At 41.9% G+C, this 72,089-nt stretch overlaps 1 protein-coding gene across 1 annotated transcript; it reads right to left on the minus strand.

Moving 5' to 3' along the window:
• Positions 1 to 2,405: 2,405 nt before the first annotated feature.
• LOC115207872 (G-protein coupled receptor 22) lies at positions 2,406 to 56,113 on the minus strand. The gene is made up of 2 exons (XM_029775395.1): positions 56,045 to 56,113; positions 2,406 to 5,148 (listed from the first exon to the last, which is right to left on the minus strand). The coding sequence occupies exon 2, from the start codon at positions 5,029 to 5,031 to the stop codon at positions 3,322 to 3,324; it is 1,710 nt and encodes a 569-aa protein (XP_029631255.1). The 5' UTR covers positions 5,032 to 5,148; positions 56,045 to 56,113; the 3' UTR covers positions 2,406 to 3,321.
• Between the last annotated feature and the right edge of the window lie 15,976 nt (positions 56,114 to 72,089).

Below are 72,089 nucleotides of genomic sequence, written 5' to 3' on the forward strand. Positions count from 1 at the left end.
ATACCCATCCACGACCCATTTTCGATGCCCTGGCTGAGGGAAGGTTCTCACCCAAGATTTGATAGTACATGGCCCCGTCAAATGATGCGGTGAAGTTGTCCTGTCCCCTTAGCAGAAAAACACCCCCAAAGCATAATGTTTCCACCTCCATGTTTGACGGTGGAGATGGTGTTCTTGGGGTCATAGGCAGCATTCCTCCTCCTCCAAACACGGCGAGTTGAGGCCAAAGAGCTCCATTTTGGTCTCATCTGACCACAACACTTTCACCCAGTTGTCCTCTGAATCATTCAGATGTTCATTGGCAAACTTTAGACGGGCATGTATATGTATTCTTGAGCAGGGGAACCTTGCGGGTGCTGCAGGATTTCAGTCCTTCACGGCGTAGTGTGTTACAAATTGTTTTCTTGGTGACTATGGTCCCAGCTGCCTTGAGATCATTGACAAGATCCTCCCGTGTAGTTCTGGGCTGATTCCTCACCGTTCTCACGATCATTGCAACCCCACGAGGTGAGATCTTGCATGGAGCCCCAGGCCGAGGGATGTTGACAGTTCTTTTGTGTTTCTTCCATTTGCGAATAATCGCACCAAATGTTGTCACCTTCTCACCAAGCTGCTTGGCGATGGTCTTGTAGCCCATTCCAGCCTTGTGTAGGTCTACAATCTTGTCCCTGAAATCCTTGGAGAGCTCTTTGGCCTTGGCCATGGTGGAGAGTTTGGAATCTGATTGATTGATTGCTTCTGTGGACAGGTGTCTTTTTTACAGGTAACAAGCTGCGGTTAGGAGCACTCCCTTTAAGAGTGTGCTCCTAATCTCAGCTCATTACCTGTATAAAAGACACCTGGGAGCCAGAAATCTTTCTGATTGAGAGGGGGTCAAATACTTACTTCCCTCATTAAAATGCAAATCAATTTATAACATTTTTGACATGCGTTTTTCTGGATATTTTTGTTGTTATTCTGTCTCTCACTGTTTAAATAAACCTACCATTAAAATTATAGACTGATCCTTTCTTTATCAGTGGGCAAATGTATATATATACATATACATATATATATACACAGTTGAAATTGGTGTCATTAAAACTCGTTTTTCAACCACTCCACAAATTTCTTGTTAACAAACTATAGTTTTGGCAAGTCGGTTAGGACATCTGCTGTGTGCATGACACAAGTAATTTTTCCAACAATTGTTTACAGACAGATTATTTCACTTATAATTCACTGTATCACAATTCCAGTGGGTCAGAAGTTTACATACACTAAGTTGACTGTGCCTTAAACAGCTTGGAAAATTCCCAGAAATGTCATGGCTTTAGAAGCTTCTGATAGGCTAATTGACATCATTTGAGTTAATTGGAGGTGTACCTGTGGATGTATTTCAAGGCCTACCTTCAAACTCAGTGCCTCTTTGCTTGACATCAATGGAAAATCAAAATAAATCAGCCAAGACCTCAGAAAAAAATGTAGACCTCCACAAGTCTGGTTCATTCTTGGGAGCAATTTTCAAATGCCTGAAGGTACGACGTTCATCTGTACAAACAATCGTACGCAAGTATAAACACCATGGGATTACGCAGCCATCATACCGCTTAGGAAGGAGACGCGTTTTGTCTCCTAGAGATGAACGTACTTTGGTGCGAAAAGTGCAAATCAATCCCAGAACAACAGCAAAGGACCTTGTGAAGATGCTGGAGGAAACAGGTACAAAAGTATCTATATCCACAGTAAAACGAGTCTTATATCGACATAACCTGAAAGGCCGCTCAGCAAGGAAGAAGCCACTGCTCCAAAACCGCCATAAAAAAAGCCAGAATACTTTTTGCAACTGCACATGGGGACAAAGATTGTAATTTTGAGAAGTGTCCTCTGTTCTGATAAAACAAAATAGAACTGTTTGGCCATAATGACCATCGTTATGTTTGGAGGAAAAAGGGGGATGCTTGCAAGTCGAAGAAAACCATCCCAACCGTGAAGCTCGGAGGTGGCAGCATCATGTTGGGATGATGGGATGAGGGGCGGGTGGATGCTTTGCTGCAGGAGGGACTGGTGCACTTCACAAAATAGATGGCATCATGAGGTAGGAAAATTATGGGGATATATTGAAGCAACATCTCAAGACATCAGTCAGGAAGTTAAAGCTTGGTCACAAATGGGTCTTCAAAATGGACAATGACCCCAAGCATACTTCCAAAGTTGTGGCAAAATGCTTTAAGGACAACAAAGTCAAGGTATTGGAGTGGGTAATGGGCCAAAATTCAACCAACTTATTGTGGGAAGCCTGTGGAAGGCTCCCCAAAACGTTTGACCCAAGTTAAACCATTTAAAGGCAATGCTACCAAATACTAATTGAGTGTATGTAAACTTCTGACCCACTGGGAATGTGATGAAAGAAATAAAAGCTGAAATAAATCATTCTCTCTTCTATTATTCTGACATTCTGACATATATATCTATTTCTATATACTCTGGATTCCGACATTGCTCGTCCTAATATTTCTATATTTCTTAATTTCATTCTTTTACTTTTTTGATTTATTAGCACTTTTGTGTATTGTTATATATTACTGCACTGTTGGAGCTAGGAACGAAAGCATTTCGCTACACCCGCAATAACATCTGCTAAATATGTGGATGTGACCAATAACATTTTATTTTATTTGGGAGTTTTTGGAGCCTTTGTTCATATTTTTTCGGGGCCATTATACTACACAATGAGGATGAGGAAGCAATTTGCTGTTTGAGGTAAGTAAAAAAATTAAAAACATGAAAACACAAAAAAGGTGTCAGGACCCTTCTATAACATGCCATTTACAGTACATCAAAAATAGGTTGTAAAAAAGAAAACTTATCCTTTAATGCATGACTAATCAAATGATAAACTGTTACTGGATATTGACTCTCATTGAGATCTGTGTGCAGGTAGATATTGTGTGTTCACTTGTTCCGTGAATGACAACAGGTCGATCAATGTGTGTGGATATTTTTGCTCTGTACCTGTACTGGGATTTATATCTACAGTAACTAAGGTTGCGGCAACGCAGGTGCTGTCACATATTGCTTTGTAGCTTGGCATTGCCATGGAGTAGGAGCGGCCATCTTGTCGTTAACTGGGGGACTAATGATGAGCTGTGTACATAGATCACAGAGAAGGTCTGATGTTAATTAGAGCTCTGGGCCCACCTGCCATCATCACACATCTGGGTGGAGGGAGGTGCTGTCATGTGATGCCGTGTGACCTTTGTCAACTATCACATACTGTACACCCATATACACATGCACACTCGCTTGAACACGCACGCACACACACAGCTGCACGGCTTCTCATTCTCTCACAGCCACTGTTAGGCAGTTACTGGTGGCGTCACTGCCCTCCAGTCGGGGCTTGCGTCCCTTCCTCTGTCCACCCCCCTGCACCCAGGAGTTGTGAATAACAGCTCCCCCGTTGGGCGCCGGGTCCACCTGCAGCAGGGACACCACCCTCTTCTTGACATGGGTCTTCAGCGCTTTACGCAGCTTCTGCCTGGTGAAGGCATAGAGCAGCGGGTGGAAGATGGTGGTGCCGTATGCCATGGCCAAGAAGCAGAGCCTCACACGTACCAGACCATCACTGGGGCCCAGACACAGGATCAACACGTTCACCATGGACAGAGGAGCCCAGCAGCCCAGGAAAGAGGAGATGATGATCAGGGACATCTTGAAGACTCTCCGCTGGCGCTCCCGCCGGTCCCGGTGGCGCCTCACGGCCCTCCTCAGGGCGATGATGGCCGACACAGAAGCCTGGACGCCTGGACGGTCTGCCGCCGCCGGTGGGGGGGAGATGCCGTCAGTGGGGTTAGGGGTCGCTGGGGTGGTGGCGCTGGGGGTGGTGGCGCTGGGGGTGGTGGCGGCGGTGTTGGTGACCCCCGTGGCCCCACTGTCAGAGGTAACCAAGGGCATGGAGGAGAGGGGCGGCAGGGAGCTGGGGGATGGGATGAGGGGCGGGTGGGTGAGGCGTTGGTTCTGGCTGGAGGAACCTCTCCCCTCTGTGGCCAGACTCAGCCCCTTCCTCCTTTCTCTCCGCCTACGGATCCTGCAGCCTGAGTACTTATTGGAGGCCCGTGGGCCCCTCTTGATGTGGGTGCCGATGCGGATGTTGAGGGCCTGCAGGATGCGGGAGTATGTGAACAGCATGACGACCACGGCGATGAAGAAGCAGGGCACCTGCAGGAGGAGGTGGTAGTACATGGCCAGGCCCGTGTGGTAGCCCTGCCCACCCACACATAGCAGCGTCCGGTTCTGCCTCAGGGGGTGGGAGTAGTATGGAGTAGAGGGGGTGGAGGGAGCGAGGGTCAGCCCAGTGTGGTTTTGCCCAGTGGGGGTCAGTCCAGTAGGGGCTTCAGAATCAGACTCAGGGATCAGATCCCCCATGTCCATCTCCAACCCTCCTCCAATCTCGCTGTCCTCAGCGTCAGACCCCATTGAGAAGAAGTCTCCCTCCAGGAAGGGCAGGAAGAAGACGGCCAGTGATATGGCCCAAACGGCAGCCAGGAGGAGTGCAGCACGTCGCGGGGTCAGCAGCCGTGTGGCTGGACGGACGGTGATGTCGTAGCGGTCCAGGCTGATGACCAGCACATTGATGGCCGTGGCCACACTGGTGAAGGTGACGCAGGCCTCATGGAAGCAGCACAGCGTAGCCAGGCTGCCCCCGCCACTACCGTCCACTGGGAGCAGGATGATCGCCACGGTCAGCGGCAGACACAGCACACACACCAGGATATCCAGCACATGCAAGCTGACCGTAACCATGTTGCTGACTGAGTCAACCAGGTTGGACTGGGCGCAGTAGAGCACCAGCACGGTCAGGTTGCTGCTGAAGCCGAGCACCAGCTCCAGCATCAGCACAGTGGTGAGGGACACCTGGAAGCCCAGGGGTAAGGGGACGCTCCAGTCCTCCTCAGTCCCCGACATGTCCCCTCTATCCAAAAGTCCCGACCCCTGCCCATCGCTGGTCTCCAGGAGGTCAGTATAGCCCTTGGTCTCCATGGACACCATGGCACTCGCTCATGCATAGCAACGGCCAAGCCAGTCCATGCCCCGCCCAATCCTTTTCTCCTGGCTTTGACTGGACGCTGATGAGGGTGATTGACAGGTCTGCACCGCTCTGAAGTTCTGTGGAGAGAAGGAGAGAAGGAGGGTGAATAGCTCAGATGGTATCTATCACCTTATAGCTATAGGACCTAGAGCTCCTCTTAAGTCTCCAACAACAAATATGCAGCAAACATGATTAATTAACATCCAATCACATTAACCGCTACTCTCTCGCAGGAAACCTTCACTCTTGCGCAGACATTTAGAAATGAAACATGACAATTTGAAAAATAAGCCACGGGAGTGTTTTGAGCGAGAATAAAGATGACTTTCGAGTAGTAAGACATGTATAAAAGTAACAGATACCATTAATAAGAAGGGGCGAGAAGCGTCTTATATGGTGAGCTACCGAGTGGCTAGGACAGGCAAGCCCCATACTATTGTGGAGGACTTAATTCTTCCTGCTGCCGCGGATATGGCTGGGACAATACTGGGGGAAAAGGCCAAAGAAAATATACAGACAATGTCTTCATCAAACAACACTGTATCACGACGCATCAGTGACATGGCAGGAGATGTTTTGAAACAATTACTGCTTCGCATACAAGCCAGTGAATTATATGCAATTCAGCTGGATGAGTCAACAGATGTGGCAGGCCTGGCACAGCTCTTGGTATATGTCCGTTACGTTTATGGGGGGTCAATTAAGGAAGACATCCTCATCTGCAAACCCCTGGAAACCTGGATTATTTTTAAAGTACTGGACAGCTTTGTGACATCAAATAAGATATGTCGGTATCTGTACTGATGGCGCAAAAGCCATGACAGGGAGACATAGTGGAGTGGTAACGCACGTGTCAGCAGTTACTCCCGACGCCACTTGGGTACACTGCAGCATCCACCAAGAGGTTTGAAAGACGTTTTACACTACAGTGAAAATTGTTAACTTTGTTATAGCAAGGCCCCTGAACACTCATGTATTTTCTGCATTAGGCAATGATATGGGCAGCGACCATGTAACGCTTTTACAACATACAGAAGTGCGCTGGTTATCAAGGGGAAAAGTATTGACATATTTTTTTGAATTGAGAGACAAGCATAAAGTTTTCTTTAATGACCATCATTTTCACTTGTCTGACTGCTTGCATGATGACGGGTTTCTCACATGACTGGCCTATCTGGGTGATGTTTTTACTCGCCTGAATGATCTGAATCTAGGATTACAGGGACTCTCCGCAACTATATTCAATGTGCGGGACAAAATTAAGGCTATGATTAAGAAGTTGGAGATCTTTTCTGTCTGCATTAACAAAGACAACACACAGGTCTTTCCATCATTGTATTACTTTTTGTGTGCAAATTAACTCAAGCTTACTGACAATGTCAAATGTGATATAGCAAAGCACCTGAGTGATCTGGGTGTGCAATTACATAGGTACTGTACTTTCCCGAAACGGACGACACAAATAACTGGATTCGTTATCCCTTTCATTCCCTGCCTCCAGTCCACTTACCGATATCTGAACAAGAGAGCCTCATCGAAATTGCAACAAGCAGTTCTGTGAAAATTGAATTTAATCAGAAGCCACTGCCAGATTTCTGGCAGGGCTGCGCTCAGAGTTTCTTGCCTTGGCAAATCGCGCTGTTAAGACACTGATGCCCTTTGCAACCACGTACCTATGTGAGAGTGGATTCTCGGCCCTCACTAGCATGAAAACTAAATACAGGCACAGACTGTGTGTGAAAAATTATTTAAGACTGAGACTCTCTCCAATACAACCCAATATTGCAGTTACATGTATCCTTTCAAGCATACCCTTAACCTGTGGTGAGTTATTCACCATTTTTGATGAACAAATAAGGTTTTATATGTAAGATGGCTAAATAATGAGCAAAATGATTCATTATTATTATATTATTATTTGTGCCCTGGTCCTATAAGAGCTCTTTGTCACTTCATGCCCTGCCGAGCCGGGTTGTGACAGAAACTCATTCTTATGTTTAATAAATGTATCGTATATTGTGTGTGTGGCAGGCTTACAATGATGTAAAAAAAATACAATATTTGAGAGTGTGCTGACCCTGGTGCTAGAGGGGGTATGCAGTTGGAGGTTGAATGTTTTAAGGGGTACGGGACTATAAAAAGTTTGGGAACCACTGGACTAGAGGTATGATGTATGATCAGAGCTGAGACAACATGTGTCATGGAGGCACTGGAAATAGTTCTGGAGGGTGGAGGGTAGTGGGAATACTTCTCTCTCTCTGAGGATGGCACGGAGTGTGGTGTGTGTGTGTTTATTTGTGCATGTGTGTGTTTGTGTATGCGTGTTTGTGAGTGAGTGCCGTGAAGTTGGAGGTGAGCAGATGGAAGTGCCACAAGCAGCCCCCACAGCTTTTTAACAAGCCAATGGGGAGATATTGGCCTAAAGAACTCCCTACCTCCTGTATTCTACCGCCTGGCTGTATCCCTGAACCAGTAAGGAGGAGCTGCATATCTCACTGCCCAGATTCTGAGAGAGTGGGTGGGCGGTTCATCCTTACACAACATACACCCTCCATTAACTAGGTCAGATAACATGCATACGTTATGGAAAAGTCCTCTTTTCTTAAACAAATACTCATAAATACATATCCAGATAGGAGACACATTCAAGCACTGTTCCAATGATGATCAATCTTCATACGAGTCCAGCCAGTCTTTCTCTGCCCACAGATGATGAGGAGGTGAAACACAGTCAAACCTTTTTACAAAACAAACACCCTCCAAATCTCTTGTTAAATCCCACGCTTTCATTGCTTAATTTCAACCATGGATAGCTAATGAGAGGAGAGGTTTCACATGTTGATGAGCAGGTTTCATCGTTCCTTGTTGGGGTGCATTATAGAGCGTACAGGGCTTGTTGACATAGCTCAGGGCCAACTGAGTGTGGCGACAGTTAATAGTTTTCAGAGGGGTGCGTCGGGACATAAACAAGGCTAGAAGGAACCAGCAACACCCCTCCCTCCCCTCCATCTCTTCCCTACAACGCTCATCTGTCTGTTTTTTAGATCCATGCCTTGCCTCCCTCCAGCTTATGTTGCCCTAGTTGGCACATATCTCCTTTTCAAGTTTGATTCTCTCACAGACAAGGATCTGAGCCACATGTGCAGTTTGCTCAGATGTGGCTCAGAACGTTATGTAACCAAGTTGAATTGGTTAAACTAACTCCTCAGCTTGAAATACCATCAATTCTCTGGTGGACCTTTTCATGTTCAAACTGCATGAGAACACACACTTAATGAAGGGCCAAATTCATTCTGGTCAGATAAAATGACAGTACATAACTCACTTAGGGCACTTTAGTGTTGAGTGTTGTACTGTTTTTCCTCTCTCCTGCATGCGTCCTATAGATAATGTCTTCTCAACCTTTCTATTTCTATACCATGGCATAAACAGTATACTATGGTGTAAATACTATAGTACTCACTGTAGTGTTTTTGCAGACTTTACTGTAGTATTGACAGTGGCAACTAAGTAGAACTACTTTGAAGTACTACTTAAGTAATTTTTTGGGGTATCTGTACTTTCCTATCCTATGTATATTTTTTACTTTTATGCCACTACATTCCTAAAGAAAATACATACTTTTTACTCCCATAAATTTTCTTTCACACCCAAAAGTACTTGTTAAATTTCGGTGGGGTAAAAATTACAAAAATAATATATATATATTTTACTGGGTGACTTTCACTTTTACTTTTCTATTAAGGTATATTTACTTTTAAGTATAACAATTTGGTACTTTTTCCACCACCGAGTATTTACAGTTAACTACATTATAAATACTAAAGTAAAAGAAAACTAGTATATACTATCGTAATTAATGTAGTGTTTTGCATTTTGTAGTATTTAGTGTAGTGTTTCTGACATAGAAGTGGAAGCTTTCTCCTACAGGAGAATTATTAAATAGCGCATTTTCCATAATCTTTTCGGATGACACGCAGCTCTTTACCAATCAGACCAAGTGACCAAGCTAGCTTAGCTACCCTTCACAAATGTCTTGCTGATATAAAATGTTGGATGTCTGACAATTTTCTCCTGCTCAATGATAAGACATCAGAGGTTGTTGTATTGGGCCCACAACTATTTCCTCGTGCCTAGATTACTGTAACTCTTTGTATACCTGTCTCAGTCAGAAATCACTCCATTGTCTACAGCTCAGCTTTTAACAGGCACCAGGAAACGTACAATATTACACCAATTTTAGCTTCTCTACACTGGCTACCAGTCACTTTTAAAACAGATACAAATTATTGTATTAATCACGTTTAAGGCTAGGCTTGGTTTAGCCCTGTGATAGAAAAATTACGTATTTACCTGATTTGATTGATATTAATAGTTAGCAATTAATACTTAACAAATGGGAAGACATTTCTGTCCTACTAATGCTGTGTTTTTATGGTCTCCACTCTAGTTCCCTGCAGCTAATCTGGGTGTATGGTCACTAGAGATGGCTTGAAGTGACAAATGAATTAACGACCTGCATTACATAGACAATAATGTGTTTTATTAGAGATAACTTAGGAGTAGAACAATCCCTCATTATCTCAAAATCATCCTTGCAACTGGGAAACTAAGCCAGAGTGGGGTTAAGACAACAACCCCATGCAGATAACGACTGAATTAACCCAGAATGGTTTATGATGCCCCTTGGCCTGCATGGGAGGGGTGGAACCAGCCATGACTAAGCATTCTTAGTGTCAGCTATATAAAGGTTAGGCTCTCGGCCCATTGACCAGTCTCATTATTGAAATAATTAATCGATATTAAATGAAGATGATTGTTTGAAGAAATGACAAAGTCTCTCTCAGTATGAATTTCCACGACAGCTCCATCCTACATCTCAGATATTTTATCTCCCTATGAGCCAGGATGCAGCCAAAGTCTAGCTTGAAAATGTAAGGAGACTGGACATTTGCCATTAGGGTCTCTAGTGGAGATCAGACTTGCAGATTCAGAAAAGATGGTCTTTATAGACAAAAACTTGATGTTATGTGATAACAAATTGTATATTTTTCACATCTTTGATGAACACAGATATTTTGGTCAGTTGATCCAGTGTTACATGAATGAATATACAAGGACCACCAATAACATATCAGATGTATGTTTATTGTAACACATTTTTTGTCCCACATTGCTTGTCACTGGGGTAGTACCCTGTAAGGTCCTCCTTTGAGGTTTTAGTTATAGTTACATAATTGTACCCCAGTTCATACCTCAGATAGTACCTTTCTCCACAGGTAGAAAATCCTTATTCTTGCCTTTATATAGTACCACCATAGTGACAAAGCCATTTGTTATTGCAGGAAAATGTACTCACAATAATATCAGCATTACAAGTTAATGTTGAGCTAATTACAGAAAACAGCTTATGGTTATGAGTGTTACGAAATAAAAACATAATATGCTAATTTGACTTTGGTGCAGGTCATGTTGTTCTTCACATTACCGTCTCTGGTAAACACACACTATATCAAATAAAATCAAAGTCTATTTGTAACATGAACTGGATAATGATGGTGTAAACGGTACCAGTGATGTAAAAAGTACCTAATTGTCATACTTGAGTACAAGTAAAGATACCTTAATAGAAAATGACTGAAGTAAAAGTGAAAGTCACCCAGTAAAATACTAAAATAAGTCTAAAAGTATTTGGTTTTAAATATACTTAAGTATTAAAAGTAAAAGTATACATTAAAAAAATGATATTAAGCAAACCAGATGGCACCATTTTCTTGTTTTTTATTTATTTACGGATAGCCAGGGGCACACTCCAACACTCCGACATAATTTACAAACAAAGAATGTGTGTTTAATGAGTCCACCAGATCAGAAGTAGTAGGGATGACCAGGGATGTTCCCTTGGTAAGTGTGTGAATTGGACCATTTTCATGTCCTGCTAAGCAATCAAAATGTAACTAGCACTTTTGAGTGTCAGGGAAGATGGAGTAAAAAGTACATTATTTTCTTTAGGAATGTAGTGAAGTAAAAGTAAATTTTGTCAAAAATATAAATAGTCAAATACAGGTACCCCCCAAAAAACTCCTTAAGCAGTCCTTTAAAGTATTTTTACTTAAGAATTTTACACCACCGAATGGTATAGTGAAATGGTAACTTGTATAGTGGAGTCTTTTGTTTAGACATGTAGCTAGCTAGCTAAACAATGAACCATAATCCCAACTCATAACATTACTACCCTGCATAAATCTGCTGGTAGCTAATGCTAACCAACTAGCTAGGTTCAATGTTAGCTAGCTAGCTAACATTAGGCTATAACTAGCAATGCAAATGACTCTGAGATACGAATAATATTACTACAGAGATCACACACGTAACGTTAGCTAGCTAGCAAACAGTATGCTTTCACTTGCAATGAAAATTACTTTCTAACTAAATTAGAAACGTATAATATCTGAAAATGTAGCTAGCTAGACTCTCTTACATGGATGAACGCTTATCCCTCTCTGTCACGGATGCCATTGCTAACCTTACTTTGAAGATGTAATCCGGAGACAGGTGTTTAATACAACAGCCTTTTTCAGTGTGTTCTCTTTTTGACTTGAACTGACAAATGAATTAACGACCTGCATTACATAGACAATAATGTGTTTTATTAGAGATAATTTAGGAGTAGAATAATCCCTCATTGTCTCAAAATCATCCTTGCAACTGGGAAACTAAGCCAGAGTGGGGTTAAGACAACAACCCCATGCAGATAACGACTGAATTTGCAATCCAACACCAGAATTTTCTCCATCTCCATAGCTATCATACTCTGCATCCACCAGGCATTCCACTGATTTCAAAACTTGATCCTCCAGAAAGTGGAGAGCACTTATGCAGTTCTTTGTGATATCTTGCAAAATAGCCACATTAGAAAGGGTTACCTACACATACTGAGCAGATTATGTAACAATCAGAAGAGTGCTACAAAGTAGACCAATCCGAATTCATCTTTCGGCATGTCCAGCCCATCCATTATCTCAGCCAATCATGGCTAGGTTCCTGTCTTTTTCCGTGGCAAAACCAACTAGTTTCGTAATTTAATGTTTTATTCATATTTACAGATGGCATATATGTTTGCTATTAAGGCACATGAAACTGAAAGTCACTGAGCTCTTCAGTAACGATCATTCTACATGTTCCAGAAAGCATATCTTCCAAAAAACACATTTTGATACTTCAAATGCCTCTCCTGTAAAGTAGTGATGCACAACATACACCTAGTTTCCTGAAATAAGACACATTTGTTCCTTATAAGAGGTAAAACTCTACCTCTACCATAGACCACCTAAACTGGTACAACACCTCCACTTATGGTTGGTAAAAAGTACCATCAGAAAGTCACGCCCCCATTAAGACACACATTTAAAATACACTACATGACCAAAAGTGTGTGGATACCTGCTCGTCGAACATCTCATTCCAAAATCATGGGCATTGCTTCCATTCAGCCACAAGAGCATTAGTGAGGTTGGGCACTGATGTTGGGCGATTAGCCCTGGTTCGCAGTCGGCGTTCCAATTCATCCTAAATGTGTTCGATGGGTTTGAGTTTAGGGCTCTGTCCAGGCCAGTCAAGTTCTTCCACACCAATCTCAACAAACCACTTCTGTAAGAACCTTGCTTTGTGCATGGGGCATTGTCATGCTGAAACAGAAAAGAGCCTTCCCCAAACTGTTGCCACAAAGTTGGACGCGCAGAATCGTCTAGAATGTCATTGTATGCTGCAGCATTAACCACGAAAAATAGCCACAGACCATTATTCCTCCTCCACCAAACTTTACAGTTGGCACTATGCAATGAGGCAGGTAGCGTTCTCCTGGCATCTGCCAAACTCAGATTCATCCATTGGACTGCCAGATAGCGCTGCGTGATTCATCACTCTAGAGAAAGCGTTTCCACTGCTCCAGAGTCCAGTGACAGAAAGCTTTACACCACTCCAGCTGACGCTTGGCATTGCGCATGGAGATCTTAGGCTTGCGTGCGGCTCTTCGGCCATGGAAACCCATTTCATGAAGCTCCCGACTAACAGTTCTTGTGCTGACGTTGTTTCCAGTGGCAGTTTGGAACTTCGGTAGTGAGAGTTGCAACCGAGGACAGACGATTTTTACGAGCTACGTACTTCAGCACTCGGCGAACCAATTCTGTGAGCTTGGGTGGCCTACCACTTTGCGGCTGAGCTGCTGTTGCTCCGAGACGTTTCCACTTCACAAAAACAGTGCTTACAGTTGACCGAGGCAGCTCTAGCAGGGACAAAATTTGACAAACTGACTTGTTGGAAATGTGGCATCCTATGAGGGTGCCACATTGAAAGTCACTGAGCTCTTCAGTAAGGGCCATTCTACTGACACTTTTTGTCTATGGAGATTGCATGGCTGTGTGCTCGTTTTTATAAACCTGTCAGAAACGGGTGTGGTTGAAATACCCTGACCTGTTCACCGGACGTGCTTGTTGCACCCTCGACAACTACAATGATTATTATTATTTGACCATGCTGGTCATTTATGAACATTTTAACATCTTGACCATGTTCTGTTATAATATCCACCCAGCACAGCCAGAAGAGGACTGGCCACCCCTCATAGCCTGGTTCCTCTCTAGGTTTCTTCCTAGGTTTTTGGCCTTTCTAGGGAGTTTTTCCTAGCCACCGTGCTTCTTTCACATGCATTGCTTGCTGTTTGGGGTTTTAGGCTGGGTTTCTGTACAGCATTTTGAGATTTCAGCTGATATACGAAGGGCTATATAAATACATTTGATTTGATTTGAATCCACTAATTTGAAGGGGTGTCGACATACTTTTGTATATATAGTATTGCAACACACTTAAAACAATAAAATAAAAAAACAAGCACGCCAATAAAGGATTGTTGGTCTTCTGTTTACCTCTGAAAACATTTGGTCGCTGAAATAGAAAGCACCAGAAACCATATACTGGACCATAGTCCAAAATGCATTTCTTCAAGTTCTTCAACCCCTTGACTTTTTCCACATGTTGTTACATTACAGCCTTGTTCTAAAATTGATTTAATTACAAATAGAAAAACAGAAATACCTAATTTACATAAGTATTCAGACCCTTTGTTATGAGACTCGAAATTGAGCTCTGGTGCATCCTGTTTCCATTGACCTTCCTTGAGATGTTTCTATAAATTGATTGGAGTCCACCTATGGAAAATCCAATTGATTGGACATGATTTTGAAAAGGTACACAGCTGTCTATATAAGGTCCCAAAGTTGACAAAAAGCAAGCCATGAGGTTGAAGGCATTGCCTGTAGAGATCCGAGACAGGGTTGTGTCGAGGCACAGATCTGGGGAAGGGTACCAAAACATTTCTGCAGCATTCAAGGTCCCCAAGAACACAGTGGCCTCCATCATTCTGAAATGGAAGAAGTTTGGAACCACCAAGACTCTCCCTAGAGCTGGCCACCTGGCCAAACTGAGCAATCGGGGGAGAAGGGCCTTGGTCAGGGAGGTGACCAAGAACCTGATGGTCACTCTGACAGAGCTCCAGAGTTCCTCTGTGGAGATAGGAGAATCTTCCAGAAAGGCAACCATCTCTGCAGCACTCCACCAATCAGGCCTTTATGGTAGAGTGGCCAGATGGAAGTCACTCCTCAGTAAAAGGCACATGACAGCCCATTTGGAGTTTGCCAAAGTCACCTAAAGACTCTCAGACCATAAGAAACAAGATTCTCTGCTCTGATGAAACCAAGATTGAACTATTTGGCCTGAATACCAAGCATCACGGCTGGAGGGAACCTGGCAGCATCATGCTGTGGGGATGTTTTTCAGCGGCAGAGACTGGGACACTAGTCAGAATTGAGGGAAAGAAGAATAGAGCAAAGTACAGAAAGATCCTAGACAATGCAGGAGTGGCTTGGGGACAAGTCTCTGAATGTCCTTGAGTGGCCCAGCCAGAGCCTGGACTTGAACCCAATCAAACATCTATGGAGAGACCTGAAAATAGCTGTGCAGTGACCTCCCCATCCAACCTGATAGAGCTTCAGAGGATCTGCAGAAAATTCATGGCAGAAACTCCAGGTGTGCCAAGCTTGTAGCGTCATACCCAAGAAGACTTGAGGCTGTAATCACTGCTAAAGGTGCTTCAACAAAGTTGAACTGATTTCTCCGTTTTTTTTATATAAATTTGCCAACATTGCTAAAAAACAGTTTTTGCTTTGTCATTATTGCGTATTGTGTGTAGATTGATGAGGGGGAAAAAAACATTTAACAAAATGTGGAAAAAGTCAAGGGGTCTGAATACTTTCCGAATGCACTGTATTTGTTGTGCAATACTCTTTCCCATACATCCTTGCAAAGCTCACACAGAACTGTTGCAAGTTGCGATTAGCTTCTCCAACTTGCGCCATGGTGATACATCTTGTACATAAGATGGTACAAGCTTTGACAAAATGGGTCCAGCAATCATAATGAGCATATTCATGTCCCTTAAGGGCGAATAAGGAGTAAACGCATTTCCAATTTTTCCATTCTTGTGCATTGAAATACTGCTGTCTGCAGTAAAGATTATGCATATGGTCCAAGACTAGTGTTTCACGGTGTTGATCAGTACAAAACAATTATAAACTCAGCAAAAATAGAAATGTCCTCTCACTGTCAACTGCGTTTATTTTCAGCAAACTTAACATTTGTAAATATTTGTATGAACATAACAAGATTCAACAACTGAGACATAAACTGAACAAGTTCCACAGACATGTGACTAACAGAAATTGAATAATGTGTCCCTGAACAAAGGGGGGGTCAAAATCAAAAGTAACAGTCAGCATTAAGCACTGCAGTGCATCTCCTCCTCATGGACTGCACTAGATTTGCCAGTTCTTGCTGTGAGATGTTACCCCACTTTTCCACCAAGGCACCTGCAAGTTCCCAGACATTTCTGGCGGGAATGGCCCTAGCCCTCACCCTCCGATCCAACAGGTCCCAGACGTGCTCAATGGGATTGAGATCCGAGCTCTTCGCTTGTCATTGGCAGAACACTGACATTCCTGTCTTGCAGGAAATCACGCACAGAATGAGCAGTATGGCTGGTGGCATTGTCATGCTGGAGGGTCATGTCAGGATGAGCCTGTAGGAAGGGTACCACATGAGAGAGGAGGATGTCTTCCCTGTAACGCACAGCGTTGAGATTGCCTGCAATGACAACACACTCAGTCCGATGATGCTGTGACACACCGCCCCAGACCATGACGGACCCTCCACCTCCAAATCAATCCCGCTCCAGAGTACAGGCCTTGGTGTAACGCTCATTCCTTCGACGATAAACGCCAATCCGACCATCACCCCTGTTGAGACAAAACCGCGACTCGTCAGTGAAGAGCACTTTTTGCCAGTCCTGTCTGGTCCAGCGACGGTGGGTTTGTGCCCATAGAAAACGTTGTTGCTGGTGATGTCTGGTGAGGACCTGCCTTACAACAGGCCTACAAGCCCTCAGTCCAGCCTATTGTGGACAGTCTGAGCACTGATGGGGGGATTGTGCGTTCCTGGTGTAACTCGGGCAGTTGTTGTTGCCATGTACCTGTCCCGCAGGTGAGGTTAGGATGTACCGATCCTGTGCAGGTGTTGTTACACGTGGTCTGCCACTGCGAGAACAATCATCTGTCCATCCTGTCTCCCTGTAGCGCTCTCTTAGGCGTCTCACAGTACGGACATTGCAATTTGTTGCCCTGGCCACATCTGCAGTCCTCATGCCTCCTTGCAGCATACCTAAGGCACATTCACGCAGATGAGCAGGGACCCTGGACATCTTTCTTTTGGTGTTTTTCAGTCAGTAGAAAGGCCTCTTCAGTGTCCTAAGTTTTCATAACTGTGACCTTAATTGCCTACCGTCGGTAAGCTGTTAGTGTCTTAATAACGACCGTTCCACAGATGCATTGTCACAAGCGTCGAAATGAGTAGACCAAGGCGCAGCGTGTATAGTGCTCATATTAAACTTTTAATGAAGACACTCGAACCAAAACAATAAAACGACTGACAACAGCTCCGTAAGGTACACTGACAAAACGGAAAACAACTACCCACAAAAAAACTAAGGAAAAACAGGCTGCCTAAGTATGGCTTCCAATCAAAGACAACAATAGACACCTGCCTCTGATTGGAAACTATACCCGGCCAAAACATAGAAAACAAAACATAGAAATAGAAATCTAGAAAAAGCCCACATATAAACAGAAAACCCCAAACCACCCAAAACAACCACCTGTCACACCCTGACCACTCTACTATGGAGAATGACCTCTTACAAGGGTCAGGACGTGACATGCATGTTCAGTAATTGTTTATGGTTCATTGAACAAGCATGGGAAACTGTGTTTAAACCCTATACAATGAAGATCTGTGAAGTTATTTGGATTTTTACGAATCATCTTTGAAAGACAGGGTCCTGAAAAGGGGACGTTTCTTTTTTTGCTGAGTTTATGTTACTTAACAGTTGCCAATAAAATAAGTCCTAAATGGAAGGGATTATTTGTCATCTGCAGCCCCATGAAATCAGCTAAAACAAGCTCAATAATATTATGCATTCACCTGTATTGTGATTAGAGCTATTATGCATCTTGATTTGCCCAGTTTATCAATAGAGATTTATCTTTCAACTAAATGATTACTATTATGTGGTTTTGTAGTTAGATTGTTTTTACCAAAGTCAAATTGATTGTATAATTGATTAATTAATGCATAACATGGCTGTCTCTAAAAAATGTACATAAAAATGTTCAAATGTAATGATACTGAACTCAAAAGATGCCCCACAATTGAACAAAGCAGAAGCTGAGTTTACCTGTCTGGATCAAGAGCCATTCTGTGACTTTGGCTAATACGCCTTATTTTATTGTGGTATCGTTTTGGAATCAAGTATCGTGATGATATCGCGTATCGTGATACAAAAAATTATGGTATCGTGACAACACTATCCACTACAGCCATGTCTATGAGCATGAAATGTGGGAATTTAAATAGCTCAGATAATCTGGCCCCAGTTTCAGTCTCTATTGTTTTTCTCTCTGCCTTGGTCTTCGCCTCTGTCCACATACTCCCATTAATTTTGTTTAGTTCATTCTGACGTTGCAGTACATGGTTGTCCGTCCACTGCATGATGGAGTAATCTGCTTTTTCACCATATTTCTGTGGATATGTCTGAAGGCATTTGTTGCAACCTGTATGAGCTTCACCTGGATCTGTGTTGTTGAACAGATAAAAAGATGGTGGTGAAATCACAAGTCTGCTACATTAAAGTTAAAAGTTGGAGAATAGGCTACTGGAGGACACGATTATGAATGCTTTTACAGAGACACAAACAACTCCGTAATAATAAACAAACACCATGTTCATCCTGTCAAAATATCTCCTGTGTCTGGGCTTGCTGCAGTGGCTGTGTCTTGCTGTTCAATTGTCCATTGATGAGTGAATTTATCATAGAACTTTGTGTTCAAAGTGGGCTGTCTTTCCCAAAGGTCTGAGGCGGTGCCCACACTCATTCATGGGCCAAGTCCTGGGTTTGAGATTATCTGCCATGATAGCGACACTAAATCTATTCTGACAGTCAATCGTCAAGAAATAATATGAGGCAGAGATATTCTATTTAGAATTACCTATACAGGCTTTGAGCGAAGTCTTGTGGACCTGTGCACCTAGAGCCAAGATGGTGGATAAATAAAGATGTCTTACTCAGGCCGTTTACTATAGAAAAAATGGCCACTGTTCCGGTCTACATAAGGGGTGGCTCTTCCATAGACACCAATGAGATAGCAACTGGGTCTGGCCTATTTGTATATGAACTGAATTTTTTTGCCAGTGAGATGTCTTGCTTCCTCTCTGCTGGAGCAACCATATACAGTAAGTGGGATTGACACACTTGTATCACCGAGTTTCTATTTTGATGGGACAGGAAGTGTACTTTCCCAGACCACTTCCCTTTATCCCTTCTAGCCATGACCCAATTTACTGGGGGTATTTTCTATTCATTCCTGTAGCTAATAATGTAGCTCCCAGAATTTCTATTCATCACACCAAGCCATGGAAATGTTTACGGATCAAATGTATAACATACTCAGAGTCTGCAATACTCTACACCCCACAGCCACAACTTCCGAATGCGACTCCGCAACAACGTAAGAAGCAGTCCTATTATTTGTCAACAAAGCGATCTAGCTAGGTGGCTAGCTAGCATAGCTAGCTACCTCTGCTACCTAGCACTGTAGCAGCTGTTATGTTAGCAGAAGTAGCTAATGTTAGCTAGCTAACATTAGTTAGCCAAGTTAAATTACTACAGACAATAACTAATGTCACTAGCTAAAGGAAAGGGGGATACCTAGTCAGTTGTACAACTGAATGCCTTCAACTGATCATGTTACCTTGGTAGCTAGCTTTTCTTACTGTACAAGCCTAGTAAAATACAGCAAAGAAGACAAGCGGCCATTGAGTGTTTTTTTTTTTTTTTCATTGATACAATTAGTTTGTGGTACCAGTGGGCCCACCAGGAGCCTCTTCGTGCGAGGGAATGATGCATCACTAAACAAGAGCATGGAATTAAAACAACTCAGGCCAGGCTAAATCAGATGCCGGACTACAACACGGTGGCTGATACTGTATGAACAAAAGGCTAATGACTCAAGTAGCTAAACTATTCCAGCAATAGCTGGAGCACTCCTCCAGCGCATGCACCGGAATGGCCGACAGGCATTCATTGAGCATATAACCATTTCAAATACACTACACTGACTCCTCGGATACAGCTGCAAATTGGTATTGGACTGAAAGAGAGGCATCGGACGAGGGAGCAATTGTATATTTTTTTGTATTTAATTGTACTTATTTAATTTCTTATTTTTTTGGAAGGGGGTTAGGGATATCATTTTTTACTTATGTCTTGGCTTATCTTGTACACATACGGCAACCTTATGCACTGGTATCTACCATTGGGGGTCCAAAATGTGGTGAGGTAACTACTCTCTTCATCCAAACTACTCACAATCACCCGACCTCAACCCAATTGAGATGGTTTGGGATGAGTTGGACCGCAGAGTGAAGGAAAAGCAGCCAACAAGTGCTCTGTATATGTGGGAACTCCAAGACTGTTGGAAAAGCATTCCAGGTGAAGCTGTTTGAGAGAATGTCAAGAGTGTACAAAGCTGTCATCAAGGCAAAGTGTGGCTACTTTGAAGAATCTCAACTATAAAATATATTTTGATTTGTTTAACACTTTTTTGGTTACTACATGATTCCATATGGGCTTCTGAGTGGCATAGCGGTCGAAGGCACTGCATCTTAGAGCAAGAGGCATAACTACAGTCCCTGGTTCGAATCCAGGTTGTATCACATCCGACTGTGATTGGGAGTCCCATAGGGCGGCACACAATTGGCCCAGCGTCGCCGGGGTAGGCCCTCATTGTAAATAATAATTTGTTCTTAACTGACTTGCCTAGTTAAATAAAGATTAAATGAAATATATATATGTTTTATTTCATAGCTTTGATGTCTTCACTATTATTATACAATGTAGAAAATAGTAAAAATAAACAAAAACCCTGGAATGAGTAGGTGTGTTCAAACTTGTGACTGGTATTGTATGTGCTAAAGTTTCAAGTGGTGAAAACCTGGCAAAAGCCTGCCTTTTCAGAAAAAAACGTGTCAAAGCTTAAGTTGCTACAGCTCAACCACCAACATGTTGTTCATCATGTCAGCCCTAAAGAAAAACAAAAGGTCCCATCAGACTTGAAAACCTGAGGCAATACTGAAACCATTTGAGGACGTTTTTGAAGGGATGGGGGCTCTGCCAGGTGAGCTCCACCTGGTGGTGGATGAGTCTGTTAGACCAGTTTAACAGCTTCCCTGCCGAATCCCTATTCCACTGAAGGAAAAACACTAAAGGCTGTTGATTCAATGGAGGAACAGGGTGTCATTACGAAGGTCACCAAAAATACTAAGTGGATAAGCAACATGGTTGTGGTGGAAAATCCTGGCAAAATAAGTCTGCCTCGATCCAAGTGCCCTGAACAAAGCCTTATGTAGGGTGCATTACCAAATGCCTACCATTGAAGAGGTACTGCCAAGCCTGGCAAAAGTGAAAATCTTTTCGGTTATGGATGGAAAAAATGGGTACTGGCAGGTACGTTAGGATGAAGAGAGTAGTTACCTCACCACATTTTGGACCCCCAATCCCCAATGGTAGATACCGGTGGACAAGGTTACCTTTTGAAGTGAAACCAGCTGCAGAGGAATATCAGCGAAGGCAACATGATGCACTTCAGGGACTGCCAGGAATAAGTGTCCTAGCCAGGAATAAGCGTCATAGCTGATGACATCCTGGTATACGGTTGTGGTGCTACAATGGAAGAAGCGGTGCAAGACCATGACCACAACCTGACTGAGCTCTTACAAAGAGCAAGGGAGATGAATCTAAAGCTGAATAAAGACAAAGTTAAGCTCAGGCTCACAAGTATTACATACATGAGACATCTTCTAAGCCAGACCCCAAGAAGGTGGAAGCAGTACAGAAAATGCCGCCGCCTACAGATGCAAAAACAGTGCAGTGACTGCTTGGTTTTGTAAATTACTTAGCCAAATTCTTACCTCATCTGTCTGACGTATATGAGCCATTGTGTCGACTGACCAATAAAGATGTGCTGTGGGCATAGCTTCCTCAACATAAGGCTGCATTGAAGCAAATCAAGAAATTGGTAAGCAACCAACCAATCCTGAAGAAGTGATGCTACAATGTGATGCAAGTGACAAGGGCCTAGGGGCAGTGCTCCTACAGAAGGGGCAGCCCATTGCATTTGCTTCAAGGACATTGACACCCACAGAGCAAGGATATGCCCAAATTGAAAAGGAGTGCCTAGCCATAGTGTTTGCCTGTGACCATTTTGATCAATACCTTCATGGTAGGGACTTTATCACGGTGCACACTGATCACAAGCCTCTTGAGGTTATCTCCAAAAAGCATCTTCTATCTGTCCCGAAGCCACTTCAAAAGGATATTGCTAAAGCTTCAACACTATCAACTACAGGTAGTATACAAGAAAGGAATAGAGATTCACATTGCAAATTTCTTGTCTAGAGCAGCACTACCAACAACTAGTCACCCGCAATATCGGACAAATGAGACTGTATATGCTCTACAGGCTGAGCTTGAAGATGTGAACCATGCTACTGATCAAAACAACTCCCCGCAGACACGGGATGGTATCAAAACTCATTCAGCAGAGGATAAGACTTTTTATTTAACTAGGCAAGTCAGTTAAGAACAAATTCTTATTTTCAATGACAGTCTAGGAACAGTGGGTTAACTGCCTTGTTCAGGGGGAGAAGGACAGATTTTTACCCTGTCAGCTCAGGGATTTGATCATGTAACCTTGAGGTTACTAGTCCAAAGCTCTAACCACTAGGCTACCTGCCACCCCATGCGTCCGTCTTTTATCCTAAGAGGCTGGCCGGACACAAGAAAGAGTACACCCATCCTGGTGAGGGACTACTGGACATACAGAGTGCTAGTGCCAGAAACTCTACGCCCATAGGTGCCCAATATGCTGACAGTGCGACACACTAGGACAAGGGCTAACATAACACAGCCCCTGCGGTACGGGGACTATGTCTTTTAAGAGATTAAGGCTTTTTTAATATTGTATAATAAAAAAAAAAATAAAGGTGTTGCTAATGTAAATATGTATTTTTACTGTGGTATTAGAATGGTATAAAGTGCTCGAGCCAATTATATATGAAAAGGAAGATGTTAAGATAATGGGCATAATGCCAACCCAGAGATGGAGCTAGTGGGGCACCTACCTAGGATATATAAACAGGTGCCTTATGAGAGTCTGATTAGGATGTCATGAACTGTAACATGTAAATCAAATCAAATTGTATTGGTCACAGAAAAAGAAAGAAAAAGACATATCTCAGACTGGCCAATAAAAATAAAATATTAAGATGGGCAAAAGAACACAGACACTGGACAGAGATATGGCTTTTTCTTTGCAACTCTGCCTAGAAGGCCAGCATCCCTGAGTCGCCTCTTCACTGTTGACGTTGAGACTGGTGTTTTGCGGGTACTATTTAATGAAGCTGCCAGTTGAGGACTTGTGAGGCGTCCGTTTCTCAAACTAGACACTAATTTGTCCTCTTGCTCAGTTGTGCACCGAGGCCTCCCACTCCTCTTTCTATTCTGGTTAGAGCCAGTTTGCGCTGTTCTGTGAAGGGAGTAGTACAAAGCAATGTATGAGATTTTAAGTTTCTTGGCAATTTCTCGCATGGAATAGCCTTTATTTCTCAGAACAAGAATAGACTGACGAGTTTCAGAAGAAAGTTTTTTGTTTCTGGCTATTTTGAGCCTGTAATCGAACCCACAAATGGTGATGCTCCAGATACTCAACTAGTCTAACGAAGACCAGTTGTATTGCTTCTTTAAATCAGCACAACAGTTTTCAGCTGTGCTAACATAATTGCAAAAGGGGTTTCTAATCATCAATTAGCCTTTTAAAATGATGAACTTGGATTAGCTAACAATGTGCAATTGGAACACAGGAGTGATGGTTGCTGATAACGGGCCTCTGTACGCTTATGTAAATATTCCATTAAAAAAATCTGTCGTTTCCAGCTACAATAGTCATTTACAACATAAAAAATGTCTACACTGTATTTCTGATCAATTTGATGTTATTTTAATGGACCAAAAAAATAGCTTTTCTTTCAAAAACAAGGACATTTCTAAGTGACCTCAAACTTTTGAACGGTAGTGTATGATAGTCTAGCTAGCTACATTTTCATATATTACACAGTTCTAATTTTGTCAGAAAGTAGTTTTCATTTCAAGTTAAAGTGTACTGTTAGCTAGCTAGCTAACGTTAAGTGTATGATCTGTGTTGTAATATTATTCGTATCTCAGAGCCATTTGCTTTTCTAGTTATAGCTTAGTGCTAGCTAACATTGAATTAGGTCGGTTAGCTACCTGCAGATTTATGCAGGGTAGTAATATCATGAGTGGTTCATTGTTTAGCTAGCTAGCTACATGTTTTAACAAAAGACTCCACTATGCAAGTAACCATTTCATTAGAATGTTAATGATGTCACTGCGGAAACTGTTGATAGACGTAGCTGGTAAATTCGCTCCGGCTATCTACTCCGATTTCAGAGCACTCTCGTCTGAGTGTGCCAAAGCGCATAATAACTGAAGAATTTACGAACGCCCAACACTCACTGAATATGGCCGGTGTCTGTAAACTTTGACAAAAAAAAAACATAAATTGTTGCCAGCAGCACAGTTTCTGTCACCAACACTCTGGATAACATAAAAACAGCCAAAACAGCTCTGCTAGGGCAAGTAAAATGGTCAGTGAGCTTTTCTCTCATTTGTGTCTGGAAGTAGCTAGCAAGCTAGGCAACATTAGCCAGTTAGCTTGGGTGCTTCACTGCTGTTGCTAGGACAGAACACTCGGACCAAACCTTATTAAAGAGATGGGTGGGGCTAAAGCTTAAGAGGGTGTAAACGATGCTGAATGGGTGTAGACAAAGAAGGGCTCTCCAGTAGTTGTACCAAAACATTCCAACGCCATTTTCTCAAAAGGTTACAAGTTTATCAACTTTCAAAGCAGAATTACTTTCCCATTGTTCCTCAACTGTAGTGTATAATATACCATTTTCTAGCACTACTTTTATCTAATGTAAAAAACACAATTTCAAATGTTGCTATATACTGTAAGACCGAATCAAGCCGGTCGGTCACAAATAGGATACTTGCGACTTACAGCCCATTACATAAACAAAGAGTGGGTGCTTGTGGAGAGGGTGATATTCACCATGGAGTGGGACAGTTCCCAGCTCAAAACTGCAGATAACATGAGGCCAGATATTGTGAATGTATACTTGTGGATCTTGTTGATTTCCTCTATCGTCTCAAAGAGGCCACATTCGCCTTAGAGGCAAGCAAACAGCCTACTCTACACCTGGTAATTGTGTGATTCCAAAGGATAAAGCGTCACCTACAGCTGGATTTGTGGTGTCAGAGAGGAGAAGCCAGCTGACCACGATCTGTGGATGACATCCTCTTCCTGCAACGCAATTTGAGAAATAAGAGTGATGGACTATTTTTGAAATTATTGTTTTAGTAGCTTTATTTGTTTGTAGGCTCGCATCACTTGGCAGCTAGCGGCTGGGTTTCAGTTTGTAATCTGTGATAGTTTGCAAGCCCTTCTGGTTGGATATGTATGTACGGTCACTGGGGATGACATCGTCAATACACTTATTAATGAAGCTAGTGACTGATGTGGTAAACTCCTCAATGCCATCGGATAAGTCCCAGAACATATTCCAGCATGTGCTAGCAAAACAGTCCTGAGCTTAGCTCCGCTTCATTGGACCATTTCTGTATTGAGAGCATCACTGGTACTTCCTGTTTGAGTTTTTGCTTGTAAGCAGGAATCAGGAGGAGTTATGGTCGGATATGCCAAATGTAGGGCGAGGGAGAGCTTTGTATGCGTCTCTGCATATGGAGTAAAGGGGATATAGAGTGTTTTACCCTCTAGTTGCACAGGTGACATTCTGGTAGAAATGAGGTAAAACTATTTCATTTTGTTCTGCATTAAAATCACCGACCACTAGGAGCACCACCTCTGGATGAGCATTTTCTTGTTTGCTTATGGCCCTATATAGCTCGTTGAGTGCGGTCTTAGTGCCACCATCGGTTTGTGGTGGTAAATAGACAGCTACAGAAAATATTGGTAAATAGTATGGTCTACAGCTTACCAGATCGCGTACCAGCTGTTTGTTTACAATGAGACACACACCACCCCCCTTGAACTGACCTGACAATGCCATTCTGTCCAGCTAGAATATTATCCATGCCAAGTTTCTGAGAAACATAGGATATTACAGTTCTTCAGGTCCCGTTGACAGGATAATCTCGAACGAAGTTCATCCAGTTTGATCCCTAGTGATTATACATTCGTCAATAGAACAGAGGGTACTTGTCGCCGTAATTTCATCAGGCTACCCCCACGCCGGCCTCTATATTGCCGTGTCTTTGAGTGTGTGTGTGTGTGTGTGTTTGGTTTTACGAAAAAGTGGGGATGGTTTCTTGTCATCCTTGCTAGCAATGTGGCCATCCAGAATCACAACAACACGTTGACTTCTGCCCCATGGAAGCGCGCACATTGTTTTCGTGACGTTATCAGCTAACCCATCTATTAAGGTTGTAGATCTATAAAATGGCCACTATGGAAAAAAATATAAGATATATATGCCATGAAGGCAACCAACCAATCATGTTTAATGAGGCTGGGGACCAGTGCTTAATTTGTAAATCGGGAGGTACCAGAACAAAAAGTGAGCACTAGACGAGGGTGACCTGGGGAGCTATGAGGTACCGGAATGCATAAAAAAAAGCATTGCAAACATATCATCACATTTGCCTAGAGGCATAACAGTAGAGACACTTACAGAAGTTTCACATATGGGGAACATTTTTAGTAGCATAGGTTCCTGGAAAAAGGTGCCCTTTTATACAATTCTACATCATTTTTCATGACTGGAGACTTTGACAGAATCTTGTAGGAGGAAATTATAGTATATCACGACTCAGGATATGACCCAGATGCAGACACAGGAGGCGGATCGTACAGATCTCAGATTATTTATTACAAACACGGGGCAGGCAAAGGGCAGGTCGTGGAAAGGCAGAGGTTCATGATCAGGTCAGAGTCAAGCAGGTACAGGACGGCAGGCGGGTTCGGGGTCAGGGCAGGCAGAGGCAGACCTGGGCAACTTCAGTCTTCGGGGACCTGATTGTTGTCACACTTTTGCCCCATCCCTAGCAAACACAACTGATTTAAACTAATTGCATTTTTAACTGAATATTATGATTAGTTGATTATTGGAGTCGGGTGTGTTAGCTGGGGCAAAAGTGTGACACCAATCAGGCCCCAGAGGACTGCAGCTGCATGACCCAGCTGCGCTTCAGCTTCAGTTCACAGACAGATGGCCTGACATTCTCCTGTAAAATTCTCTGATACAGAGCAGAATTCATGGTTCCTTCTATTAAGGTAAGTCCCCCAGGTCCTGAGGCAGCAAAGTATCCCTAAACCATCACACTTTTCGCCACCATTCTTTACCGTTGGTATAAGGTTCTTACTGTGGAATGTAGTGTTTGGTTTTCGGCAGGCATAATGCGACCCATGTTGTCCAAAAAGTTATACTTTTGAATCATCTGTCCATAGAACATTCTTCCAAGAGTCTTGATGATCATCCAGGTTCTTCCAATACTAACACACCTGATTCAACTAATTAAGGGCTTGATTATTAGTGAATTGGTTGAATCATGGGTTAGCAGTAGTAGTAGTAGTAAGCGTGTCACACTAAAGACTACACCTGTTGTATTAGGCTCATGTGACAACATTTGATTTGAGTAGTAGTTGTACTGGGCTGGAACAAAAGGTCCCCATGACCAGGAATGGACAACACTGTTTTGGTCTATTTAATGAAAACAATGAAGGTAGAAAGACATTGAATAGTTAGGAATATAATGAGTGTTGTGTCAAGCTAACGCATACCTCATTAACTGCACTAGTACAAAGCTGATATAGCATGTGGGGAGCTTATGTGAATGAACTACGAGCATGGTAAAAATACTAATTGAAACATTTGAGTACGGGGACAGAGTAACGTCTCGACAAAGTGATGAGAAGATTGGTGTTGTCCCCTATGATGATTTGGACAACATGATAGACATCCTCTATCTTCTCTTAACGAAGCCACTCCATTAATTTAGGGGATAATTGCATGCTGACGCTGTGAGTGAACTGCAAACTATCACCTACAGAGTCATCTGATGATACTCATACACACATCTATGTATACAAGAGCACACAATCAGATGCCAACACACACACACACACACACACACACACACACACACACACAAACACACACACACACACACATATAGATTTTTTTGTAGATTTAAAAAAATAACTGTAATAGACGTGTGGTTTGGGGAGCCCAAAATCTGATAACCTTCCCTTTTTCTATGAGCAGCTGTGACTACGACCTAAAAACTAAAATGTTTCCTTTTCACAAGAGACGATAAGGCAAAGAAAGTACCGAAAGGCAAATAGATCATGTTGAGACATGGAAGAGAGAAAATTCACATATAAAAGGGGTTGACAGAATGAAAGTTCTCTACACGTGAGCAGTAAGCAAGAGGAGAAGTCCAGTGCAAAGCTGTTCAACTTCATATTACTGATCAACAACTTGTGTTTTCTACTTCTAGTAGTAACCATCTGCAGTTACCATGCTGATCTGGCTCATTTGAGGTGAAATATCAATTCTCCAGCTGACCAGAGGCCAGAGGAAGTGGGATCTTGTTTTCCAGACAGGTAAACAAGCTGCCTCAAGAGGACCCTGAAGTTGAGACAATGCCTTTCTGTCTCTGTCCACCTATTCTACAAGAGGCTGCGTTTACACTAACACTTGTAGGCTGCAGTGCTACTCAGTCTATCTTGCATTGATGTGCAACCGGTTCTGACTCTTACCTCTGACAAAGGCACAGTGCAAAATCTAGTTCCAGCCTGTGCCTTGTTTATGTGTGTGTGTGTGTGTGTGTGTGTGTGTGTGTGTATGTGCAAATTTGATTTGTCACATGTTTTGTAAAACAACAGTGAAATGCTTAATTAACGGCCCTTCCCAACAATGCAGAGAGAAAAAATAAAAAATAATATGCCGAATAAATACACAATGATTAATGATAGCTTGGCTATATACATGGGGTACCAGTACCGAAGGGAGCGCAACCCCAGTGATGTACTGGGCCGTTCACACTACCCTCTGTAGTGCATTGCGGTTGGATGCCAAGCAGTTGCCATACCAAGCAGTGATGCAGCCAGCCAAGATGCTCTCAATGGTGCAGCTGTATAACTTTTTGAGGACCTGAGGACCCATGCCAAATCTTTTCAGCCTCCTGAGAGGGAAGAGGCATTGTCGTGCCCTCTTCACAACTGTGTTGGTGTGTGTGGACCATGATAATTCTTAAGTGATGTGGACCTGCTCCACTACAGCCCACGATCAGCTCCTTTGTCTTGCTGACGTTGAGGGAGAGGTTGTTGTCCTAGCACCACACTGCCAGGTCTCTAATCTCCTCCCTGTAGGCTGCCTCATCGTCATCGGTGATGAGGCCTACCACGTTGTGTTGTCGGGAAACTTAATGATGCTGTTGCAGTTGTCCTCACCACCTGGGGGACAGCCCGTCAGGAAGCCCAGGATCCAGTTGCAGAGGGAGGTGTTTAATCCCAGGGTCCTTAGTTTAGTGATGAGCTTGGAGGTCACTACGGTGTTGAACGCTGAGCTGTAGTCAATGAAGAGCATTCTCACTTAGGGTTTCCTTTTGTCCAGATGGGAAAGGCCAGTGTGGAGTGCAATAGAGGTTGTGTCATCTGTGGATCTGTGCATACACACGCCCCTTTGTGTGACATGGCTAGCCCTCAGGCCGTACAGAGTTAACAGTGAACAGTATAGCTGGAAGTAAGGTGACTCCATGGAGACAAAGCCCAGCAGACGTGTGATTGACAGGCCAGACAGAGATGGAGGGGACAGGGGAGAGATGAAGACACAACCAGCCTCATGTTCTATTTAAAAATAACCCAAATAGAGCGGCAAAAAGGGGAAAATGCTCGGAGGTCATTAAAGTTTCATGACAGATCCAGCACATCTCCCCAAGAAAGACAAAAACTCCAAACAAAAGACATGCAACCAAATCAACTGGTTTGGCCAAGGTTAAAGGAACCAATAAGATCCCAGTTGCCTATGAGAGTCCCCTCAATACCTATCAGAAGCTTAATTTGCAGGGGGTGACGTCAGTGTGTCGTGTGTTCCTCTGTGCCCTCTTCATTATTTTGTCTCTGTTCAGATCGATGTGTTTTGGGTACAAATATTCAATGTCATCATTGTTCTCAGAAAGACAGCAAGTTCTACCACCTCACCTAGCAGGCTACCAATGGACCTTACTTATGGCTATCGAGCTCATGACATTCAATTTGATCAAACCTGTAGACTTAACCAGCAGATAGCAACATCGTTTTAGCACTTATAACAATATGTTCATTAAGTGCATACTGCCTTGCTGGCAGATTTAACAAATAAACACAGTCTTTATTAGAGGCTTGTCACTCTGACCAGAGAGAGAACTCTGCTCCATCTATTACAGTAACTGGGCTCTGGCACAGGTGAGAGTTGACTGACAGCTAGTCAAGCTCCTATAGTTCCACTAAGACAGGAGGCAAATCTATAAACAGATCTGGCTGTCAGGTTCTCATCAGCACTCACAGCAGTGGCATTGGAGACAGTCCCCAGTAAGTCCACAAAATGGTGTGGTATCTGTAAAAGGAGAGACCACCACTAAATTGAGAGTGAAAATAGAGTGATAAAGTTTATTGATAAAGCTAGGTATTGACCAGTGGAGGTTGCTGAGGGGAGGATGGCTCATAATGGCTGGAACGGAGCTAATGGAATGGCATCTAACACATGGAAGCCATATGTCTGATGTATTTGATACCATTCCACTCATTCTGCTCCAGCCATTACCACGAGCCTGTTCTCCCCAATTAAGGTGCCACCAACCTCCTGTGGTACTGACAGAGAGACGGAATAAGGGGGAGGGACCAAAAGAGAGTGAGCTCGACAGAGAGCCATTGAGGAAGGGGGGGTGGAAGAAGAGAGCGATTTAAGAGTGAAAGAGAGAGTAAGAAAGACGCAGAGCGAGAAAGAGAGTAAGAGGGCGAGAGAGAGAATATGGGAAAAGTGTGGAAAGACTGCTAACTCATCGCTGTCTTAGGTGTTTCTAATGTCCGCAGTGAGACAATCGATCAAAGGCTTAATTTTCCCACTCAATTCATCCCGCAGCGCAAACCGCTAGCAGCCACAAGCTGGGCCAGCAGCCTCCCTGGCAGCCAACCAATGCCTAGCAGAACAACCAGCCTGTCCAAGCCCCAAACAGAGCATGACATGGCTACAGCCAGCTCAATGCAAAGAAGTCAAATAAGAACAGAAATGTAGCTGCCCATTTCAATTGACTTTCTCTGAACATTCATCAATAGTAAACAGAAATACATATTCTTACTACAGCTATTTTGATTAGCGCTACTGGGATATTCCATTTAACAATGTGACAGTAAAATAATAGAATACGCTCCACCTGTCATTTTCACTTCTGCCCAGTTGGCTCAATGCAATCCCCCACCGCCCAACCAATACACGGATAACACACTCACATGTACAGTACACACACACTGCCTACTGCCTACCGTCTGATGGTTGCACGCACACACACCATATGCCATATTGTGCCACCAATCCACCCACACACATCCTATCCCACCACTGCACTGCCTCAGACCCCCACACAGGAACGTATCATCTATCCCACACCACACTACACTACACTACACCACCACCAACCAACCAAATCCACTGTGCCATATGCAGATAGAGCTGAAATGATCACCATTGATCACCATTGCCTCTGAAGCTAAGCAAGGTTGGTCCTGGATGGGAGACCATATATTGCTGGAAGTGGTGTTAGAGGGGCCAGTAGGAGGCACTCTTTCCTCCAGTCCCCCAAAATAATATAGACTATATACAAAAGTATGTGGACACGCCTTCAAATTAGTGGATTTGGCTATTGCAGCCACACCCGTTGCTGACAGGTGTATAAAATCGAGCACATAGCCATGCAATCTCCACAGACAAACATTGGCAGTAGAATGGCCTTGCTGCAGAGCTCAGTGACTTTCATTGTGGCACCGTCATAGGATGCCACCTTTCCAGCCAGTCAGATGGTCAAATTTCTGCCCTGCTACAGCTGCCCCTATCAACTGTAAGTGCTGTTATTGTAATAGTGGAAACATCTAGGAGCAACAATGGCTCAGCTGTGAAGTGATAGACCACACAAGCTCACAGAACGGGACTACCAAGTGCTGAAGCGCGTAGTGTGTAAAAACCATCTGTCCTCAGTTGCAACACTCACTACCGAGTTCCAAACTGCCTTTGGAAGCAACATCAGCAGAATAACTGTGTTGGGAGAGTCATGAAATAGGTTTCCATGACTGAGCCACCGCACACAACCCTATGATCACCATGTGCAATGCCATGCGTCAGCTGGAGTGGTGTAAAGCTCACCGCCATTGGACCCAGGAGCAGTGGAAACGCGTTCTCTGAAGTGAGGAATCACGCTTCACCATCTGGCAGTCCGACAGAAGAATCTGGGTTTGGCGGATGCCAGGAGAACACTACACGCCCGAATGCATAGCGCCAACTGTAAAGTTTGGTGGAGGAGGAATAATGGTCTGGGGCTGTTTTTCATAGTTCAGGCTACGCCTCTTAGTTCCAGTGAAGGGAAATCGTAACGCTACAGCACACAATGACATTGTAGACAATTGTTATCACCAACAATCGGATGGCCTAACACCCCACAACACAAGTTAAATAAAAGGTTAAATAAAAAATAAAATACAAATAAACACACCCACATACCTGAGGTGAACCAAGATCCTGTCCAAAATGGCCCTGGTACAGTAAGACATAGAGGCCACAGAGGAACCCCTGAGGATAGCAATAGATTAAGAGGACCTTGATCTCCAAGCAACCCTGGGGTCCTGGAGCAGTGTCATCAATATCTGGTGACTGTTTATCGGATTATTGTCTGTAGAAATTTCTCTACGATCCATTATAAGACCTTCACACATCACATAACTATCGCTAGCCCTGAGAGCCCAAGCCTGTAATTTAGCCATTACATGTACCAGCCCATCAGTAAGGCCAATCAAGACTGCAGCACAATCAAGCCTTTTTAAAGAAGAGAATTAATACAAATCAAGCACCACTGAGTCCCTGTATAATTATGCTATGATGGAGAGGGTTTAAGCATAGCAGGCCGTGTGGAGAGGAATGATGATGATGCTGGTAGGTTGTGTATTCTAACATAATGTGACATGTAGTACTGTTACATGTCACATTATAATAACATGCTTAAGATTCTATTATTTCAATAATTACTCCCACATTACTTAAGGGGTTTTAAGTGCTAAGAGGTGCTAAGCAACGGTGGCGTCAGTTTGTGGCAACCTTTCTGTCATCAGGAGTTAATTGATTCCCTGAGTGCCGTCTTGGGGAAAAATTGCCATTTTAAAAAACATGACTACGTCATAAGTTGTGTAACCAGATTCACAGAAATGTCACTGTTTTCCAAGAAGAGTATTCAAATCCTGTGTATTTTTCAGACCTGTTTGAAATACTTTAAAAATTCATTCAAATACTTTGAGCGTTTGCTTGAGTCTGCCTGGAGTGCCAGATGTGCAGGTTTGCAGTTTTGGTACTTTTCTATTGGTTTATTAAGCCAGACAAGCTGAAACGGACATATTTTAATCAAATTCTCAAGTATGAAACCCAGGGATGGTATTTTCCCCTTTGACATTACATGTTTCCCCCCTCCCACATGAAAACTAACGTTTTTGCAGGCAGTTTGCCACTTTCACGGAGTGTTTATTCACCAATAAGCAGGCTGCTGGTGTTGTGAGGGAGGTGTTATTTTTTTCTTCTCCCCTCCAGCCCTGCGTCATCCATTTTGTTTTATCCCACTCCTCACTCCCTAGCTAACGGTAATCCAATCAGTGGATCAATGTCACCAGAGTCCCATTGTAGCATCAGTTTAACACCTGCCTGACACTACAGTAAACAAGCCAAGCTAAGGGAGAGATAGAGGGAGAAGAGAGGAAGAGGAACAGAAAAAGAGGAACAGAGAGATGGGTAGATCAAGAGAGGTTAAAAACTTGAAAGGGAGAGAAAGAGAAAGGGACCAAAGTGGACAGACACAGCAGCAGAAAGAGAGAGACATTCAGCGAGATGAGAGGCTTAAGCATGGTTAAAGTAATGAAGTTACAGTATGTCTCTCCAGAAGGCAATAAGAGCTCAATTAATACTATTTTTCTCTTGCAAACACGGCATCATTTGGGCAGGAGGGGGGTCATTGTCTCCTCCCTCAGCAAGACTATCACTCTGCAGTGACAGACCTTAACACCAGATGCAGAGGGAAACCAGTACCATATCGTTCTGCATGTGGCCTGGCCACACGATACATATACAGTGAGGGAAAAAAAGTATTTGATCCCCTGCTGATTTAGTACGTTTGTCACTGACAAAGAAATGATCAGTCTATAATTTTAATGGTAGGTTTATTTGAACAGTGAGAGACAGAATAACAACAACAAAAAATTCTGAAAAACGCATGTCAAAAATGTTATAAATTGATTTGCATTTTAATGAGGGAAATAAGTATTTGACCCCCTCTCAATCAAAGATTTCTGGCTCCCAGGTGTCTTTTATACAGGTAACGAGCTGAGATTAGGAGCACACTTAAAGGGAGTGCTCCTAATCTCAGCTTGTTACCTGTGTAAAAGACACCTGTCCACAGAAGCAATCAATCAATCAGATTCCAAACTCTCCACCATGGCCAAGACCAAAGAACTCTCCAAGGATTTTTTTGTTGATATTCTGTCTCTCACTTCAAATAAACCTACCATTAAAATTATAGACTGATCATTTCTTTGTCAGTGGGCAATCGTACAAAATCAGCAGGGGATCAAATACTTTTTCCCCTCACTGTACCACAGGAGGCTGGTGAGGGAAGGGCGGCAAAAAATGTCTGGAATGGAGTGAATCGAATGGAAACCTTGTGTTTGATACCATTCCATCCGTCCTCTCCAATTAAGGTTTCACCAGCCACCTGTGACTACTGTTGCAAAGGGTCAGAAACTTTCTGGGAAATTTCTGGAAATTTGGGAAGTTAAGCCCTGGAATTCTGGTAATTTTGCTTAAATTCAAAGTTAGCTTATAACAGTGAACCTTTTTTTATGGGATAAACATAAGGCAATTCATATTTTCGTTAAACTATCCCCAATTCAATGGAATTGCAACCCTCTGCATGCAGAGTGCATTCTTCCATCATTTATGCAGGGCACACTTCCATCACATGTACGTACAGCTGATTTTCAAGATCTTGCACACTAATGAGATGCTATTGAGCCCACACTACAACACTGTCTGATCCAAGGACTACATGCTTTCTGGTAAGTTTTGATTACAATACTGGGTGAGGTGAATATATTTTATATGACATACATGATGCTTTGTTAACTTTTTTAGATTTAGATTAGATTTGGATAGAAAATACTCTGAAGTTAACTGTTAAAATAATGTCTGTGAGTATAACAGAACTGATATGGCAGGTGAAAACTTGAGGAAAATCCATCCAGGAAGTGGGATATTTTTGATGTGTCTAGTTTTCAATTGAATGCCTATACAAGTATCCGTTGGGTTAGGACCTAGATTGCAGTTCCTATGGCTTCCACTAGATGTCAACAGTCTATAGACATTATTTCAGGCTTGTATTCTGAAAAACGAGGAAGAATGAGAGCATTTTCTATGTGGCATGCAGAATGAAGCAGAGCTCCTTTGCGAGCGTGACCGATAGCGCGCCCTTCGTTCTTTTTCCTTTCTATTGAATACGCTATTGTCCGGTTGAAATATTATCAATTATTTTAACAATAGACAACCTGAGGATTAATTATAAACATTGTTTGACATGTTTCGACGAACTTTACCGGTACTATTTGGATGTATTCGTCTGCCTGTTGTGACCACCTTTGAGCCAGTGGATTACAGAATAAAACGCGCCTTTAAATAGAGTTTTTGGGACATAAAGAGGAACTTTATCGAACAAAACGAACATTTATTGTGTAATGGGGACTCTTGTAAGTGCAACCAGATGAAGATCAAAGGTAAGTGATTAATTTTATCGCTATTTCTGACTTTGTGACTCCTCTACTTGGCTTGAAAATGTTTGTATGCTTTTGTAAGCGGGGCGCTGTCCTCAGATAATCGCATGGTGTGCTTTCGCCGTGAAGCCTTTTTGAAATCTGACAGCGGCTGAATTAACAAGAAGTTAAGCTTTATTTTGATGTATAACACTTGTATTTTTATGAGTGTTAAATATTTATAATACTGTATTTTGAATTTCGCGCTCTGCAATTTCACCGGATGTTGTCGAGGTGGGTCGCTAGTGGCACGCCTGCGCCAAACAGGTTAACTAGTAAATAGTAGCCTACAGCAAAGTGTGTTTAAATCATTACTAACTTGTTAACAATTTCTGCTAGTTAGTTTTCGCTACCATGTGGGTTTTAGCTTGCTTGAGCCTGCTAACTGAGGAGTGTTAATTCACCTGTTTCCATACATGGTTCATTTTAAAACATTTATCTTACAAAGGAGTTTTTTTAAACTAACTGCTTAACTATTTATCTGTACATGGAAATGTATTTGTTTTTTTTTTAACTCATTTTTTTCTCATATTTACAGGAAAATGCCACGGGCACTATCATATGTGAAGAATGCAACAAATATGCAGAATCATCTGGCCAAGTGCATAAAGTTCCCTCAGCGCTCACAACAAGCAACCTCTGACAAAAGTCCCTCTACTTCTATTCGAGGTGAAAATTATGAATCAGACACCTTATCCATAGCAACAGCTCATGGTCCTCCTGGAATCAGAATTTTTTTGACTCAATGGAGGAACCTAGTCAGAGAAATGCCGATGAATGTCTTGCTCGAGCTGTGTATGCATCTGGTTCACCTCATATGCTCACAGGCAATGTGTATTGGAAGAGATTTCTGAATGTTCTTCGCCCAGCATACACCCCTCCAACCAGACATGCTTTATCTACTAATTTGCTGGATGCAGAGTTAAACAGAGTTGAAGTGAAGGTCAAACAAATCATAGAGAATGCAGACTGTACCGCAATCATCTCTGATGGGTGGTCGAATGTTCGTGGGCAAGGAATAATTAACTAAACTCAGCGAAGAAAGAAACATCCCTTTTCAGGACCCTGTCTTTCAAAGATAATTCGTAAAAATCCAAATAACTTCACAGATCTTCATTGTAAAGGGTTTAAACACTGTTTCCCATGATAGCTCAATGAACCATAAACAATGAATGAACATGCACCTGTGGAACAGTCGTTAAGACACTAACAGCTTACAGACGGTAGGCAATTAAGGTACACCCGAACATCACACCTGCGGGACAGGTACAGGATGGCAACAACAACTGCCCGAGTTACACCAGGAATGCACAATCCCCCCATTAAGTTTGATGAAAATAAACGCAGTTGACAGTGAGGACGTTTCTTTTTTTTGCTGAGTTTACATTATCTCCACCCCTCAACCAGTATTCTACAAGAGCACAGACACAAGGGACAACAGACACACCAGTCTCTACATTGCAGATGAGCTTGATGACTGCTGAAGGCAGTCATCAATGACCTTGGACCACAGAAGGTATTTGCACTGGTGACAGACAATGCTGCGAACATGAAGGCTGATTGGTCTAAAGTGGAGGAGTCCTACCCTCACATCACACCCATTGGCTGTGCTGCTCATGCATTGAATCTGCTCCTCAAGGACATCATGGCACTGAAAACAATGGATACACTCTACAAGTGAGCCAAGGAAATGGTTAGGTATGTGAAGGGTCATCAAGTTACAGCAGCAATCTCTCTCACCAAGCAAAGTGAGAAGAATAAGAGCACCACATTGAAGCTGCCCAGCAACACCCGGTGGGGTGGTGTTATCATGTTATATATTCCCCTGGAGGGGAAGGAGTCTCTCTCCAAGAAATTGGCCATATCACAGTCTGCCGATATGGACAGCCCCATCAAGAGGATCCTCCTGGATGATGTATTTTGGGAGAGAGTGGTAAGCAGTCTGAAACTCCTGAAACCTATAGCAGTAGCCCTAGCACGTATTGAGGGAGACAATGCCATCCTGTCTGATGTTCAGACTCTGCTTGCAGATGTAAGAGAAGAAATCCGTACTGCCCTGCCCACTTCACTGTTGCTCCAAGCAGAGGAAACTGCAGTTCTGAAATACATCAAAAAGTGTGAAGACATCTACCTGAAGCACACACACACTGCAGCGTACATGTTGGACCCCAAGTATGCTGGCAAGACATCCTGTCTGGTGCAGAGATCAACAAGGCCTATGGTGTCATCACTACCGTGTCTCGCCACCTTGGCCTGGATGAGGGCAAGGTTCTTGGCAGTCTGGCGAAGTACACTTCCAAGCAAGGGCTTTGGGATGAAGATGCAATATGGCAGTCGTGCCAACATATCTCATCAGCCACCACGTGGAAGGGACTTTGTGGATCTGAGGCTCTTTCTCCTGTTGCCTCCATCATCCCACCAACATCAGCCGTCTCAGAGCGCAACTGGTCCTTGTTTAGGAACACACAAACCAAAACTCGCAACAGGCTGACCAATACAACGGTTGAAAAATTTGTGGCCATCCGGGCAAATTTGAGGCTTTGAAACTGACAATGAGCCATCCTCAACAAGGTTGGAAAGTGACAGTGAAGATGATGCCTCAGGGTCTGATGTTCAAGAGGTGGACATTGAGGGAGTCCAGGGAGAAGACATGGAAGCCTGAGAGGAGGACAACCAAAGCTTTAGTTTCTAGACTATCATTTTACAGTTGTATGTTGAAAACGTATTTGGGAGATGTGATGGATCATTGGGGATCATTCAATACTCCCTTTCTTTTGTTGTTCAGTGAAATCATCCCATGTGAAGAGTCAACTCATTCAATTAAAGTTCAATTTGTAACTAAATTGTTTTTTTTGTTTTTTCCATTGGAAGGATTTAATCATTTGCAATTATGTATCCATATGGTAAGGTAAAAGGTTAATGTTTCTGTCTCCATTTGATATGGTAAATATATCCAATGCAAAAAACATCTACTTTTAAATGGTTTTACTATTATTTTGCAAATATTTCCATTAATTCCCATATATTCCCGTTAATTCCCACGGAAAGTTTCCACCTCTGAATATTCCCCAAAATGTGCAACCCTACCTGTGACATATACATACTCATGCACGCACACACACTCACACCCATGAACAGATTCACACGGGCACACATGGCACGCATGGACACACATTCACACTCACGTGCACACATGGCACACAGCGTGCACAAATTATGCCCTCACACACATCCATGAACCGATACAAAAACACACACATACATTTATGTTTTTTCTCCCTACTCTAACAGCTCTCCCCCTCCTTAATGGCATATCTCCCTAGTGTCTCCCTCCTCTTCACTGGTGATTTACTGTATCTTTCCATCTCTCTATTTGGTCTGATTTTCATGTGTCCCTCCATTCCACCCCCTCCCCTTACTTTTATCCTTTGTAGCTTGATTTACTTATTGTGCGGTGGATAAATCTCCTCTCGTCACTCATTATCTTGGATCAGTAAATTAATTGCAATGTGTTTTTAATTTCACATTGCCACCTCACTGCTTTACTCAGGGGAAAAGTCTGCACAGCGGAACTACGTAAAACTCAACCCACTTCGTATTGGTCTATATTCATCCAACCCTGTTGATACCCTCTGAGTCAGAGGGATAGAGAACATTAGAGGTGCTTGCGGAGGTGCATGGGGCCCTGTGGTTCATGGATTAATTTAAATGTCTAACCATTAAGAATAATAGTCTGCCAACAGTTTTAGGACAGAAGGAATATCTGGAGCCATTGAGTCTGAATAGGCCTTTAGATTCACCACACATAAGCCCATCAGACATACTAACACAGATGGCAACACACTGTATGAACACATTCAAAACCACAACTGGCCCTGGCGTAGACAGCTGCTTATAGAGTACTGAAATATCCTACTCAAGTAGAAGTACTGTTACTCAAGTAAAGTAAAACTAATGGTGTAAAAAACTACTCAAGTAAAAAGTAGCTCATTTACAAAGTACACAGAGTAAAAGTAATTTAGTTACTTTTAAAATAAAATAATTGACCTTATAGCTCATCTCGCTAAAGTTACCTGAACATTGTTACACATGATCTTTTCCATGCAATAAATTGAAAAAGGAAGAGAGGAAATTAATTTACAGTATGAACTAAATTAATGTATTGTTTGAATTGCAGCGAGGCACATCTGTATATAAAAAAGATTTGTCAACACTTAATATTTGAAAATAGATTAAACATTCAAAGCAATTAAAATGTATTGATGAATTAAAAGCAATGCAAAATAAAGTACATAAAAAAAAATTCCCCCATCCATTGCCTCACTCATTTACTACCTCACTCCCTCTTTCCTCGCTCGCTTTGCAGTGAAGAGCAGTCCAACACAGCTTAAAAAAACACTCACAGGCGGCAGAGGCAGGCAGGCAGGCCGTGTTCAGTTTGAGGGACGGCTTCTTTATGTATGGAAAGGAATGAAGCAAGTCCATCTTGTCTAACACACAGGCAAGGTACCCAACCAGTTCCGATGTACCTTGTGTACTTTTGGGCATCAGTGATGAAAATAAATCCTCTTCATCAGATGAATGCTGCCTCTGTTGCTCTGTGTCCTCCTCTGTCATTGTGTCAAGATTCATGTAGACCAACCCTGTATAGTGGTACAACAAACACATATTGAATATTTCATAAAATTCTGCTTTATGTGGCAACTCAGTTCATCGTATCACTGACATTAAAATAGCCCAAACACAGACTTTCCATTCTTATTAAACTCAGATGAAATTCTAATGTCTAGCAGCACCTATTGTGTAGACTCACACAGTTATATACACAGTTAGACTTACTGAGTCTTTGTCTTTTAGATGAATGTTATCCTAATTTACACAGACAAAGTACAGTACATACAAAAAAATCCTAGGTCTCTCTAAATACTGTGTCCTGACCAAGCAAGCGAAATACTTGCTGACATTAGCCTAATGTTGTTAGCTACCCAGATAACTTAAATGACTAACTAGCTAGATCGCCACCAACACACAGTGACATTGGCGTGCTAGCCATAACAGCCATCACCATGAGGTGGTGGTTAGCCATGTAACTTATTTAGCTGCAAGAATAGCGTTAGCCTAGTTATCTAGCAAGCTAATGTTCATAAATTAGACTATTAGATAGCTAGCTATACTAGCTGCTAAAATCCTCGATAGCAATTTCTTTGTATAAATCATAGCTAGCTAACTAGCTAGTCATCTTACCTCTACAATGTTTCCTCAAGTTCGAGGCAGAGTTTTTGTAGGCTTCCACCTCCCCCCTCCTGGCTAAGCAAAGCTTGTATTGCATTGCAAAAAAACTTTATTCTCTTTCAGGATACATCTCAAACTAAAATACGTTATTTTTGCCCTTTTGAAAATCTTCCGACCATCATCGTTCAGTTTGTATGCACAGGTTTATTTGATGCGTGAAATTTGATTTCATTGGTCACTGACTAAACAACGATGAACAATTTTTTTCTGGCTCTGAGGATCTCTCGCAAACTTTCCATGCCCTCAAAATTGTAGGCTACTCTGTAACGGATGGTTTAAAAAAGGTAGTGAAGGACAATACTTAATTCAAAACATACTTAAGTAAACATAAAACAAGGCAACAGTAAACATGTCGTCCCCCACGAATGATGCAGCACCCCCCATTGGGTTAATTACTATTGCTCCTGCCTTGGGCCGATCAGTGTAATATTGAAAATGCAGGATCTCTATGGCAAGACAAATCATTCACCCAAAATCGGGCCAGTGCTTTCTGAGATATTGCGTGTATTTTGTATTTGTATTTATTAAGGATCCCCATTAGCTGCTTCCTGGGGTCCAAACATATTAAAGCACTTACATTACATATAAATCAAAAGATAAAACAATACATCATATAACATTATTACACAACTACATATATACAATACAAAATGTTTGATACCACTATACAATAATATCACAATGCATGCGTGAACATGTGTCTGTACCTTTGTGTGTGTCTCTTCACAGTCCCCGTTGTTCCATAAGGTGTATTTTTACCTGATTTTGAAATCTGATTCTACTGCTTGCATCAGTTACCTGATGTGGAATAGAGTTCCATGTAGTCATGGCTCTATGTAGTACTGTGCGCCTCCCATAGTCTGTTCTGGACTTGGGGACTGTGAAGAGACCTCTGGAGGCATGTCTTTTGGGGTATGCATGGGTGTCCGAGCTGTGTGCAAGTATTTTAACCTCTACAGGATCGGTGTCCCCCATGCTATTGTTTGAGGAGAGTGCACAGTTATGTACTTGAAAATGTATCAATAAACCAATTAGGCACATTTGGGCAGACTTGATATAAAATGTTGAACCATAATGCAATGGTTCATTGGATCAGTCTAAAACGTTGCACATACACTGCTGCCATCTAGTGGCCAAAATGTTAATTGCACCTAAACTGGAATAATACATTGTGGCCTTTCTCTTGCATTTCAAAGATGATGGAACCAAAAAATATGCATGTTTTTTCTTTGTTTTATCTTTTACTAGATCTAATGTGTTATATTGTCCTAAATTAATTTCACATTTCCACAAACTTCAAAGTGTTTCCTTTCAAATGGTATCAAGAATGTGCATATCCTGAGCTACAGGCAGTTAGAGTTGGGTGTCATTTTAGGCGAAAATTGAAAAAAATTGTCACATCCTTAAGAGGTAGCAGACAGCTCAGTACATTCGGCTTGTCAACACCTCTAACAAAAACAAGTATTGATGAAGTCAATCTCTCTTCCACTTTGAGCCATGAGAGATTGACATGCATGTCATTAATGTACTTTAAGGGCCAACCGTTCTGCCCTGTTCTGAGCCAACTGCAATTTTCCTAAGTCCCTCTTTGTGGCACCTGACCACACGACTGAACAGTGGTCTAGGTGTGACAAAACTAGGGCCTGTAGGACTTGCCTTGTTGTTAGTGTTGTTAAGAAGGCAGAGCAGAGCTTTTTTATGAACAGACTTCTCCCCCATCTTAGCTACTGTTGTATCAATATGTTTTGACCATGACAGTTTACAATCCAGGGTTACTCCAAGCAGTTTAGCCACCTCAGCTTGCTCAATTTCCACATTATTCATTACAAGATGTAGTTGAGGTTTAGGGTTTAGTGAATGATTTGTCCCAATTAGTGTTTTTAGTTTTGGAAATATTTAGGTCTAACTTATTCCTTGCTACCCATTCCGAAACTAACTGCAGCTCTTTGTTAAGTGTTGCAGTCATTTCAGTTGCTGTGGTAGCTGACATATATAGTGTTGAGTCATTCGCTACCTCCACCCCTTCTTTACTAACAACGTGCTACTGGCTTTGCGTTAAGCCCGTGTGTCTATACACACTGACTTAACTCAAAAAGTAAGGGGCCTAAACAGTTTTCTATTGTTAATAGAAAACAATATTTTTTTCACCTCTTCCACACTGACTTTACAGAATTCAAAAGTCCAGTTTTTGTCTTTCATAATTTGGTCAGATATACTTCGATGTGTAGTGTCAGCGTTTGTTGCTGGCATGTCATACCTAAGTTTGCTTATCTTGCCAATGAAAAAGTAATTAAAGTAGTTGGCAATATCAGTGGGTTTTGTGATGAATGAATATACGAATGAACGAACAGAGAGAGATATCCACAGTCCCCTCCCCAAGTTCATTTTGTTGGAAAATTACCGATTTAGAAAAATACTCAAAAACTACAAGTACTCAAAGCTACTCAACTACAGTAATGAGATAATTTGTAAATCGCTACCTCCACCCCTTCAAATGCTGCCATAACAACAATAAGCCTTTCATATTTCTAATTCCCCAAGCAAACTGTGACTCTCACAATGTAGTGAAATCTTAGGATAGTGAGTGCATAAGCTTCTACATCAGGGATGGGCAACTTTGATGGGGGTGGGGGCCACAAAAAAATTTGAACTCATCTTTGGGGGCCGCGGGGGTCTGTGTACCCACATTCATACCCACACATGCAGTCAGAGCCAGCTGTAGCCTTTTGGGGGCCCTAAGCAACATTTTGATCAGCGGGCCTAAAATAAAAGGCACGCCATTGGCAATCCCTGCTTTACATCAGAACATGCAGTGCATTACAGAACAACTGTAGGATGGAGCAATCCTCTACTCGCTGTGCAAAAATCTATTATGAGAGAAGCTCTCCTGGATTACTGCAGCAGCAGCTGTAGTGACACACTTTGTAGAAATATATTCCCCCACCACCTCCTACATCAGCCTCCATAAATACACACACACACACACACCACATTGTGCACGGAAAGACAAACACCAAACACACTAACAAACACACACTTGTGTGCACACTTTCTCCCTCTATCTCTCTCACGCCCCCCCTCTCACACCCACACACACACACAGGGGAAGTACAGTATCTGAGTGAGCAGAATGGGACTAGGTCTTCAGAGACAATCCCTTTGAGTTTCGCAGCAGGGAATAGGCAGAGATGGGCCGTATTTCTGTTACATCTATTTGAAATATGCATTTCAATTACTTTTTAGCATTTTGTAATTTGTATTACACTGGGCTGAACTATACTTCAATGTATTTTGTAGCAAGATACTTTCCAGAGCTTTTCTATACCCTTTTTTATAGTGGTTCACAATTTTGTGGCCTCCTCTCACCCTACATTGGTATCAGAAGTCAGATTGCACTAAGGTGTGATAAGAGCATCCACTAAATTAACAAAATATAATTGTATATGTAAAAATTGACAATTGCAACGCATTCTGAGTATTATTCTAATGGACTCCGGTTTTTCTTTCAATTAAGACCTAGACAACCAGGTGAGGGGAGTTCTTTACTAATTAGTGACTTTAATTCATCAGTCAAGTAGAAGGGAGGCCCTCCGTGGAATGAGTTTGACGCACTATAGGGGGTCCAGATTTAAATTGTATCAGCTTGAAAAAAAATGGTAACGCCCCATTAAACCACCCCTCCAATATAATTTCCCAGTGCTTCTTGCCTTTTCGAGTGAATTGTAGAGTTAGCACCCATGACTGTATTTGTTGGTGACAGAGACATGGCTGATGAATTCATACATTTTTATACCTGTGGCCTTCACCAAGTGAGTTCCTAGGTGAATGTTTTCATGATAATTTAACTCTTAGTGACAATACATATTTCTTAAGGCTTTATTTTGAGGCCTAGCTTTACTCAAATACAGTGGCCTGAAATTCAAGGTTTACAGGCCACATCAGGCCTGCAAGTAGGGTTGTAAAAGTCCAGTAACTTAACAAAAAAATTCCCTGATTTTCAAAAAATCCTGGTTGAAGGATTTTCAGGTATCTTCCAACCGGGATTTCTGGAAAATGTACCCAATTTTTGCAACCCTACCTGCAAATCACATTATGCTGGCTTGTAAAGTGATGTGAAATTCCTATTGGAATCCAGACAGAGTTCTGATATCCAACAGTTGAAATTTGTATTCACCTGCCACATGCATTCATAATAACTGCCAGGATTAAGAACAATGTGCAGAGACTAAACCATTTAAAATGAAACAACCATTTCAGTAACGGACGCAAAAAAATCGAATTACATGGAAGAAAATACAGTATAAATGCAACATGCAACAATTTCAGACTTCACTGAGTTACAATTAATGAACATATCACAGTCATAGCAAGTAAAAAGTTTGTTACCATTACTGAAAATGTTATTGTAGTTCAGGATACATTGGTCTTCAAGATTATTGTAAATACAACAAGATATATTATGAAATATCGCTGACTATCTGGATAAGGCCACTTCAATACTGAGCTATTCACAGTAACTTGATGCCAGAGCAATGAAACACAGTACAATACAGTAAAAGTGACTATTAAACTGTGAGAATATTATTTCTATTATTTCTAAAGTATTTTACTGTAATTTTAAAGGGATTAGTGCAAGCAAGTTATCTGTAGGAATTTGCAAGCAAGTTATCTGTAGGAATTTGCATATTACGTAGGTAATGTACACGAGGTAATGTACAGTACGGAGGCGTTTATCCCGCTTATACCACATTTGCCAATGAAAACCATATGAAAGCACACATTTACCGGCAGAAGTACTTTTTTTTCGTTGATATTTCAACTTTCATCTTTTGGATGCTAGAGACACGACCCAGTCGTGTAGTTGGATATTTACATACCCGACCCGGTCGTTCGTTCTTCATGTTGGCAACATTATTATCCCTTGCTTGCTGTTAGCTAGCCAACTTGCTTCGGCTAGAATGTCACTACCTCTGTAGCCAGAATAACATCAAAGTTTATTCCGTTGCGTTGGTTTAAACTGTTTATACCACAGTTGCCAGAGAAAACAATACTAAGCACACATTTACCAAAGAAATAAAACATTTCTGTTGATATTTTCATTTATATAAGCAAATTCATACTTTCTGATATTTTGGTTGCTCGAGACAAGACCCAGTCACTTGTTCGCTTAGTTTGATATTTATGGACGTGACCCAGTCGTTATTTTTGTTCCGTTGCCATGCTCGCTGGCAACATTCCTATCCCTTGCTTGCTAGCTAGCCAGCTAGCTATGGCTAACACAAACACAACATCTACAGCTAGATTAAGAGTAAAATTGCTGTTTTCTATTGACATTCATTTGGATACATCCATAACAATGAGCTGATAATGCCCGATTTTGCCTGGCATAGCTAGAAAAATGTGCCTTGTCAGGACACGCGTCAACACTGACTGTTAATTATGAGGCGATTGCATTGCATATCAAAAGGTTAGAAGCTGGCTAAATAGTTTGCTAGAAATCTGCCAATATGAAAACCACCCAAAAAACGTTGCTGAAAACAGCTGGTCAAACTTGAAACGTTGGAGGATTTGACAGCAAAGCGTCACTTGTGCCATGACTGCAACAGTAGGGACCAGATAAATTAATCTTCATCACTCACCACGTTAAGTCATGATCAGATGCTAAAAAAAAATGGTCTCTGCAAAAACAAATCAATGCAAGACAGCTAGTTAAGTTATTTCCTCGTTGGACCTGCGTTTACAATTTCAGTTTGTGTTGTTGTTGGGTTTAGCTTTCTGTAACTTTGGAGCATGTACGGTCTGCATGTGTGGGCGCATATCGCGTCATGAATGCAAGGTGCCCCAATGTCTTTTCCAAATTTCCCGATATCTTTTCCAACTGTCCAGTTATCTGGTGTAGCGGTTTCAGGGGTTGTGTGGTGGATGGACATTATATGCCTACGAGGATTCTTTGTTTTTTGGCTGCAAGGACTACGGAAAACTTCTAGTCTGCAGCAGAACAGCCACACCTGCCTCCAGTTGTAATCTGAGCCAAACTACAGACAGGTGAAACCAATCAGTGTCTCCAGTTAACTAGGCCCTGGGTTTTCTTTCGTTGTCTTTTCTTTGACCCCGGCAGGTGAAGGAGTAGGAGGTTATTGGAGAGACAGAGCATACAGTAGAGAAGGAGGTTTTTAAGAAGAAAATAAATTATGACTTCAAGAATGATTGAACCCCCAAAGACCAAGATTGGAAGACCTTCCAATGGTGATGAAGTGTTTACTCTGTTTTGAGTTTTGTATATCAGGAACGCTAACGATGCCTGATAGTAATAAACCAGTTTAACCCTTCACTTGGACTGGTGGTGTGTGCTTGTATGCGTAAACCATGCCTTACAAAGATCTTGGTGCCGAAACCGCCACACTGGTTTTAATGTCCATTCTAGAATGCCCTTCTAGCCAATCAGAAACGAGTATTCAATGCTGTAGTATACATTTACATTTACGTCATTTAGCAGACGCTCTTATCCAGAGCGACTTACAGTAGTGACTGCATACATTTCATACATTTTTTTTCTGTGCTGGCCCCCCGTGGGAATCAAACCCACAACCCTGGTGTTGCAAACACCATGCTCTACCAACTGAGCTACAGGGAAGGCTATTAATGTATACTAGGTGTTTCATATCACTTGCAGTTCTACAAGTCGAAACTGGCCGTAATTACAGGGCAAAACCAGGCCCCCAGTGTCCGGTCTGGAGTGTGAAGTTACAAGCTATGCTGGTCTGCTATTGCGTAGCAACCTAGCAGTGCCAAAAGCCCTGTTCTGCCCTAAAAAGTCTATGTAAATTACAATCGGCAGAAAAAAATTTTTTTCTTATCATCTATATTTTTAGGACAAGGTTTGTAGAATTCCTTAAATACAGTATATTACTATATTCTGTGGGGGTAGAGAATGATCACTCACGCATGTGACAAATATAGCCTCTTACAAGGCACGCCTTATGTTAATTAGCCATTCCCTGCCCATAATTTTTCCACAATGCACCATAGTAAATACTGTAAAATACATTTAAGGTATTTTACTGTGCATTCTACAGTGTTTCACTGTTGAAATTACAGAAAAGTCTTACAGTGTGCTGTAAAACAAATGCACTGTATTTTACTGTGCATTCTACGGTAATCTACTGTATTCAGTTTATACAGTCAGTGGCGGTTCTAGCTTGTATGGCTCCCTGGGCGAACCCCCCCTTCGGCGCCCCCCCCCCCAAAAACACCATTCTTCACTAACTGTAATTTTAATTCAGACATTTGAAACAACACAAATAAATAATCATAACATTTAAAACCATATAAATATAAAAGTAACAAAGACAAATAGAAACAAATTGTAGTATATAAATACAAATATAAAAGAGAATCAAATTATTACACTATCACCCTATTGCTAACAAAAAACACACAAATAAAACTAAATTGCACAAATCCTATATCACACAAATACACAAATAGAATAACACACTTATAAAGAAGAGAACCTGATTATTACACTATTGCACTTCAAACAAGAAACACACAAATTAAATTGCACAACTGCCATCTAAACCCTGACCTTTATTGCCTTCCTTGATGCAAAGTCATCAATTACATCATCATAAGAAATCTGCCCAGCAATTGCATGGTTAATACTGATGACAGCAAGGCCACTAAGGTGTTCCTGTGACATGGTGGACCTCAGGTAGGATTTGATGAGCTTCAGCTTTGAAAAGCTCCTTTCTGCTTCAGCTATGGTCACTGGAAGAATAAGATAAATTCTGAGAGCAGTCCACAAATTTAGATACAATTCTGAGAGCTCCCTTTCATGTATTAATATCAGCAGCTCAAGCAGGGTCATGGTCTTCGATGGCAAGTCAGGCAAGTTCTTCAGTTCCTGTGCAAGCTCTCTGCCATCCAAGTCTGAGTGTTCTTTATAGTGCAGTGTCATACTAAAGGCCTCACATTGTTCTGTCAGCTCCTCATTTGAGAGACTTTGGAAGGTTGACAGCACTCCAAACTTCTCTCCCACATTTTCCAATGTGGCGAATCTTTCCTGAAGAGCTGAGGTTGCAACATCAACGACATTGAAAAATGTCACCCCCAGCTTCTTCAGGGCATCACTCAAAGGCTCATCAAATGATCCGTATGAAAAGTGCCGCTTTGTGGACCTCAGCCTTTTTCCTTGTAGAACGGCCTCTACATTCATACCCTCACAATATCCTTGGCTGACGTTTGTGCAGTCATAAAGCCTGTTGCCCTGTAGCTGCTGAGACCTCTCTCTGTCTTTCTGAGAGGACTGACTGCTACATCCACATGCATACTGGGAGACTGCATCAGCTTGCTAACATGTTGGATCTGGCTCAAGATGTCATAACACACCACTGTACAGATGCTGAAGCAATATGATCCCACCTCCTCTGACAAGGACTGGGCTTCAATCTTTATCACAGGGTCTTTGGTTTGATCCCTCACCTCAATCAGTGCCTCTCTCACCGCTGCTGCATGATACCTCAGTGGCTCGACACTCTTAACTTCACTCTGCCACCTTGTCTCAGTCCACATCTTCAGTCCACATCTTCAAAGTGATGTCCACATGGATGGCCCATCGCTGTGTGGAGGCTGAGAACAAGGTGTACAGTTTGTGTAAGATGCCAAAGTAACCTGTGGCATCGACAGAACCTTTAGCAGCATCAGCCACAACCAGGTTCAATGTGTGAGCCCCACATGGCACAAATAGAGCTCTTGGATTCATTTCCAGGAGTTTGGCTTGGACACCTTTATATTTGCCTCTCATGTTGGCCCCATTATCGTAAGACTGTCCTCTACAGTCCTCAAAAGAAAGTTTTAGCTCCTCTAATCTTTTGAGAATCAGGGATGCCAAATGTTGGCCCGTGGACTCCTCTGCATCCAAAAACCCCATAAAATGATCCTTTATGTGGGGCTCCTCCTTCAGTGACACAATTATAATCACAACTGACAACTGTTGAGTGTGGCTGACATCTGAGGTGCAATCTAGAATTATAGAGAATAATTTTACCAGCTTGATGTCACTCACCGTTATTGAAATGACCTTGCTGCTCAACAAATCAATGAGTTCATTCTGCATTTGGTGGCCAAGGTAGCTGGTGGTGTGACTCGAGGTCCCTTTTTGGACACGGTTAAGGTGCTCTTTCATGACTGGATCAAATTGTGCCATCAGATCAGCCTCATTGAGGAAATTTCCATTTGATGAAGAGTACAGTGTTTCTGTGTGTTCCCTTAGTGCCAGATTTCTCATTTCCAGAGACTGCACAATAGCAGTCAGACGTGTCAACACCTCCCTCCATCTTATCCTCTCAGCCTCCATAAGTTCCATCTCATGCTTATGAATTGTTTCCCCTTTTTTGATCCTCATAGCCAGTTCTTTCCATGTTTTCATGCAGTTTTGGTGTTCTGGACTGCTGTCGTGTGAAATCAGCAAAGAACTTGCATGTTTCCAGTCTGTCAGTCCTGAGTTTGCTAAATACATTTTCTTCTTAGAAAAGAGTTTGCAGCAGAAGCAGAAAAGGCTGTTGTTTCTTTCAGAATACACCATCCAAGTTCTAGGGATTTTTTTACCACTCACCAAGGTCTTCCTGAAATACTGGTAGTGGCAACATCGTCCATCACTCTCATTCCTTGAGAAAACAAAGTTGGTGGTACCTCACTTGGTCCTCTGCAAACTAGTTGTGTCCAAATTCTGTCAGTCAGAACTGAAGGCCAGTCAGAAGGGTCTGTAGACAGGGTCTGTAGACAGTGGTTCATCTTCAGCAGCAGGATTTGGTAGGGATGCTGCTACAGGCATTTCTAATGGAGAGCACATGGGCATTAGTTTACACACATTATTCACCACATTTATAGTGGTGGAACATCCAACATAATTAATTTCTTTACCTTTATTTAACTAGGCAAGTCAGTTCAGAATAAATTCTTATTGACAATGACGGTCTAGGAACAGTGGGTTAATTTCCTTGTTCAGGGGCAGAACGACATATTTTTTACCTTGTCAGCTCGGGGATTTATTCTAGCAACCTTTTGGTTACTGGCCCAACGCTCTAACCACTAGGCTACCTGCCGCCCCATACATACCCAGTAATAATAAAATCATCATTGTTACCTACAATATGGAAACTTAAAACTTTGCAAAGGGGAAATTATTTATTTTGTTTGTTATGCAGGGATGCACACATAAACACAGGTGCGTGTACCCCCCCCCCCCCCCCCCCCCCCACACACACACACGTGCGTGTACCCCCCCCCCCTACACACACACGTGCGTGTCCGCACAAACACACCTGAAGAATCCTGCTGGAGAGAAGTGGAAGCAAATGGGTCTTCATCCTCATCCTCAGGCTCAGACAACATTTGTGAAGACACCTGTGTGGCTGAGGAGGTGTATGGCTCCTCATCCTGGCCAGTGCCAGAGGGTGCTCCAAAATATTTCAGAAGTGCCCCTGAATTTGCATTGAAATACAGTATATGAGTCTGACACCCTAAATACACTTGTTGCACAATTAAATATTCATGTCATTATGCACAATTTATCAAACTTTCAGAATAGGAACCAAATGAACCATACAACCTCCTTGGCTAATTCTAGGCATAAGACATCCCAAAAGACTCAATGTATCACAAAAGATACAAAATCTCAGCATAATATAGACATCTCACAAGTTAGCCTACAGCATTGGCAATTCCCCTTACTGAGTTCAGGACCTAGTCAATACAATCACAGAAAACCTTTATGATGTCACCTCAATGAAAGTTAACCAAATCAATAATGTGCTAGTTAGGTTGTAATCGTTTTGCTGCAGGCTACACACATTATCATGATGAAACTGTGTGAAATGATATCCAATGTTATGTAACCTAGTTGGACAGAAAACGGAATATTGTCGCTCTATGTGTAATAGCATAGCAAGCAACATAGTAACATAGGTTAACAAACATAAGTGTTATACTAGCCTATTTCATTACATGCATAATACACTGCTCAATAAAGGGAACACTTAAACAACACATCCTAGATCTGAATGAAAGTAATAATCTTATTAAATACTTTTTACTTTACATAGTTGAATGTGCTGACAACAAAATCACACAAAAATAATCAATGGAAATCCAATTTATCAACCCATGGAGGTCTGGATTTGGAGTCACACTCAAAATTAAAGTGGAAAACCACACTACAGGCTGATCCAACTTTGATGTAATGTCCTTAAAACAAGTCAAAATGAGGCTCAGTAGTGTGTGTGGCCTCCACGTGCCTGTATGACCTCCCTACAACGCCTGGGCATGCTCCTGATGAGGTGGCGGATGGTCTCCTGAGGGATCTCCTCCCAGACCTGGACTAAAGCATCCGCCAACTCCTGGACAGTCTGTGGTGCAACGTGGCGTTGGTGGATGGAGCGAGACATGATGTCCCAGATGTGCTCAATTGGATTCAGGTCTGGGGAACGGGCGGGCCAGTCCATACCATCAATGCCTTCCTCTTGCAGGAACTGCTGACACACTCCAGCCACATGAGGTCTAGCATTGTCTTGCATTAGGAGGAACCCAGGGCCAACCGCACCAGCATATGGTCTCACAAGGGGTCTGAGGATCTCATCTCGGTACCTAATGGCAGTCAGGCTACCTCTGGCGAGCACATGGAGGGCTGTGCGGCCCCCCAAAGAAATGCCACCCCACACCATGACTGACCCACCGCCAAACCGGTCATGCTGGAGGATGTTGCAGGCAGCAGAACGTTCTCCACGGCGTCTCCAGACTCTGTCACGTCTGTCACGTGCTCAGTGTGAACCAGCTTCCATCTGTGAAGAGCACAGGGCGCCCGCGGCGAATTTGCCAATCTTGGTGTTCTCTGGCAAATGCCAATCGTCCTGCACGGTGTTGGGCTGTAAGCACAACCCCCACCTGTGGACGTTGGGCCCTCATACCACCCTCATGGAGTCTGTTTCTGACCGTTTGAGCAGACACATGCACATTTGTGGCCTGCTGGAGGTCATTTTGCAGGGCTCTGGCAGTGCTCCTCCTGCTCCTCCTTGCACAAAGGCGGAGGTAGCGGTCCTGCTGCTGGGTTGTTGCCCTCCTACGGCCTCCTCCACGTCTCCTGATGTACTGGCCTGTCTCCTGGTAGCGCCTCCATGCTCTGGACACTACGCTGACAGACACAGCAAACCTTCTTGCCACAGCTCGCATTGATGTGCCATCCTGGATGAGCTGCACTAACTGAGCCACTTGTGTGGGTTGTAGACTCCGTCTCATGCTACCACTAGAGTGAAAGCACCGCCAGCATTCAAAAGTGACCAAAACATCAGCCAGGAAGCATAGGAACTGAGAAGTGGTCTGTGGTCTCCACCTGCAGAACCACTCCTTTATTGGGGGTGTCTTGCTTATTGCCTATAATTTCCACCTGTTGTCTATTCCATTTGCACAACAGCATGTGACATTTATTGTCAATCAGTGTTGCTTCCTAAGTGGACAGTTTGATTTCACAGAAGTGTGATTGACTTGGAGTTACATTGTGTTGTTAAGTGTTCCCTTTATTTTTTTGAGCAGTGTATTATAATCATAAAGAGATGACATAGCTGCATACCTTTATCTTTTGCGCATTTCTCCTCTTCTTTCCTCTTTTTCCTAAACTGGTCACTGATGGCTTAGACCTTTTCTTGTCCATTTGTGTTGATTTGGTACTCGAGCATCAATACATTACCCATCCCCCAACACTGTCAACCAAGAGTCAAGACTAAACCAATTCACCTTGGTGGTGTGCAGACTGGTTTTATATTATTCTTCACGATTTCGCACAAACCAGAAAAAAATGCAACAATATGTCTGTGAAACTATATATTCACAGTACTATGAATGAACTGTGTTTTATTTGGTAGCATTTCGTAGTGTGACTAATTTTACTAATTGCATTAGTACTGTACAAAGTTAGAGGTGCGCTTTTTGATAGATTCCCCCGCTCCCCTACCTCGGGCTTCCAGTGGGGAGACCTGAGGTCAACCTACCCCCGCCCCCCTCCCCATCTCGTACTTCTGAGTGGGAGGCCTTCCCAGGCATTAGCCTGCCGAGCTCACAAACTAGAATCAGGGAGCCCACTCCGACAAGTTTAATTGACCCCCAGTCCCACACAGTGACATGATATCATTGACGTGACGTGCAAATGAGCGATAGAAAACCGATCGTGCAAATGTCACCATTGCAAATGTTTTTGTGCGTGCGCCCAGCAAGATGCCGCCCTGGCGGCTGCCCATATCGCCCATACCTAAATCCGCCACTGAATACAGTAAGTTACTGATTAAATTACAAAAATGGTTAACAATGTAGAGTTGATGTGACTTATTTAGTTTTGAGTCAGTACCACATAAACATTTTAAGCAATAATTACGTTTCATTGACTTTTAGTTCAACATACTAGGTGTATTTGAGTTAAAAATTCCTTAAGGTTTACAGTGTAAGCTCACATTCATATAGTAAACAAATACACAGTAGTCTATAGGGCAAGGCTAAAATATGGAAGTGTGATTGTCTGACAGTACTCTATACATTTAGGTGATAAATGGCTGCATGAAAACAAAGCTGTTTTACTACAGTGATGCCCCTGACCACCTAAAGGACTGCTCTTAGGACTGAGTGCTACTAGTCCATCCAGTCTATTATGCTGTAGCAGGCCAGGGCTCTTCTCTCATTCGCCTTCATTTGGCCTCTATGGGAGAAACTAAAATAAACAAAATGCATTCATTGAATGATATGAAATCAACAAAAGGTAGCCATGCTATATGACAGTCAGTGGGGTTTGCAATGACAGTTAGTCTCTATAACATTTACCTGTCACAATGTAGCATACAATAAACATCTAGATCATGTAGCCTACTAATACAGTATACGGTAATAACAATGCACTTGGCCCACTTTAAATATACATCGGTTTAGTTGTCATTCCAAAGCATCCTGAAAAAACAACCATTCGATAGACAGACTTCTCAGCAGGACAGTCTTTTGGCAAGCATCCCATACACTGAGCTGGTAATGGCGCTCTATGGACGTCTCCTCCCGAGCCACTAAACCAAGTGCACACTTCTACTGACTCAGATTACGTTCTGGGTCCGTGGTATCATAGCCGCAAGAAGTAGTTTGGGGGGGGTTATTATGATTTTTCTGGGGGTGCTGCAGCACCCTCAGCCCCCCTACTTCCTGTGGCTATGTGTGGCATATGCCTATGGCTTCTATTGCTCCCTTTTTAAATGTTTTATTTAATTTAAAGGGGGTGTGCTGAAAAAATATTTGTGCCCGAGATACAGACGCTATGTAGGACGGCTAATACAGTAGTATTAAAGGTCCAGTGCACTACTTTGTGAAAAATAGTTTTCTTAAAAAAATATTTCGAAATTTTATTAACATTTTTTTATTCAGATTTTTCAGGGGGTGCTGCAGCACCCTCAGGCCCCCTACTTCCTGTGGCTATGTGTGGCATATGCCTATGGCTTCTATTGCAAAATGTATGTTAATGTTGCATATTTCAAAATGTTAATTCAACTATTTCTTCGACCTTCTTTAATATATATCAATGTATAAAACAAACAAATAATCATTCAAGACATAAATGAACCCTAAAGATAAAAAAATATATAGTGGATGAAATGGTGGTGGGCTAATGGTAGGCTATAACCTATATAGAATCATAAACATAATGTAAAAGGATAGATATCTTCCGAGATGTTTTTAATTAACTTACCTTCTCTGGACGGTTTACGAGGGGAATTCCCGCTACATTTACTGCAGGTGTCCGCGCGCTGCGCTATCTCTCGCGTGCACGGAGCACCTATTCACTTCAGCGGGCTCCAGGACAGCTGGTTGTTGCGCGACGTGACCGGAATAATTTCGCGCCTTAATCCACGGGACAAGAAAGAGTAGTTACTAGTGACCTTTTTTCTGTCCATAAATCAGTTAATTCCTCCAATTTTTTACGTTTTCCCTCTCAGGACGCTATCAGCTCCTTGTCTCTCCACAGAGAGTGAAGAATCCCATACATAGATCAGTCAAACGTTAACACATGCACTGCAGCGGGTAGCCGCTCTTGGGAGCACAGCGGCGCATCCCTCATCCAATACGGTCACGATCTGCAGGCAGGAGGGAAATCGAATGCTTTAGTTGAAGAGGGAATGGAATAGAAGCGAGGGAGGTGTGATGGGTAGCATTTCAAGGAGGACCTGAGATTCATGAAGGGCGAACGCTCCCTTGTAGTAATTCCGTGTGATTCCCCAAATCCTGAAATATCTTCTGCTCCCTCTCATGTACTCCACCCCACCACCCTCTCTCAGAGCGGGGAATTATTGTGAGGAGATGATGCAAGAATAACAGGTGCGCTCGAGCATTAAACCGTCGACCTTTTCATACTCTATTAAACACATTGTATTCAGACATTTTTCCTTTTAATCTGGTTATTTTCCTGTATTTCCCCCTGTATTTGCTAGAGGGAAGGGGTCCACTCAATCAATCACACTGATTTGAAAATGAACAGGTATCAGTACATTGTCTGAATATGTCAGACACTTGCACAAAAAATGGCAGTCAGTAGCTAGGTTTCCATCCAATTGGCGACAGGTGTTCATGCAAATACTCTAGAATCCGCATAAAGAAATTATGCGGATTTTCCCACAAGTGGTGTGTTTCCACCAAATTGACTTTTTGTGGATAAAAATCAGTGCGTGATGAAGTAGCTCACACCTTTTCGCTTAAAATTTCACGTACAGAATAAAAATCTAAAGTTCTATATGTTTCCATCGCATTTTCAACTCTACCATTAGTTTTGTCACAAAAACACCAAATGCCTACTCTGGTCTTGGCACGTGCTCTATAACCAACAGCTCGCAGATAGCCTACAGTGCGGGTAGGCTGGACGGATAAGCAAATCTACATGATGAGATTATTCTGGATAAGAGACGGAATATTTTTATTTGTCAAATGGGAGTCAAGTATAGTTCATGTCACCAGAGTAAGACCCTCAATATTTATCGGAAATGAGCATCAAGATCATAGTGCACTTTCACCACCCTGTGTAGTTCATCATTTATTTAATCTGTATCATAATAAACTGCATGGTATCATCGCGTGACTCCAAGTTTACTTTGATTTGATGGTTATTATATCAATATTTTTGCATAATGTCGTTTCCACCGCCATTTCTCCCATAAGTAATTTTACTGACAGATAATTATCTATAATTATCCATAATAATCTCATCATATAGCCTAGACTAGCCAACCCGCACAGCCTACCCGCACTATATCTGCAAACTGTTGGCTAGAGCGCATTTGCCAAGACCTGTGACAAAACTATCGGTAGTTAAGAATAAGAATGCGATGGAAACATTCAATTTTAGATTTTTATTCGGCACATGAAAATGTAAGACAACACATAAACCAACAAATACATTGTGTGTGCACTACCTCATCACGCACTGATTTTTATCAAATCCATTTGGTGGAAACATAGGCCTACCACTGGTGGGAATATGCACATATTTTCTTTATGCGGAATACACAATATTCATAGTAAAATCTGTCGCCAATTGGATGGAAAAGATACTGTCAGTCCATATCCGACCATTTCAATCTCTACATGTGAGAGGGTGAAACGTTAACCTACATAAATTATGAGATGTGTCAACGTGTTTGAGGGATGAATAAAGTGAAGGATAAAATAGGTGACATATAAAGGGGAGAAGGCATGGGGATGAGGTTTGTCTGGGAATCTGTCAAGCAGACCTTGAGCGAACATATGCATTTGAAAGTATTCATACCCCTTGAATTTTCCACATTTTGTTAAATTACAGTTTATTCTAAAATTGATTCAATTGTTTTTTCCCCTCATCAATCTACACACGATACCCCAGAATGACAAAGCAAAAACAGTTTGTAGACATTTTTAAACATTTATAAAAAAAACAATAACTGAAATATCACATTTACAAAAGTATTCAGACCATTTACTCAGTACTTTTTTGAAGTAACTTAGGCAGCGATTACAGCATTGAGTCTTCTTGGGTATGACACTACAAGCTTGGCACATCTGCATTTGGGGAGTTTCTCCCATTCTTCTCTGCAGATCCTCTCAAGCTCTGTCAGGTTGGATGGGGATCGTCGCTGCACAGCTATTTTCAGGTCTCTCCAGAGATGTTCGGTCAGGTTCAAGTCCGGGCTCTGGCTGGGCCACTCAAGGACATTCAGAGACTTGTCCTGATGCCACTCCTGCGTTGTCTTGGCTGTGTGCTTAGGGTCGGTGTCCTGTTGGAAGGTGAACCTTCGCCCCAGTCTGAGGACCTGAGCGTTCTGGAGCAGGTTTTCGTCAAGGATCAATGTGTACTTTGCTCCGTTCATCTTTCCCTCGATCTTGACTAGCTTCCCAGTGTCTGCCGCTGAAAAACATCCCCACAGCATGATACTGCCACCACCATGCTTCATCATAGGGATGGTGCCAGGTTTCCTCCAGACCTGCCGCTTGGCATTCAAGCCAAGCGACAGGGGATGTTTTTCAGCGGCAGGGACTGGGAGACTAGTCAGGATTGAGGCAAAGATGAACGGAGCAGTACAGCGAGATCCTTAATGAAAACCTGCTCCAGAGCGCTCAGGACCTCAGACTGGGCGAAGGTTCACCTTCCAACAGGGCAATGACGTTAAGCACACAGCAAAGACAACGCAGGAGTGGCTTCAGGACCAGTCTCTGAATGTTCTTGAGTGGCCCAGACAGAGCTCGGACTTCAACCAGATCGAACATCTTTGGAGAGACCTGAAAATAGCTGTGCAGCAACACTCCCCATCCAACCTGAGAGTGCTTGTGAGGCTCTGCAGAGAGGAATGGGAGAAACTCCCCAAATACAGGTGTGCCAAGCTTGCAGCATCATACCCCAGAAGACTTGAGGCTGTAATCGCTGCCAAAGCTGCTTCAACAAAGTACTGAGTAAATGGTCTGAATACTTATGTGAATGTGATATTTCATGTTTTTTTTATACATTTGCACACATTTGTAAAGACATGTTTTTGCTTTGTTATTATGTGTATATTGATGAGGGGGAAAATATTTAATACATTTTAGAATAAGGCTGTAACTCAACAAAATGTGGAAAAAGTCAAGGGGTCTGAATACTTTCCGAATGCACTGTACATGAAAATGAACATACCAAAATGAACTGCAAAGCACACTGGTTGTTATTGGCCTTGTGTTGGACAGAGGACATTAGAATAATACTCAGCGTGCTTTGCAATTGTCCATTTTTATATAACTCTATTTAATTCATTTAGCAGATGCTCTTATCACAAAGTAGTGCCATCAGACTTCTGACACCAATGCAGGTTGAAAGGGGCCCACAAAATTGTGAACCGCAATAAAAAATAAAATATAGAAAAGTATTTTGCATTTTGAAAATACAAATGTACAGCTCTCAAAAGTATCTTGTTACAAAATACATTGGAGTGTAGTTCAGCGCAGTGTAATACATATTAAAAAATACTCAGAAGTAATTGAAATACATATTTCAAATACATGTAACAGAAGTACTTCCCATCTCTGCGGCTGACCCCACTTTGAGAACCCCTTCTCTAGTCTGTATCCCGCACTCTTATAAGTAAAGGAGTCTGGAAGGACCTTTCGGGGTTCTAAAAATGAAAATGGCCATAGAGGGAACCTTTTCCAGTTCAAAAAAATCCTTGAACCCCTCTGAACACAGCTGCGGGAAGTAGTTTGGTGTTGGTGCGATTTTTTTTTTTACAGAGAGGGGAGATGCAGAAGTTTTTTGTTGTTGCCTGCACTGAAGATGTCTATATCAGCCACTAATACAGGACTAATAAAGGCCCAGTGCACTACTTTTGTGATTTTTTTCAACTAAATGTATTTGAGTGTTTACTAGCATTTGTAACTTGAGTCTGATAATTATCTGTACAAAAAAGTGAATGTGATAATACCTGTGGAATATAAAAATACTTGCTTGATATATGTTTTCCAGTTTCTTGAAATACTTTGCAAATGAACCTTATTTATGTGTGAAAACTGAAATTATCTATTAATTCCTTTTCTAAAGTAGCTCTTATTCAGAGAAACAGACAGTAGTGAGTCAATACATTTTCATACTGGTCCCCCGTGGGAATCAAACCTACAACCCTAGCATTGCAAACACCATGCTCTATCAACTGAGCCACAACATCACAAACCACTTGATGTCTCAATGTACTCAATTACCTTATTGGTCATTGTTTTTCTTCATGGTGATGTAAAGTCTACAGGTATAAACCTAGATGACCAGCCTATGTACAATACAGTAATGTACATTTACATTAAGTGGTTTGTAAGGATGGTAAATTAATACTGCACAAAATGTGATTGTTTTCCATGTTATTTGATCAAGAAAAATATTTAATTTGATGTGGGTGTTTTGTGTCTTTGCCCATAACTCTGCACCTTTTGATGTAAATGTTTGAGGACAGGGTTTTGCTCTTTCTGAATACTGTACATGAGAATGACAATCGCGGAGAAAGGGAGAGGGCAACAGCTCTTACAATTCCAACTATTGAATCCTGCAAGATACTGTTGTTAATAATACAACTACCTTTTTGCCAAAGCTGAGATGCTACAAAACAAATGTGTGCATGCTACTGAAGTCTACATTGGTTCGCTAATAAGTAAAGGCCTAGTGCACTACTTTTGTGATTTTATTTATTTATTCATATACATTTTTTTCTTCAGATTTTTCAGGGGGTGCAGCACCCCTACTTCTTGCGCCTATGCCTCTGAAAAGGCTATTCGAGGAACCCATGTGTAAAGAATCCTACTCATTACTCCTTGTGCTTAATTACATCACCTTTGTTTTAAGCCGAGTTCGCTATGGGCTTTGAACGGGGCACCTGGCTCACACGCGGGAGGCGGCCCAGTTCCAAAAGGAATGCAATGAACTTTCACCCTGTGCAAAACACACCAGATTAATCAAATCCACTCACAGGAAATACAAAGATGGAAGGCAGGCGGGAGAAGAGATCAGGTGGGACCATTCTAGCCAATACGAGGGCAGATATGCATGTGAACAACAGGCCATAGAGTTTACTTGTCTTTGTATCTGTGCCATTATAGCGCCTGTGACAGCATGGGCAGTGCCATTGAGTCTATCTCCATTTTAAAGTATTACATTTTCTTATTCTTCCCCACTGACTGCTCCCAACTATTAGGAATCTCCACCCAGTTGACTACTTTAAACTGGTGGAAGCCCTCAATAGCAATGTCCATGATAAAACTGGTTATATCCATCTCTATTTTATTTTTTATATTTTTTATTTAACCTTTATTTAACCAGGCAAGTCAGTTAAGAACAAATTCTTATTTACAATGACGGCCTACACCGGCCAAATCCTATGACAACAGCCACAACTCCGATATAAAGTTGTTTTTTCAAAGTTGCAGAAATGCCACGTGCGTCCACTTATATCAGTGCATTTGTAACAACCTAACCATTACAAAACTTCTAATTTGATCAAATAAGCCCCACGTAGCAACTGAGCAATTACATTTTTTGTTGACCAAATTAGACATTTTCTCATTGAGTTCCATACAAAAATTCCTAACTTCATGGGATTTTTTTTTTGTGTACAGACCTCTTGTTTAGCTTCTTCCTCTGGCTACATTGAACCAGTAAAGGTGTCTCCAAGAACCCCTCATCTAACCAAAGGTGCAAATTCAAACCATTGACTAGCAATGGTTCCTTGACAAACTCCAGGGTTTCCTTGAGGATCTCCAGGGTTTCTTCACTAGTCACCACTAATTCTAAGAGTGTATCATGCTCTCTCTCTCTCTCTGTCTTGCACACACACACACACACACACACACACACACACACACACACACACACACACACACACACACACACACACACACACACACACACACACACACACACACACACACACACACACACACACACACACACATACACACACACACACACACAAGTAGTACTCAAATACACGAGTAAACAAAGACATTCCCTAGCGTCTACCTGTCTAACTATCAAACCCTCGCCGTCGCCACATGTGCACTAAACTTCACAAAGCAAGGAATTATGGGAAAACACAGTAGTGTATTCAGAAAAAAGCGAGAAGTACATACTAAGGGAAAATGAGGGGAGAGAAACAGAGAGAGAATACAAATCTGCAGAAGCCGGAGGGTGCTGCTGGGGAAATTATGGTGAGGTTGGAGACTCTGAGTAATTTAATTGGATTTTAGATTAGAACACAGTGGTTTGACTGACATCTCGCTCTCTCGCTCTCTCGCTCCTCTCTCGCTCTCTCGACCATGTACATGCCTAGATCTTTGTCGCTACGGGAGGTTTTTCAAGGCCATTTCCCGGTGTGCTACACACACACACACACACACACACACACACACACACACACACACACACACACACACACACACACCTCCAACACATGACTTGACAAATAAAAGGAGCTTGAAATGGATAATTGGATATTTTATCAAAGTCTAATGGGAGACAATTTGTTCTTAACTAAGACAAAATCATTTATAACATAATTTTTCCAGTACAATATACAGTAGGTTCCACCAATCCCCTTATTGTTTGAGATACTTTTAAATGTACCTTCAGAGGTCATAAAATTCATTATTCATCAGTAAAGAAAAAACAGTTTCTGTCTAAAGAGACAAGACGAACAAGAGAAATACAGGAACTAACAGTACAGGTAGATGGCAATAAAAGCAGTAGAACAGAGGTACAAAACAAGTTAGAGGAAAAACAAAAAGAACTGGAGGAATTTATTCAAGAACGATCTAATGTATGGGGTCAATTTCACGCCATATGTATTGAATTCAAAATAAAATAAATCATGAACATGAAAAATAAAGTTGAGAATGTAAACATTATATTTTCGAGGACGGGTGAAATAATGGATGTGGATATCAAAAACCAAATAATTGAAAGTAAAATGTATAGAATTGTAAACAAAAATAAGACATCAAAAACAAAACACCAAAACTTGTTGCAAATAATTTTAAAGCGAGAACAAAACTATATGACAAATATTTTTTTTAAATATTTGAAAATGAGTGCAACATTTTTTTCGGTTAAACTTTCCGAGAAACCTATCGTATTGAATACATTTTGCCTATGCTCTTGCCTGCATGTACTACCTTTTGGTTACGCTCCTCGTATCTTTGCGTTCGATGTCTGTTTCTTTGCGAGTTTTGGCATTATTTTTCCATGAAGGGCGGGGTTTAGAGGGAGGCGTAGACAATGAGTCTCCATTGGACCGCTAGTTTTGGAGTGACGGTTCGTCTTAACCCACTCAATGAACATGACAGACAGGCTTTTTTTTCATTTTTTTCATTTTTATTTTTATTGACAACAAATCAATACAAATCAATACAGGAAGTACATGTGGGAACACAAGTATACACAAGTACATATGAATAATATACAATGGACAACTGGGCTAGGGGGAACAATATCACATTACACAAGGACCTTATTAAGGGACATACATACACTTATAATTCTAACAGCTTTTTTGTTAGTAGAGTATTTAATTGTCTTAAAATACTGTTCAAATTATTTTTGTAAGGTAAAAAAATGTGTTTTTTTGTTTGTATATTTACATTTGTGAATATGAAATTTGGCCAAAAGAATAATGAAATGAATTACATAAAAATGTTTCAGCTTATTTCTATCATAGGTAAAGAATCCAAGCAGTACATCTCTCCACAATAGTGTAAGATCTTCATAAATGTGTTCAATTATAAATCTACTGATGTCTTGCCACAGTTTTCTTACATGAATACAATGCCAAAAAAGATGCAACACTGTTTCTGGGTGGTCATTACAAAAGGAGCAATTTGAGTTGATGTTTTCCTTAAACTTCTTCATATAGTGGTTGGCAGGATAATATTTCTGAATATTTTTAAAGGAAACTTCCTTAATTTTGTTAACAAGTAGGTATGTATGTGGCAACATCCAAACTTTTTCCCAACAGATATTATCAATAAATCCATTCCAATAAGGCATGACATAAGGTATAGATACAACATCCTGCTGAAACAAGGTTCGTATCGCTCTGTTGTTGAATGGACCAAAAGAGAAACAAATCTTTCCTACTGATGAGTCAACAGGGTCAACTGAAGGTAGGCTCTGAGGGTCAGGTCTTGACACGTTCCTGAATAATAAAGCAACACCTGAGGGAATGGCATCTAAAACAATTGCAAAATCTTTAGGTGTTACAGGTACCTTGTAAAGTGATAATAATTCCTTATAACTAAGTAAAAGACCCTCTGCATTTACCAATTGGCTCCAGATGTTTTCTTTTCTGTCTCCTCTTCACCCTTTGAATGACGCCGATTACAGTAAGGAATTCTTTCCAAATAATAAAAAATATGACACATTTACAAATGCACAAAAAGATCAGTGCGAAGGCCGAATTACATAGGAAGCACTCTTTGAGGTTATTAAATCCTTTCAGACTGGAAGAACCCCAGAGCTTGATTGCATACCAGTAGAGGGACTGTATATCACGCCTTTTTTATATACTCAAAGCTCCATTATTATCGTGTTTTAACTACTTCTATAGAAACGGTAGTCTGTCAGGTACTTAGCAGGAAGGTCTGATTTCACTACTATTAAAACAAGACCCAAATGGCAAATATAAAGATCCAGTATGCCTCTTCCACTTCAATGTTGTGATGTAAAAATACTAGCGAAATGCTTAGCACTCAGAATTAAAAAGGTTTTGCCAGGTATTGTTCATCCTGATCAGACAGGGTTTTTACATGGACGATACATTAGAGAAGATATACGACAACTACTAGAAATAATAGAACAGCATGAAACATCTAAGAAGCCAGGCCTGGTATTCATAGCAGACTTTATATATACAGTACAGGTCAAACGTTTGGACACACCTACTCATTCAAGGGTTTTTCTGTATTTTTACTATTTTCTACATTGTAGAATAGTATTGAAGACATCAAAACTATGAAATAACACATATGGAATCATGCAGTAACCAAAAAAGTGTTAAATAAATCAAAATATATTATATATTTGAGATTCTTCAAAGTAGCCACCCTTTGCCTTGATGACAGCTTTGCATACTCTTGGATTCTTTTCTCGCTTTTTCTGGGATGCTAAACCAGACAAGATAAAGCGGGCCTGTCTATATAAGGAATATGAACTGGGTGGGCTGAGATGATTACATATGAAAGCAACAAACTTCTCTCTAAAAGCTTCACTTACTTGAATCCAAAATAGTTCTCAAGTACAGTTGAAGTCTGAAGTTTACATACACTTAGGTTGGAGTCATTAAAACTTGTTTTTCAACCACTCCACAAATTTCTTGTTAACAAACTATAGTTTTGGCAAGTCGGTTAGGACACCTACTTTGTGCATGATACAAGTAATTTTTCCAACAATTGTTTACAGACAGATTATTTTACTTATAATTCACTGTATCACAATTCCAGTTGGTCAGAAGTTTACATACACTAAGTTGACTGTGCCTTTAAATAGCTTGGATTATTCCAGAAAAGTATGTCATGTCTTTAGAAGCTTCTGATAGGTTAATTGACATAATTTGAGTCAATTGGAGGTGTACCTGTGGATATATTTCAAGTCCTACCTTCAAACTCAGTGCCTCTTTGCTTGACATTATGGGGAAATCAAAATAAATCAGCCAAGACTTCAGAAAAAAAATTGGAGACCTCCACAAGTCTGGTTCAATCTTGGGAGCAATTTCCAAATGCATGAAGGTACCACGTTCATCTGTACAAACAATAGTACGCAAGTATAAACACAATAGGACCACGCAGTCGTCATACCGCTCAGGAAGGAGAAGTGTTCTGTCTCCTAGAGATGAACGTACTTTAGTGCGAAAAGTGCAAATCAATCCCAGAACAACAGCAAAGGACCTTGTGAAGATGCTGGAAGAAACCGGTACAAAAGTATCTATATCCACAGTAAAACGAGTCCTATATCGACATACCCTGAAAGGCTGCTCAGCAAGAAAGAAGCCGCTGCTCCAAAACCGCCATAAAAAAGCCAGACTACGGTTTGCAACTGCACATGGGGACAAAGATCTTACTTTTTGGAGAAATGTCCTCTGGTCTGATGAAACAAAAATATAACTCTTTGGCCATAATCACCATCGTTATGTTTGGAGGAAAAAGGGGGAGGCTTGCTAGCCGAAGAAAACCATCCCAACCGTGAAGCACGGGGGTGGCAGCATCATGTTGTGGGGGTGCTTTGCTGCAGGAGGGACTGGTGCACATCACAAAATAGATGGCATCATGAGGAGGGAAAATTATGTGGATATATTGAAGCAACATCTCAAGACATCAGTCAGGAAGTTAAAGCTTGGTCGCAAATGGGTCTTCCAAATGAACAATGACCCCAAGCATACTTCCAAAGTTGTGGCAAAATGGCGTAAGGACAACAAAATCAAGGTATTGGAGTGACCATCACAAAGCCCTGACCTCAATCCTATAGAACATTTGTGGGCAGAACAGAAAAAGTGTGTCGCTTGCAAGGAGGCCTACAAACCTGACTCAGTTACACCAGCTCTGTCAGGAGGAATGGGCCAAAATTCACCCAACTTTTTGTGGGAAGCTTGTGGAAGACTACCCGAAATGTTTGACCCAAGTTAAACAATTTAAAGGCAATGCTACCAAATACTAATTGAGTGTATGTAAACTTCTGACCCACTGGGAATGTGATGAAAGAAATAAAAGCTGAAATAAATCATTCTCTCTACTATTATTCTGACATTTCACATTCTTAAAATAAAGTGGTGATCCTAACTAACCTAAGAAAGGGGATTTTTAGTAGGAATAAATGTCAGGAATTCTGAAAAACTGAGTTTAAATGTATTTGGCTAAGGTGTATGTAAACTTCCGACTTCAACTGTAGATTGCTAAGAAAAGCTCATCCATTGTTTAAAAATGCCCATTTTGCCTTTGTGCAACCATTTCTCATTTTCGATTAATTGAAAATTAAACGTTCTCAGTACATCTTTTTTTCAAAAAAGCAATGCGTAGCTGGTTACAATTTAAATTTCACCCCCTGAAAAGATAGAACAAATTTTACAACAAATATTATGGTTGAACTCAAATGTGCTGGTTAATAAAATACCTGTATTTATGGAAAAGATGTTTGAGAACGGTATTGTGTTTTTAAATGATATTGTAAATTGGAATGGTAGAATTTTGTCTTTAATGGAGCTAGTATGGGAAGGTCTGCTCAATCCAAGATTACAACCAATAGATTACAGCACTACACCAAAAATGGAGAGGGAGGAAGTAGGGAACTGGTCTGTCTGCCCAATATAAAGGATCAAAACTGTCGGAGGAACAATATACCAGTTACCTTAGGGGACCAGAATGTTGACAGCTGTGTCATACAGATTGTTCCATACAGATTTTTGATGTTCCTATTCCATGGCACAGGGTGTATGAGTTGATACAGTATATAAAATGATGCAAGATTCAAGATTTCGTGCTTTTCAGCTAAAATTATTGTACAGAATTCTTGCCACCAACAACATTTTGAATATTTGGGGAATACAACCATCGCAGCTCTGCAGTGTTTGGTGTGAGGGTACAGAATCAATAGACCATTTGTTCTGTTATTGCCCTCAAGTAGCCTGTTTCTGGTCTCCCCAAAAGCATAACATTAATCTAAAATTTACCCTAGAAATACAAAAAATTGGGCGGGGACTTGTGGGGGGGGGTCTTGGATGGTTGAGGGGCAGCTCTCGAGGGGAATTGTGGGGGGGGTCTTGGATGGTTGATGGCCTGGCGGTTGGGAGCTTGGGCCGGTGGCCGAGAGCTTGCTGATTTGCGTCCCCGATTCGACTGGGTGGGGAATCTGTCCTTGTGTCCTTTGGCGGGACGCTTGACCCTGGTTGATCCTGTTGGTCGCTCTGTATGGGAGTGTCTGCTAGATGACTGGATGTAATGTAAATGTTGAGCGGCTTCACTGCAGGTAGATTGTATGTTTTCAAATTCAATAAAAAATTAGAATAAATAAAATGAGCTAGATGAGTTATCCCACAAAGACAATAACAAATTATTATTGAATTGATACTAATAAAACAGTCTACTCAAAGAAATTACATTCAGGAGGAGTGGATGGGTTTTTCTGAAGATGACTGATCTTTTTCACAAACGACTAAAATATTAATCCCAGACACCTAGTCGATAAAGCCATTGAGAATTAAATTAGGATGTGCTTAAGCTCTGATTTACAGTACATTCAGCCCCAGCTTGCATCGCCCTTGAAGGCTGAAATGCAGCATGAGTCTGACCTTATTAGTGCAGCAGAAAGATCAGCTGGAGGGGACATCAAAACTGAGACTGTGCCATTTAAAATGCAACAACACTGTAACATGTCACCCAGCGACTCAGACATACAGTACCAGTCAAAAGTTTGGACACACCTACTCATTCAATGGTTTTTCATTCTTTTTTACTATTTTCTACAATGTAGAATAATAGTGAAGACATCAAAACCATGAAATAACACATATGGAATCATGTAGTAACCAAAAAAGTGTTAAACAAATCAAAACATATTATGTATTTTAGATTATTCAAAGTAGCCACCCTTTGCCTTGATAACAGCTTTGCACACTCTTGGCATTCTCTCAACCGGCTTCACCTGGAATGCTTTTCCAACAGTCTTGAAGGAGTTCCCACATATGCTAAGCACTTGTTGGCTGCTTTTCCTTCACTCTGCGGTCCAACTCATCCCAAACCATCTCAATTGGGTTGAGGTCGGGTGATTGTGGAGGCCAGGTCATCTGATGCAACACTCCATCCCGCACCTTCTTGATCAAATAGCCCTTACACAGCCTGGAGGTGTGTTGGGTCATTGTCCTGTTAAAATACAAATGATAGTCCTACTAAGCGCAAACCAGATGGGATGGCTTATCGCTGCAGAATGCTGTGGTAGCCAAGCTTGTTAAGTGTGCCATGAATTCTAAATAAATCCCGATAGTGTCACCAGCAAAGCACCCCCAAACTAGCACACCTCCTCCTCCATGCGTCACGGTGGAAACCACACATGCGGCGATCATCCGTTCACCTACTGTGCGTCTCACAATGACACAGGGGTTGGAACCAAAAATCTTACATTTGGACTCATCAGACCAAAAGGACAGATTTCCACCAGTTTAATGTCCATTGCTTGTTTCTTGGCTCAAGCAAGTCTCTTCTTATTATTGGTGTCCTTTAGTAGTGGTTTCTTTGCAGCAATTCGACCATGAAGGCCTGATTCATGCGGTCTCCTCTGAACAGTTGATGTTGAGATGTGTCTGTTACTTGAACTCTGTGAAGCATGTATTTGGGCTGCAATTTCTGAGGCTGGTATGTCTAATGAACTTATCCTCTGCAGCAGAGGTAACTCTGGGCCTTTCCTGTGGCGGAACTTATGAGAGCCAGTTTCATTATAGTGCTTGATGGTTTTTGCGACTGCACTTGAAGAAACTTTCCGGATTGACTGACCTTCATGTCTTAAAGGACTGTCATTTCTCTGCTTATTTGAGCTATTCTTGCCATAATATGGACTTTGTATTTTATCAAATATGGCTATATTCTGTATACCACCCCAACCTTGTCCCAACAGAACTGATTGCCTCAAATGCATTAAGAAGGAATGAAAGTCCACAAATTAACTTTTAACAAGGCACACCTGTTAATTGAAAGGTGACTACCTCATGAAGCTGGTTGAGAGAATGACAAGAGCGCAAAGCCGTCATCAAGGCGAAGGGTGGCTACTTTGAAGAATCTAAACTCAAAAATATATTTTGATTTGTTTAACACTTTTTTGGTTACTACATGATTCCATGTGTTACTTCATAGTTTTGAAGTCTTCACTATTATTCTACAATGTAGAAAATAGTAAAATACAGAAAAACCCTTGAATGAGTTGGTTTGTCCAAACTTTTGACTGGTACTGTACATACTCCCTAAATAAAATGCACTAACACAGAAGGAGTGGGGACAAAATGGAAAAATGACAGAGAGGGAGATAGTACGGAGAGTAAGAAGAAACAGAGAAGCAGCGGGGGATAGATTTCCATGGGGAGGCCCCATTAGCTTCAACAAACACATTTCAGGGGTGGCATTTAAAGAGCTTCCTCTCTTCCTCTCTATCCATCATTTTCTCTCCTTTAAATGTGCAGAAGGTCAATTTAGATCTCCTCATCAATGATTCTATGTCAGAGATCGTAGTGTTCCATGGCATCAGAGATAGACAGTGACCTCAAACTGTCCTTTATTCAACAGGGGGTTGAGTGAAAAAACACATTAATCGCCCCATCAAACTTCGTGACCCTGAAGAGCGATAGAGAGAAAGTAAGAGAAAAGACAGACATTTGTGTGAAAGGAGAAAAGAGAACAGAAGAGGAGAATGAAAGGCATGTCAGTGAGCCCTTTGAGCCATTGTGTACCTTGAGTTACAGTCTGGGGCTAGTCAAGAGAGGGACACGACAGACAGAGAGGATTATAGGACAAGTAGATTAGTGGAGTGGATAAGACGGACAATAAAAGAGAGGGAGAAAGAGAGAGAGAAAGAGAGAGAAAAAATGACTGATGTGAGTGATGGAAGGTAAGGGAAGACAAGACAAGATGCTGTTTGATCAGAGCTAGAGCCAATTAGGACATAGAATCATTGATGAGGAGATCTAAATTGACCTTCCGCACATTTAAAGGAGAGAACATTAGGGATAGAGAGGAAGAGAGGAAGCTCTTTAAATGCCACCCCTGAAGTGTGTTTGTAGAAGCTAATGGGGCCTCTGGCACAGAGGGGGATAGTGACAGCCTGCTTCATATCATCTCATTACCCCACTGTACACCAGTAATACATGAAGATTTAGGCTGGAATTTAATCAAACATGCCATAGCATGTTTACAGTGTCTTTGTTTGAGAGCTTACTATTGGCAATGCACACAGAGTTCTTATTCTGAAAACTGGAAGCATCTACAGGTATCAGATGAAATGTTACTAGTCACATGCGCCGAATACAACAAGGGTAGACCTTACAGTGAAATTCTTACTTACAAGCCCCTTACCAACAATGCATTAAAAAAAATATGAATAAGAAATAAAAGTAACAAGTAATTAAAGGGCAGCTGTAAAATAACAATAGCGAGACTATATACAGGGGGGTACCAGTACAGAGTCAATGTGCGGGGGCATCGGTTAGTTGAGGTAATATGTACATGTAGGTAGAATTATTAAAGTGACTATGCATAGATGAAAACAACAGAGAGTAGCAGCGGTGTAAAGGGGGGGGGGGGGCAATGCAAATAGTCCGGGTAGCCATTTGATTAGATGTTCAGGAGTCTTATGGCTTGGGGGTTGAAGCTGTTTAGAAGCCTCTTGGACCTAGACTTGGCGCTCCGGTACCGCTTGCTGTGCGGTAGCAGAGAGAACAGTCTATGACTAGGGTGACTGGAGTCTTTGACAATTTTTAGGGCCTTCCTCTGACACCACCTGGTATAGAGGTCCTGGATGGCAGGAAGCTTGGCCCCAGTGATGTACTGGGCCGTTCACATTACCCTCTGTAGTGCCTTGCGGTCGGAGGCCGAGCAGTTGCCATACAAGGCAGTGATGCAACCAGTCATGGATTCCCATCTGTGAGGGTAGTCTGTCTGGCAGTAGGAGAGTCTGTCTGTCAGTAGGGGAGTCTGTCTGGCAGTAGGGGAGTCTGTCTGGCAGTAGGAGAGTCTGTCTG

Source organism: Salmo trutta, chromosome 14, assembly GCF_901001165.1.
Source record: "Salmo trutta chromosome 14, fSalTru1.1, whole genome shotgun sequence".
NCBI classification, from domain to species: Eukaryota; Metazoa; Chordata; class Actinopteri; order Salmoniformes; family Salmonidae; genus Salmo; species Salmo trutta.

Excerpts from the sequence above, each read along its gene's own strand:
- LOC115207872 (XM_029775395.1), bottom strand. The coding sequence starts at position 5,031 with ATGGTGTCCATGGAGACCAAGGGCTATACTGACCTCCTGGAGACCAGC.